The sequence below is a fragment of the Peromyscus maniculatus genome, chromosome 6 (assembly GCF_049852395.1).
Source record: "Peromyscus maniculatus bairdii isolate BWxNUB_F1_BW_parent chromosome 6, HU_Pman_BW_mat_3.1, whole genome shotgun sequence".
Lineage (NCBI taxonomy): Eukaryota > Metazoa > Chordata > Mammalia > Rodentia > Cricetidae > Peromyscus > Peromyscus maniculatus.
In genome coordinates, this window is record NC_134857.1 from 58036385 (window position 1) to 58108473 (window position 72089).

Sequence of the window (72089 nt, forward strand, 5' to 3'; positions counted from 1 at the left end):
AGTCAGTTCATCATTTTTTACCCCAACAATAGTTCGTAGATGAGAAATATCTCCAAATAATCTTTGAAAGTCATTAAGAGTCTGTAGTCTATCTCTCCTAATTTGCACCTTTTGGGGTCTAATTTTTTGTAGCTCTATTTTATATCCTAAATAATTAATAGAATCTCCTCTTTGTATTTTTTCAGGAGCAATTTGTAATCCCCAGCAAGGCAAAATTTTCTTTACTTCTTCAAACATTCTTTCTAAAGTATCTGCATTTGAGTCAGCTAGTAAAATATCATCCATATAATGATAAATTATAGATTTAGGAAATTTTTTACGTATCACTTCCAATGGCTGTTGTACAAAATATTGGCACAGAGTTGGGCTATTTAACATTCCCTGTGGGAGGACCCTCCATTGAAATCTTTTAACCGGTTGAGAATTATTATAAGTAGGCACTGTGAAAGCAAATCTTTCTTTGTCCTTTTCTTGTAAGGGTATTGAAAAGAAACAGTCTTTTAAATCAATAACTATGAGAGGCCATCCTTTTGGTAACAGAGTAGGCAAAGGAATTCCAGATTGTAGAGAGCCCATCGGCTGAATTACTTTGTTAATTGCTCTAAGGTCTGTTACCATTCTCCATTTACCAGATTTCTTTTTAATAACAAATACAGGAGAATTCCAAGGGCTGGTTGACTGTTCAATATGCTGAGCATTTAACTGTTCTTCTACCAGCTCTTCTAAAGCCTGGAGTTTCTCTGTTGTTAAAGGCCATTGCTGAACCCATACAGGCTTGTCTGTTAACCATTTTAAAGGTAGAGCTGTTGGTATTTTTGGAAGATTATCAGTTGTTGTGCCCTGTTCCTGTATAATATGGATGGCTGGTGACCACTCAAAATAATGCCTTCTAATATTTCTCTCAGAAACATGTGCTAGTTTATGATTTGTTTCTGAGATTGGAGGGATTTTAATCTGAGTATTCCATTGTTGCAACAAGTCTCGACCCCACAGGTTCATAGCTATGTTAGCGACATATGGTTTTAATTTTCCTCTCTGTCCTTCTGGACCTATACATTCCAGCCATCTTGCACTCTGTTTCACTCCAGATAATGTCCCAATTCCTAACAGTTGAACATTTACCTCCTGAAGAGGCCAAGCTGGATGCCAAAATTCTGGTGCAATTATGGTAATGTCCGCACCTGTGTCTACCAGACCAGACAACAAAACACCATTTATTTTTATCGTTAATTTTGGTCTCTGTTCATTAATAGAAGTTTGCCAAAAAATTTTCTTTATGTTTTCTCCTGAATTTTCTATTCTCTCTTTTTCATCATCCTGACCAGCCTGATTTATTCCAATAGTCATTTGGTTATTTAATCGCTCAGAGCAGGGATTTCCTCTACAGCTGCAGGAAAGGTTTGAACTGGTTTTGCTATGGGGGCCTGCATGAGGCCCCTCCGGGAGTTTCCCGAAAACTGAGGCAAAGGATTACCCTGTCTGTCCTTTGTTGATCTACATTCGTTGGTCCAGTGTTTTCCCTTACCACACCTTCTGCATACTCCAGAAGGAAGGGGCATTCTGTTGCCATTGTTCCTTGAAGAAACATTGCTTCTAGGATTGACCTGTTTACAGTCCCTTTTCAAATGTCCTTGCTTTCCACACCCAAAACATCTAACACTCCTCAAACCTTTTGAAATTACTTCTCCTACCCACGTATCATGCTCATCAACCTCAACATTAATTGTTTCTCTAATCCAATCTTCCAAAGGTGCAGATCTTGCCCTTAACGGCCTGATTATTCTTTTGCATGCTGCATTCGCATTCTCAAATGCCAAAGCTTCAATTATTGCCTTACTAGCTTCTGATCCTGAGACCATTCTGTTTACTGCTGAAGCCAGTCTTTCTAAAAAATCTGTGAAAGATTCTTTAGGGCCTTGCATAACCTTTGTGAATGACTCATGTTTTTTTCCTGGTTCATCAACTCTGTCCCATGCATTCAAGGCTGCCATTCGACATAAAATTACGGTTTGAACATCATATAAACATTGTGTTTGTATTGAAGCATATTGGCCTTCTCCAATAAGCTGATCCTGACAAACTTGTATTCCTTTATCCCTCCATTGTGTTTCTACGTTTCTAGCTTCCTCCTTAAACCAAGTCAGAAATTGAATTCTCTGGCTGGGTTCCAGAACAGCTTGTGCAAGGTCCCGCCAGTCCTGTGGTATAATCCTATTATATGTTGACCAAGAGTTTAACATTTGCTTTACATATGGGGAATGCATGCCATAAGATACTATTGCCTCCTTAAACCTTTTAAAATCCATCAGTTCAATTGGAGCCCAGATATTTTGTGTAGCCATTTGATCAGGCATCTGCTGTACGGTTACAGGATAAATTAAGGATGACTGTGTGAAAACAGGCTTTCTTTCTGTAACCTTATGATCCAAACTTGAACCAACTTCACTGTTAAAATTAACAGGTTTTTCTAAAGCTGTTATCCTGGCACTTAAATCGACTATCTTTTTAAATAGTAAAATGAGAATAAGCATGGTGATTAACTGCATAATTCCCATAATACTAATCTTTTCATATAGTTGTTCCATTGTCAGACTGCCTAAAATTTCAAACAAAACCCAATTTTCTTCCAATGTACACAGGAAACCCATTTTTTTAAATGTGGAAAAAAATTGTCTTTTAAATAGTTTCCTTTATGACTTACCAAATCTGCGTAGAACAGTAGAAATCCGAGCGAATTTCAAAACAGCCACCTAGAGTCCTAGGTGTAAATCCAGAGAGAGAGAGAGAGAGAGAGAGAGAGAGAGAGAGAGAGAGAGAGAGAAACAGAGAGACAGAGAGAAAGCAAGAGAGAAAGCAAAAGCGAAAGCGAAAGTGAAAGTGAAAGCGAAGGGGTAGCCGGCTAAAGCTTAAAGCCAGCCACTTGTTCCCTCTTGAGCCGAGTCAAGGCTTGGCTTTACAGCCAGGGGCCCTGTTTAGCAGGGCAGGCCTGAGCTGTTTGTAGCACTGGCTTTAAGCAAGCAGCTCACAGTCCGGCCTGAGCCCAAGCAGACCTGGGCTGGGGCTAGGGAGCCGGCTGCTCCGGCTAGGGAGCCGGCCCCAAGCAGTTTTTAATGGATTCTTGTCACGTTGGGCGCCAGATGTAGATGTAACCAATCGTATTATTAAAATAAGAAACACAGAGCCAAGGTAAAAGAGAAAAGCCGAGAGGTCAGAGCTCAGAGATAAAATCTTACCTCCTGCAGTGCTCCTAGCTTCCCCGAGAGAGGGAGGTACTTCCTGTGTCCCTGTTTAAATAATCTTTCTGTTCTGCCTTCTCATTGGTTGTAAACCCAACCACATGACTGCCTCATCACTGCCTGTAAGTACCGCCCTCCAGGTCTTAAAGGCGTATGTCTCCAATACTGGCTGTATCCCTCAACACACAGAAATCTACCTAGCTCTTCTAACCACCACGCTCTCACTATGGCTCTAATAGCTCTGACCCCAGGGCAACTTTATTTATTAACATAAAATTAAAATAACATTTCAGTACAAATAAAATATCACCACAAGATGCAGGGAATTTTTAAATCAAATCATAACAGTTACATTCTCTGCCAAATTGAGATTGAAATCAGAAAACATGCGGATATTCAGAAATGGTACAAATACAGAAAACTAAAGAATGTGCTTGTGATGATTAATCAGAACTGTCAACTTGATGGGATTTAGAATGACCATAGAAACCACTGGCATATCTATGCAGGTATTTCTGTAAATGTTTAATTGAACAAAGAAGACCAATCCTGAATGTGGCTGGTACCATCAATGGGGTGGAGTGTCTAACTGAATAAAAAGGAGATGACTGTATAAATAACAGTATTATTAACTGTTCTCTGCTTTCTGACCATGGGCAATGTTATCTGATACCTCATCCTCCTGCCACATGAATTCCTGGCCATGAAGGACTATTACCTCAAAATGTGAGGCAAACTAAACTCATTCTTTCTTGAATGCTTCTCACTGTCACAGAATTGAGAAAAAAAGCTAATACAAAAAACTGGTTATCAAGAAGTGGAGAAGTTGTTAAAATAAATCTGTCCATGAGATTTTTAAGCCTTTGGAACTTGTCTTCAATAGGAATGTGCAAGAGGTTGGAATTTGGAGTTAGGACAGACTTCAGATGGTGTAAAGAGAGCTTTGTGGGTAGGATGCTGAGAGAATGGCCCTGGAGAACGGACAGAACACAGAGAGAAACACAGGCAGAGAGAGCCCAACTCACAAGGTTTTAGAACTTAATGACTACTGAAACAGGCCCGCATGTCTTTCAGGTTTTATTTTGCAAAAGATTCTGGTTGCACTCTGCATGTGTACTGTGAGAACGTTAATAAAGACGAAGCCAACAGTAATGAACTAATTTGTGCAGCATATGAAATTTCCAGGCAATGGAATTTAGGCTGAGCCATTGTTTCCATTTACTGCTCTTATTCAGTGAGAGTGAAGATCAAATGGCACAGAAAATGTGATAAATCTTCCAGTAGCCGGGGAAGAACTGAATGTAAAAGTTTTTACAAATCAGCAGAGACCACAAATACAATTTTCAAGGAGATTATGATTATAAAGAGAAACCCTGTGCTCTGCACTGGACAATGTGAACAGTGCTTTGAGGACAGGTTTCCAAACATAAAGAGATCTTTCTTGTGAACAAACACAGATTCGATGGTGTAGTTGAAGTTTTCCTGTGTCCTGCCTGGTTGCAAGCTGGGAAGGAGGGAATCTTAACTGAGAAGGAAGCTGAAGGGTTCCTTTTGGAAAACACCTACTTAGAGATCTTTCTTCACAATCAGTATATAGAGTCATATATAACTGTGGTCCATGATAAACACACTGCATTCTAAGGTAGCAGTAGAACATGGCAGTATCATCCACATGTGCTATGGGTTTTATTTTTTAGAAATGAAGGTATAAGATTGAAGGGGTCATAGAGATTTCAGTGAAGGTTCTAGAGAGTCTCCGTGGCTAGGCAAAGTGTGGCAGGGACACAGAGTCATAAAAGTCATTTGAAAAGTCATTAAATGTATGTGAATGCAAAGCCTGAATTGCATTGGAACCCTTCAGATGATGGAGATGGATGAATCATAGGAATGTTGCTGAGGAAATCTCTAGCCATGGAGTAGAATACCAAGAGAGAGGCTTTGTATGATATAGTTGGGCAGCTGGAAAGGCAGAGCTACCCAAGCTTATTAGAGCTGAGATGATTTGAACCTAAGAACCAGACAACAGACATTGAATTCAAGGATTTGGCCCTTTCAATTGCTGTGTGTTTTGTTTGTTTATTTGTTTGTTTGTTTTGTTTTGTTTTATTGTCTTGCATTGGTCTGATCTCACGTGCCCATTCCTTCCTTTTGTAATAAGAATATTTACTTGCAACATCAAGCACTATAATTGGAATTTGGTTGCTTTTCAGTTTTATAGTGGCCCACAGTTTAAAATTTGCCTTTTACCTTGTTTCAACAGACAATTGAACTTTGGAATTTTGAACAGTGTTGATACCAGTAAATACTGTATTAACTTTTATAGGTAGATGAACTACATTGTGCATTATGAAAAGTCAGGAGAATTTAGAGGCCAGAGATGTAATGCTATGGGTTAAATAATAGGTTTGAGTATAAAGTTGATGAAGGTGTGATTGTGATGGATACCATTGATTAATAACTAGATTAGACTTAGGATTGCTGCAGAAATACTGGTTTGAGTGTTTAACTGAAGGTATTTCCAGGAGGCTTAAACCTAGATGAACAGAGAGAAATCAAACCAGATAAAATTAATCCACATCACACAGAAAATGATATACACTGAACCAATCAATATACTCTATTAATATAGCAATGGTTAAATATTAAAATTAACAAAAGTGACATAACATCCCAACAAACTGAAGGCTAGAATTTATATTACATCAATAAATTGACATGAGATTTTTTTTTTGTAAAACTCAAATATCCTTTTATATATATATAAAAAACCTCAAAAGCTTTAAAAGAATCCACATCTGGATATGATTCCTACAATTCCAGTATTTATGAAAAAAGGAAAGAATACAAGGGTTTCAAGACCAACCTTTGGGTACAAAAAAACCAGAAACAACAAAGTATATAAAATTAGAAGGAACTATAAAAAAAGTCACATATACATACACACAGGAAAGATACTTTGTGTTCATAGATGGTAAAATTAATGTTGATATGACTGTAGTAGTCTCATTTCTATGTCATGAGAAAAACACTTACCAAAGCAACCAGGGAAGTAAATGGTTTCTTCTAGCTTACAGTTGCAGGCCAGCATGAAGTGAGGACAGGATCTCAATGCAGGCTTCTTGGAACAGAAAGAGAAGCAATGTCCACAGTGGAACATGGCTTACTAGCTTGCTTTTCATGGTTTTCTCAGCCTACTTTCTTTGACCACCCAGAATCATATGCCCAGAGTGAAACTGCCCCAGCAGTATGGGTTCTCCTCTGTCACTTAGCAATCACAAGAAAAAAACACACAGACTTTCCTACGGGCAATCTGATATTCCTTTTTCCATTGGATTCTAACTTTTTGTCAAGGTAACCAAAATAAAATGATCAGGATCCATACTTCCACACTATTTAAAGCAATCTGGAGCTTCAGTGTAACTCCCATAAAAAGATCAATGCTATTTCCCATGCAATTAGAAGGAAAAAGGGGGAAATTTCATGTGGACCCTCAAAAATACTCAAATTGCCAAAGTAGCCTTAACAAAAAGAACAAGGCGGGGACCATCCTATTAACTTCTACTTAATTCTAAAATTAAAACGAGAAAGTTTTAAAATAAATGTTTAAATCATCAAAAGAGTGTTTATTATAGTTTGAAATATGAATACATTTCAAAGATTTAAGTGCTAAAGGCTTAGTTTTCAGGTTGTACTACTGGGATTTATTGAACCCTTTAAAAGGAAGGGCATATGTAGCTGGAGTTGTCCCCAGTCCTGCCTGGCCCACAGTCAGGACAAATCTCTCTCACCCACCAGTCCCTCAGCCGCTTAGACCCAACCAAGTAAACACACAGAGACTTATGTTGCTTACAAACTATATGGCTGCAGCAGGCTTTTTGTTATCTAGTTCTTATACCTTAATTTAACCCATATGTATTGGTTTATAAGTTGCCATGTAGTTCGTGGCTTACCGGTACCTTACATCTCGCTTTTCATGGCAGAGGCTGGCAGCATCTCTCTGCCTCATCCTTCCACTTTTCAGAATTCTCCTCTCTCCTTGTCCCACCTATACTTCCTGCCTGGCTACTGGCCAATCATTGTTTTATTTATTAACCAATCAGAGCAACACATTTAACATACAGAACATCCCACAGCATAATCACAGGTTCTTAGAGTAGTAGTCTCATTTTAATTTTAGAATTAAGGAGAAATTAATAGGATGGTCCCTGCTTTGTTCTTTTTGTTAAGGGTACTTTGGCAATTTCAGTATTTTTGAGGGTCCATGTGAAATTCCAACTTTTTTCCTTCTAATTGCATGGGAAATAATATTGATCTTTTTATGGGGGTCGCACTGAAGCTCTAGATTGCTTTATATAGTGTGGAAGTAAGGATCCTGGTCATTTCTCAAGGGTATTTTGAGAAAATCATAATTTTCTCTTCCTTAATTTCTATTCCTGGTCATGTAACAGTGGATTTTCACTACTATGGGATTTCCAACATTACTGTCAGGAGCTACCATGGAGAACCCCAAGTTTCTCCAGTATCATGAGCCAAAATAAAACTTTTGAAAGTTGATTATCTAACAGATTTTGGTATATTGATGAAAGGTAAATATGACCAAGACTGCATAGTCCATTAGCATAAAAAGGATGAAGAACAATGAAGATTCTGGATAAAAATCCATATACCACAGCTATCTGACATCTATTAAAGATGTCAAGAGTAGCATTTGAGAAAATTCAGTCCTTTCAATAAATGTTATTTGGCTTGGACTTTATAGGGCATGCCTGTAATTCCAGTATTGTGAAGATATACAAAAATTAGGAGTCCTTGGATACATAGTGAATTTAAGGCTACCCTCGCTACGTGAGCCTGGCTCAAACAAACAAACGAAAACAAATAATAATAAAATAATAAATATATAAGATTTATTGTAAAGAGCCTAGGACCAATTTCCTTACTGTATACTGAAATCAACTTCAAAGGCTTTGCAGATTTAAAATAAATGGAATCGTTACTGTGAAAATAATTAAATGAAGAATTTCATAGTATCCCATAAAGACTCTCTCTCAAATATATATATGAATAATAAGTAAACTATAAAAATTGGACATATAAACCCCAGAAACTTCTATGTGGCAAATAAGAGTAAGGTAAACTAAAAGAATGAGAGAAAACATTTGCCAACAATTTATCTCACAAGGATTTCATAACCAGAATATATGTATAAAATTCAAATTGATTGTCAAAAATAAATAATCCAATTTAACACCACATAAGTGATATGAACAAACATTTGTAAAAGAAATGCAAATGACTTATGAGTACATAAAACTGTCATCATCACTAATAAGAGAACAAATATCAAAAAAACATTGATATCATTTAACTCTACATAGGATGACCTCGATCTAAAGGACAGAAAAAAACGTTAGTGTTTCTGTTGAAAAAACAGAAATTCTTATGTACTGTGAGTAGGCATGTAGTAGAGCCATTATGAAAGACAGTAGTAACTATAAACAGAATTTCTACTTAATCCAGTAATTCTACTGTCAGAACCACATCCAGAGGAAATGAAATAACCATGCCGAGAAGACATGATTACTGCTTTAAAATGGTTAAATGTGTAGTGTAACATGGATTCTAAAATGGTCTTATATTAAAAAACCTGGAGTCAGATATTGAAGTAAATTCTGAAAGATCAGAGAGACAAAGGAACAAGCCACAGCTACTTCTCACCTTGCCAACTCCACAAATCCTTTGACTGAAAGTCTCTGAGTCCTCAGCCGAAAAGCTTCAGCTGAAAAAGGGCTTAGTTCCTGTCTCCTCAAGCCTTATATACCTTTCTCCATACAGCCAAATTATTTCCTTCCTAGTACGGGGATTAAAGGCACTTGTACTTTCCAAATACTGGTAGCAGAGGCATAAGATCTCAAGTGCTGTGATTAAAGGCATATGAGGTTACCAATATTGTGATTAAAGGTGTGTGCCACCGCTGCCTGGCTGTGTTTCTCTCCTAGAGTGAATCAATCTCATGTAGTCCAGGGTGAATTTGAACTCAGAGATCCATACAGATCTCTGTTTTCCCAGTGTTAGGATTAAAGGTGTGTGCTACCACTGCCTGGCCTCTACATTTAGTCTAGTGGCTTTTTGTGTCTTCTGATCTTCAGGCAAATTTTATTAGGGTACAACAAAATATCACCACAGTGTCATCATCCTAAGATTGTGCCTCTCTAGATGGATTGACAATTAAAATACAATACATAGAAAGTGAAAAAATAATCTGATAGAAACTAGAATAGACTTCTCTTTCATGGAACGATGGGTAACAGAGAATATGACAATCAGCAGAGCATGTTCAAAAAACAGTGAAAGTTTGTTACTAACTGAGGCAGCTAACAAGATGATCACATGCAAGAATGAGTTAGAACTGTGAATTTGTGAGTTCCAGAAGTCAGGGAGGGGAGAGAAAGTTGGGACAGAAGGAGAGACTGGGTGACACATGATGAAATAGAGCTGAGCAGGAGTTGTGAGGTCCAGGGTTCTGTTTACAAAGTAGACAAACTACAGTTAAAGTAAGCCCTCATGTATGTGGGAAGAGTCCACAACAAGCCTCCCAACACAGAGGAGTGGGGAGGAAGGAGGTGAAATACAAGAGCATCAGTTATCCAGCATGTGCAAGGCCCTGGATTTAATCCTTAGAAACAAAAAAAACAAAGGAAGAAATGATAAGAATGTGGTTTTTGTCCTTGTGTATTAAACACATGACTATGAGAGTCTTGATATGTATGAATTATGTACTGTAAACCATTAGTCTAAACATCAGTTTAAAAAGTATACTATGTAAGTTATGAAAGTAATATCTATATGTTTTTCTTTTCCTTTTTTGTTCTTTTTTTGCCACACTTATTTTTGTTTTTGTTTTTTTTTTATTATAGAAAGAATATGAAGCTTTATGAGGAGGAGTGATTCTCAAATACAAAATGTGTAAAAGATTTATGTTTTGAGATTTTAATATAATTACATCATTTTGCTTTACCTTTTGTGATGACTGTTCTTGATTATCAACTTGACTACATCTGGAATAAACTAAAATCTTAGCAACTGGGTAAACCTGTGAGGGATTTTTTTTTTTAATTAAATCATTTGAAGTGGGAAGACCAACCACTAGTCCTGATCTTTTGAGGTAGGAGGATCCATCTTTAATATGATTCACACCTTCTGGTGACAGTTTATATAAAGGATATAGAAGAAGGAAGATTTTGCACTTTTTCTGCTTGCCCTGGCTCTCAATGGCAATTATCTTGTTAATCACAGTTGATTCTTCAGCCCCCACTAGCCATAACCACTAGTTCTCAACTCAGAAATACCAAGTGGCCCTAGAATGACTGTCAAATGTCTCTCTGGAACTTCACAAGTCAGTCCTCCATGGTCTGTTTTGCTCATCCCAGCTCCCCCAGAAAAGCTCACCAAGCATTGAACGCCCAATGGCCTTTTTAATCACAAAGTTCTCAAGTCCTCCCACAATCCTCCCCAAAATAACATGATCAGGTCTTTTATAGCAAAACTCCACAACCCATTACCAATTTAGTTCTTAGGGTTTCTATTAGGCCTTGGGATTACTATTGCTGTAAGGAAACACCACAATCAAAGGTGAAGAGGGTGAAGAGGGTGTGTCTTCCACTTCCCACATCACCTTGCATCACTGAAAGTAGTCAGAACAGGAACTAAAACAGGACAAGAAGGTGGAGACAGATGCTAATGCAGAGGCCATGGAGGGGTGTTGCTTACTGGATTGGTCTGCTTTCTTGTAGAACCCAGCACTACAAGTGCAGGGATGGCCTCATTCATTATTAGCTGGGCCCTCCTCCACAAATCACTAATTAAGAAAATTCCTTAAGTCAGATATTTGGGAGGCATTTCTCAATTGAGGTTCACTTATTTCAGATAACTCCAACTTGTGTCAAATTGACATAACACACACACACACACACACACACACACACACACACACACACACACACACACTATTAGTTCTGTTCCTACAAAGAACCCTAATACACCTGTCCTCCCTCCAAACCCTTCCATATATGTAAGCCTCTGTGATCTCTTTCAAATTAAAAGCCCCCCTTTTTATTCATTAATATATGTATATATGTGTAGCTTATTATTTGTTTTGTTTGCTTTTTAGTTGTGTGTGTGTGTGCTTTGTGTGTGCAAGTGTCATCTGTGCCAGAAGTTTGTTATATTAGTGAGAGCTGGAGTTCCAAGTGGTTAGAGCTGCCCAGCATGAGTGGTGGGAGCTGACATTTTGTCCAGTCGATCAGGAAACACCACGGCCTATGGAATCATTTCTCCAGCCACAGTTGTTTAATTTTTAGGATCAGATCTCATATAGCTCAAACTGACCTCAAACTTGCTATTCATTCAAGGATAACCATCAATTTCAGATTCTTTAGCTTTCATCATCTGAAATTATTATCTACAATATAGTAATAAAAGGAAGGCTAGATGGGGGAATATAAGTTATTTAGTTTCAAGCAGTTTTCCTTCTTGTGAAGTTTCTGTCTCTCTTAAATCCTTTGCATGTCTTCCCCTGCTGTGTTCTGTGTTGTGGAAAGGAAGCTGACAGAACTACTACAGAGAGCTATACTTTCTAATTCCCTGCTGAATTTGATTGATAGGAAGTTCTTATGGTTTTAAGATGGCTGAGTATGTTCTTCCCTGCGGTGGCTGATGCATGGAGATAAATCTGCCGAGTTCTACCACTTACACATACAGTTCGCTGTACTTTGTCCCCACCCTGGTACTACACTACTGAAGATTGCAAGTTGCTTCTCAAAGACAAAAGGTAATAATAAAAATCAGTAGTTATACTTGACACTGTTTTCTTGAAATGTTTTAAGAACTTTTAATATTTATATTGCAATTTCCAATATACTATAGGAATAAACTATTAAAAATGAATGAAACATGTTTACTGTCAGTATTTTTCTATAGAATACAAAGTAACATAATGCTTGTTAAACTACTTCATCTCTCTTATGCAGTGTTTACATAGGCAAATGAAGAAAATGAAGGTAGAATTACTTATATTAGGAAGATAAAATTGCATTAACTCATGTGAAGCTTCTGCACAAGTCTAGGAGTTCAGCTCTTTTGCTACCTACTGTAAATCTCAAACATTGTGTGTTTTACTCTAGGCATACACAGTAACATGATGAGTATGTAACTTGTAAATTAAATGAATATTTACATTTTAAGAATTTCTTAATTGGGGTTACTATTGCTGTGGTAAAATGCCACCAAAGCGACTTGGGAAGAAATGGTTTATTTTGTGTAAACTTCCATATCACTTTCCATCACCAAAGGAAGTCAGGACAGGAACTCAAATAGGGCAGGAACCAAGCAGTGAGTGCGGGAACCTGGAGGCAGGAACTGATGCAAGGGCCATGGAGGGGTGGTACTTACTAGCTTGTTCCTCATGGCTTGCTCAGCCTGTTTTCTTATGGAACTTAGGACCACCAGCCCAGGACTTGTCCCATGGGGTGGAATCTTTGGGTGAGTCACTAGTTAAGAAAATTCTCTGTAGTTTACCTTGCAGCCACATCTAATGGAGACATTTTTTCAACTGAAGTTCCCTCCTTTTGGATGACTCTAGTTTATGTCAAGTGAACGTAAAAGTAGCCAGACAAAGGAGAATATATTCTATATATTCCATAGTTGAAAACATTATATTTAAGCCATTGTATAAAAATTTTTTAAATTATATTATATGCATAATGTATGATAAATCCTATAGTATTTTAATTTTATTAAAAATCAGAATACATTTTGATAACTTTATAGAAAAAGAACATTTTAGAATGTAATTATTAAGTATCAAACCACATTCCATTATCCAGGCCCAAAATGGATAATCATAACCCAGAAACGATAAATATGGACATATTAATTTTACTCTTCCTTTGTTCCTTTCAAAGTCATCATGAGCAAAATGCCAGACCCAGAAACTCATGCATCTGTACCAGTAATTTAACAAACACATTCTTTCTAGTGGCTTTATTACCCTACCCATGTTTTGAAAAATCTCTTAAAATTGCTTGCTTTTCCAAAAATGTTACCATATAGATCATTTAATACAGTAGTTTTATGAGTCAAAATACATTTTATTACACAGAAGTATAAATGGGGAATCATGGGTTGGAAACAAGTCTGCCATCCTAGAACTAGGAGATGGGATGCAGAAGGAAGGCAAATTGGAGTTCATACTCTGTTACACATGGAGACCCAGACCCAAGAAATAAACACACACACACACAACAACAACAACAACAAACTAGCAAACCAGAAACTAAAGCACAATATATCTTAATGTGTTAGGGTTATAGCTTGCCCACAGCATGAAAAAAGGAAAATATTTTAACTCTAGATAATCTTGCCATTGAATATATTGTATCTGATCTTTCTATGCTGAACTCAATGTTAAGCATATAACCTCATATTCTTTATGGTTTGTATTACCCACATGTCTTATAACATATATGTACAGCTAAGGTCTGTTCATTTTAATTTAATGTCAATAAACTTATTTTTATTTATATATTTTATTTAATATCAATAAACTTCCATATACGTGTGACATAGCTATTATGTTTTAAAATATGTCTGCTTTACGGAATGATTAACTCAAATTGAATGATCTGTTGCCTCACATGTTTGGTATAATGACAACATTCAGATGGTGGCTATAGACAATATACCTCAGGAGGCTTTGTCCATTTTTAAATGCTTTAATTGTTCTATCTCGTATATTTGAAATAGTTTGAGATGATGTGTCTTATTCCATTATAATGTATTATTATAACTGTTTTTTGCATTTATTTCTTTAGCTTATGAGGTTATGGGTGAGTGAGTTGTGTGCATGTGGAAGTACAACTTACATGAGTAGGAGATCTCTGTACTATCTATGCAAGGAGTGAAACTCACATATACAAATTTTGTGCCAAACTTCCTAACCTATTGTTCCATTTTGTTGACCCTCCTATCCCACTTTGTAATATTTCCAGTCTACATTTGCTCTTGTGAGCAAATTTAAGTAGTTGTACAACACTGAACTGTTGATGTAATGAAGTATGTAAGGAGAGATTCTATTCAACTACATGGATATCTGTAAGAATCTTGCTTTTTTAATACATGCATATGCATTCTCTAATTTTTTTCAGTACATGTCTTTATCCATGTTTAAAATTTTATTCTTTCCCTATTAGAATAATTACATAAATAAATAGACACTATAGTCCTTATCCAATTCATGTGTAAAATGTTAATTTTCTTTTTATTTATGTGTTTGTGTGTGTGTGTGTGTGTGTGTGTGTGACATGTATAGATAGATGTGTGGACACATGGATTTCTGAAGTTACACATGTACATATGTGCTCATATGTACAAAAATTGAATTTGTAAACTTCCTCAGTCACCCTTTCAAGAATTTATTCTTGACACAGGATCTCTGGTTTTATTATAGCTTTTATTATTTGAAACAATGTTTAAATTTAAATATAGTTTGATCATATTCTTTCCATTTCTGAAATTCTTCTAGATCCTCTCTCCCTTTCTAGCCCCCAAATTTAAGTTCTTTCTAAAAATACAAATAAAATAGTACAATCACAAAACCCTACAGAACCAAAAACACAATATAAAATTCCTCTCAAAATGAAATAAACAAACATACAAAAACACCAAACTGTAACCAAATATAATCATCCAAAAATCTGTGGAGTCCATTATATGTTGGTGAACTACTCCTGCACATGATGTCTGCCCTGGAGTGGTTGATGTACTCAGCACTTGCTTGGAGAAAACCGATTTTTCCTCTCCAAGTAGGTATAAATGACACTTATGTTGTTAACCTTTACCCTAGTGGCTAAGTTTTCATTTAGTCAGTCAATAAAAAAATAACAAAATAAAATATAACAATATACAACAAAACTATCACATGGAAGTTGGACAAGAGAATCCAACGGAAGGAAAACAGCTCAAGAGAAGGTACAAGAATCAGAATCCCACTCATTCACACACTCAAGAATCGCATTAAAACAAAGGAAAAACTAAAATGGAAACCATAGTATAAGCACAGAGGACCTGGTACAGAGGCATGCATGCCCTGTGAATGCTTCTTCAGTCTCTGTGTGTTCCTATGAGATTTTCTTATGTTGATTTAGAGTACATTGTATTCTTGGTGCCATCTCTTCCGGCTCTTATGCTCTTTCCCCTTCCTCTTCCACAGGGTTCCCTTAACTCAGAGGAGAAAAATTTGATGGAGAAATCCCATTTAAGGATGAGTGATGTGAGGTCTCTTACTTTCTTCATACTGTCTGGCCATGTATCTCTGTATTTATTCCCATCTGCTGCAAAAGGAGACCTCTCTGATGATAGATGAACAGGCACTTATCTATGAATATAACAGAATACCTTTAGGAGTCATTTTATCACTACATTTTTACTTTTTTTTAGATAAGTAGTATTTGATTTTACTATAGGTCCATGGGATATCTAGGCTTAGGGTCTTGGTCACCCCACAGTGTCTTGTACTGTTTCCATTTCATGGAATGCATCTTAAGACAAATCGTTTATTGGTTGATTACAAGTAAAAGCTTTGTTCCACCCTTGCCTTAGTATATCTTTCAGGCAGTGTGCCATTTTAGACAAAGGGATTTGTGGATGGCTTTGTGTTTATTTTCCTCTTGTGATAGCATTTAGAATACTTTCCTGTACTAAAGACAGTGGAATGTATAGGTGAAGACTTTATGTAGACTCCAGCTCACATCTCCATGTTCAAGAATTTTGTAGATGCTGTATTTAGCAATCCTCATTGCTGAACCGTGGAGTGCAATCTCTAGTCTTGCCCACAACCTGTTTTATTTGGAGATTATCTTTGGCCAACAACTCAAATATGTGCAACCCATTCCCTTAACTGGAAGCTGCTTTTGATGACAAAAAGGTGACCAGTTGGAACTCTGTCTTCCCCATTATTTGGTGATTTCATTATAGGTATATGATTTAGAAAGTTTATAGTGTATTAGGTTTCTATACTAACCCTAATATGCCCCTTAATGTGATCTGTCTCACCCTGTATTCCTAACCACCACCCTTCTACTCTCCCTCTGGACTTGATGCTCCATTACAGCTCCCACAGTGATACACATCTATCTATCCCATTTTATTTTACTAATAAGATCTATCTGCTCCCTCTAAGCCTTTACTCTGTACATACACTCTGTAGTTCTACAGATTGTAGAATTGTTATCATTGCCTTAACAGTCAACAACCATGTATAAATGAATATATATCGTATCTTTCTTTCTGGGCTCAGTATACTTCACTAGGAAAGATTTGTTTTCTGGTTTTGTCCATTTGCCTGAAAATTTCATGGTGTCACTCACTGTTTTAACAGTTGAGTAATACTCTATCTTGTAACTGTATTTTCCTTATCCATTCTTCTGTTGAGGGACATCTAGGTTCTTTCAAATTTCTGGCTATAATGAAGAAAGCAGCAATGAATATGGTGAATCAAGAGTCTCTGTGGAATGATGAATCTTTTTCTGGGTATATACCCTGGAATGGTATGGCTGGATTTTGAGGTAGATCAATTCCCAACTTCCTGAAGAACTGATACGTTGATTTCCATAGTAGATTTGTGAGTTTGTACTCCCACCAACAATATATGAATGTTACTCTTACACCACATATTTCCCAGAATGAGCTGTAAATTGTTTTGTCTTAACCATTCTTACAGGAGGAAAATGAAATCTGAGAGTAAATTTGATTTGCTTTTCTCTGATAACTAAGGATGCTGAATATTTCTTTAAGTGTTTCTCAGCCATTTGAATTTCCTCTAGTGAGACTTCTCTATTTAGATCTCTACTCCATTTTTAATTGGATTATTTGGCTTTTTAATATCTAGTTTCTTGAGTTCTTCATATATTTTGTATATTAGCCCTCTATTGGATGTGTACCTGGTCAAAACATTTTACCATTTTCTAGGCTACCACTTGAAACAGATGATAGTGTCTTTACCCAGAGTAGCTTTTCAGTTTCATGAATTCTCATTTATTAATTGTTGATTTTAGTGCTTGTGTTAAAGGTATTCTGTTCAGAGAGTCTTTTCCCCTGTCAACGAGTTCAAGAGTGTCCATCATTTTCTCTGCTGTCAGATTCAGTGTATCTGGTTTTATGTTGAGGTCTTTGATCCATTTGGATTTGAGCTTTTTTGCAGGGTGATAAGTATGGATCTATTTGAATTCTTCTACATGTAGTCATCCAGTGTGACCAGCACCATTGGTTGAAGATACTGTCATTTTTCCATTCTCATTGATATGGCTGGTCTCACAAGCTAAGTCCTTCCTGGATCCTGTCTCTGCCTTGTGAGGATGAATTTATATGCTAGCATGCTTACTAGCTGTTTAGGTAGGAATACCATACCTTGGATTCTTACTTGTATGGTAAGTATTTTAACTTCAAAGTCATCTCCCAGTCCTCCTTTTTCTATGAAATCACAATATCTATGAAAAATTCATTTTATTGCATATACGTGAACTTCATAATTCTGAAACATAATGATTAAAATTAAAAAGGTGAACATATTTATCATGCACCCAGACTCAGGGGAGGAAAGTTAATATTCTATCTTCTCCTTTCCTCTACTCACTTTTCTTCTCTTCCTTCCCCTCTTCTTCCTTTCACATGTTGTAGAATATTATTTTAAGATGTGTTACATTTGTTTATGCTATGGAATATTATTTTAATTATTCAAGAATATGTTGCATTTTTTATGTTGCATTTATTTAACTCTGTAAACCCATGTTACTTTGCCTATCTAAAACACCTGATTGATTTAATAAAGAACTGAATGACCAATAGCAAAGCAGGAGAGAAGATAGGCAGGGCTGGCAGACAGAGAAAATAAATAGGAGGAGAAACTTGGGAGGAAACAACCAAAGAATGAAAATTGACAGAGAAGAGGAGAGGATTCAAGGGAATAGCCACCCAGCTATGCAGCCAGCCATGGAGTAAGAAGTAAAGAAACGTATATAAAGTATAGAAAGATAAAAACCCAGAGGTGAAAGGTAGATGAGATAATTTAAGTTAAGGAAAGCTTACTAGAAACAAGCCAAGTTAATGCTAGGCATTCAAAAGAAATTGTAAGACTCAGTGTGATTTATTTGGGAGCTGAATGGATAGTCCCCAAAGAGCGAAAAGAGTAAAAAACAAACAACTATACTCATAATATTCCTCCTCTTCATTTTATTTGTACATTTTATTAAACTGGGTAAGTTTTAATGTTTCTTGTTTGCTCTGAGATTTGGTGCCATGTTCATAAATCAATATTGATTTTGTGTCATAATACTCTTATATTTAATGGATAATCATGTAATGTATTCATTTTACTAATATATTAAACTACAATGATTGATTTTAGTGTTTGGTTTTCTACATTCAATCTGTCTGAGTTCCAACAGAGTACTCTTTCAGATTGTGGCCTTTTGGTGCTATCACTTTTTAAGTATTTTAATATTAAATTAATGCAAGGTATTGCTCAATTATTTCCTTTTTAATATTTTATTTATGAATCTGTAGTATTTTCAAAACATGTCAGAGAGCAGTTCATTTTTTCCTCTCCACTAAATGGAACAGTTAAAGTGTACACCCTTTCCTCATTGGAGTCTTGAAAGAATTTATGGCCCTTTATATGTCAACTTTTATTTTTTGAGAAATTTTCAAATAATATATTTATCATCCCAACATCATCTAATTACTTTTGTTATTCAGATATACAGTTCAAGTTTTCTATTATTCTTTCAATTTCATGCACTTCAGGTTTCTAAGATTTTTGCATTATATCTTAAATTCCACATCATATATTAGAAAATGCTGTATTTTCTATTACATGTCTACAAATTATTTTCTATTTTCTTTAATTTATTAATTGATAATTCCTCGTTGTTGTTTTTCAAGGCAGGATTTCTCTGTGTAGCTTTGGAGCCTGCCATGAAACTCACTCTGTAGATCATTCTGTACTCATACTTACAAATATCTGCCTGCCTCTACCTCCTGAGTGCTGAGATTAAAAGCATGAGCCACGAATACCCAGATGATAATTCCTCTTTTATAATTATTTTTTTCTTGTATTATTTTAAAGTTATGTCTATTTTATAAATGTTGACAAAATTTACCTTTGCAATTTTTTTCAAGATTCATTTTATATGTCATTGATTTATGCTTTACCTTATGTTTTTGTTTTCATAAACTTTGTTTAAAATTAACTCTGATTTCCTAGGTTTTTGAGAGTGATCAAAGTTTTGATCAACTACTATCTGTATTTTTTCTTTACATTTTGTTTACAATGTATACTGAGAAGTAAAGCATATGGCAATATTCCAATATTTAAAGATTTGCTATAATTTTATATAATCTAACTTTAAATACTAAATTTTTATATCAAATATTCCTATTCTATTTTGATCAAAATTTTCATATTTGAGAATTATGTGTTTTGATAAAACCACCACCAAATCCTTCCACTCCAATCCCTCCCTAACAGCAGCAAGATTATTCTTCTTCATCATAATTCCTTTCTAACTTTGTGAATTATTTTTTTGTTTTTTTTCATTGAAAATAGATATTTTTTCATCCACTATACTATATTCTGATTATGGTTCCCTTCCATCAACCCCTCTAAGATCCTGCCCACCTCCCCAACCACCCATATCCACATCCTCGCTTGTTTTCTCTCATTAGAAGACAGTAAACAATAGAGAACAAATCAAACAAGCAAACAGAAAAACAAGAACTAAAGAAAAGTAAAAGAATCACATAAAAATGCAGATATATAAATTCATATCCATGGCATTAGAAATCCCATGAAAATATTAAATTGGAAATATATATATGTATATATATAATGCAAGTAAGCTAAAAAAAAAAGACAAAGCATTTCGAGGCAAAACATTATCTAAAAATACCATTGACTGTGTTTTATGCTACCCTTATACTGCTGGACTTGGGGATTACCCTTAGCTTTGGTTTGTATACTAAGTGAAACTTCATTGGAGAAAACTATGTTTTCCTTTTTCAGCATTTATCAACTGGAGATAGCTTCTGACTTAGGGGTGAGTACTTGTGTCTATGCCCCGTTTCAATGCTGGGATCCCATCTGACTTATACCTGTCCAAGCTCTATGTATGCTAACACAGTCTCTGTTAGTTTGTATATATGTTAGTCCTGCCATGTTTAGAACGCCATGTTTTCTTTGGTGTCTTCCACCCACATTGGCTGTTATAATCTTTCTACCTCCTCTTCTGCTCAAATCCCTGAGTCCTCATAATAAGGATTGTGGAGACATACCAAGATCTTTCAATGTCTGCCCATTGTCCAATCATGGGTCTCTGTATTTGTTTCAAGAGGATGCTTCACTGATGATAGCTAAGCATGACACTGATCTATGAGTATAGCAGAATGTCATTAGGAGTTTTTTTTGTTTTGTTTTTGTTTTTTTGCTACATTCCTTTAGCAGAATATTTTGTTTTCCCCTAGTTCCATGACCTTGTAACCTTGAATACTTTGTCATAGAAGTAGGGTTCAGCATGAGTTTCTCCATGTTTTGTGATTTAAGTATTGGTGTTGGCCACAATTATGATGATATTTTATTTGTACTGAAATGTGATTTTAATTTTATGTTAATAAATAAAGTTGCCCTGGGGTCAGAGCTATTAGAGCCATAGCAAGAGCGTGGTGGTTAGCAGAGATAGGTAGATTTCTGTGTGTTCAGGGATACAACCAGTATTGGAGACATATGCCTTTAAGACCTGGAGGGCGGTACTTACAGGCAGTGATGAGGCAGTCATGTGGTTGGGTTTACAACCAATGAGAAGGCAGAACAGAAAGACTATTTAAACACAGACAAACAGGAAGTAGCTCTCTCTCGGGGAAGTTAGGAGCACTGCAGGAGGTAAGATTTTTATCTCTGAGCTCTGACCTCTCAGCTTTCTTTTTTACATTGGCTCTGTGTTTCTTATTTTAATAAGACGATTGGTTACATCTACATCTGGCGCCCAACGTGACAAGAATCCATTAAAAACTGCTTGGGGCCGGCTCCCTAGCCGGAGCAGCCGACTCCCTAGCCCCGGCCCAGGTCTGCTTGGCCGCAGGCCGGACTGTGAGCTGCTTGCTTAAAGCAAGGGCTACAAACAACTCAAGCCTGCCCTGCTAAACAGGGCCCCTGCCTGTAAAGCCAAGCCTTGACTCGGCCCAAGAGGGAACAAGTGGCTGGATTTAAGCTTTAGCCGGCTACGCTTTCACTTTCACTTTAGCTTTTGCTTTCTCTCTTGCTTTCTCTCTGTCTCTCTGTCTCTGTCTCTGTCTCTGTCTCTCTCTCTCTCTCTCTCTCTCTCTCTCTCTGGATTCACACCTAGGACACTAGGTGGCTGTTTTGAAATACGCTCAGATTTCTACTGTTCTATGCAGATTTGGTAAGTCATAAAGGAAACTATTTAAAAGACAATTTTTTTTCACATTTAAAAAAGTGGGTTTCCTGTGTACATTGGAAGAAAATTGGGTTTTGTTTGAAATTTTAGGCAGTCTGACAATGGAACAACTATATGAAAAGATTAGTATTATGGGAATTATGCATTTTATCACCATGCTTATTCTCATTTTACTACATAAAAAGATAGTTGATTTAAGTGCCAGGATAACAGCTTTAGAAAAACTTGTTAAACCTGTAAAAATTCTGACAGAAGAAATTAACAGTGAAGTTGGTTCAAGTTTGGATCATAAGGTTACAGAAAGAAAGCCTGTTTTCACACAGTCACCCTTAATTTATCCTGTAATGGTACAGCAGATGCCTGATCAAATGGCTACACAAAATATTTGGGCTCCAATTGAACTGATGGAATTTAAAAGGTTTAAGGAGGCAATAGTATCTTATGGCATGCATTCCCCATATGTAAAGCAAATGTTAAACTCTTGGTCAACATATAATAGTATAGTACCACAGGACTGGCGGGACCTTGCACAAGCTGTTCTGGAACCCAGCCAGAGACTTCAGTTTCTAACGTGGTTTAAGGAGGAATCTAGAAATGTAGAAAAACAATGGAGGGATAAAGGAATACAAGTTTGTCAGGATCAGCTTATTGGAGAAGGCCAATATGCTTCAGTACAAACACAATGTTTATATGATGTTCAAACCCTAATTTTATGTCGAATGGCAGCCTTGAATGCATGGGACAGAGTTGAGGAACCAGGAAAAAACCCAAGTCATTCACAAAGGTTATGCAAGGCCCAAAAGAATCTTTCACAGATTTTTTAGAAAGACTGGCTTCAGCAATACACAGAATGGTCTCAGAATCAGAAGCTAGTAAGGCAATAATTGAAGCTTAGGCATTTGAGAATGCGAATGCAGCATGCAAAAGAATAATCAGGCCATTAAAGGCAAGATCTGCACCTTTGGAAGATTGGATTAGAGAAACAATTAATGTTGAGGCTGATGAGCATGATGATATATGGGTAGGAGAATTAATTTCAAAAGGTTTGAGGAGTGCTAGATGTTTTGGGTGTGGAAAGCAAGGACATTTTAAAAGGGACTGTAAACAGGTCATTCCTAGAAGCAATGTTTCTTCAAGGAACAATGGCAACAGAATGCCCCTTCCTTCTGGAGTATGCAGAAGGTGTAGTAAGGGAAAATACTGGACCAACGAATGTAGATCAACAAAGGACAGACAGGGTAATCCTTTGCCTCAGTTTTCGGGAAACTCCCGGAGGGGCCTCATGCAGGCCCCCATAGCAAAACCAGTTCAAACCTTTCCTGCAGCTGTAGAGGAAATCCCTGCTCTGAGCAATTAAATAACCAAATGACTATTGGAATAAATCATGCTGGTCAGGATGATGAAACAGAGAGAATAGAAAATTCAGGAGAAAACATAAAGAAAAATTTTTGGCAAACTTCTATTAATAAACAGAGACCAAAATTAACAATAAAAATAAATGGTGTTTTGTTGTCTGGTCTGGTAGACACAGGTGCGGACGTTACCATAATTGCACCAGAATTTTGGCATCCAGCTTGGCCTCTTCAGGAGGTAAACGTTCAACTGTTAGGAATTGGGACATTTTCTGGAGTGAAACAGAGTGCAAGATGGCTGGAATGTATAGGTCCAGAAGGACAGAGAGGAAAATTAAAACCATATGTGGCTAACATAGCTATGAGCCTGTGGGGTCGGGACTGGTTGCAACAATGGAATACTCAGATTCACATCCCTCCAACCTCAGAAACAAATCATAAACTAACACATGTTTCTGAGAGAAATATTAGAAGGCATTATTTTGAGTGGTCACCAGCCATCCATATTATACAAGAACAGGGCACAACAACTGATAATCTTCCAAAGATACCAACAGCTCTACCTTTAAAATGGTTAACAGACAAGCCTCTATGGGTTCAGCAATGGCCTTTAACAACAGAGAAACTCCAGGCTTTAGAAGAGCTGGTAGAAGAACAGTTAAATGCTCAGCATATTGAACAATCAACCAGCCCTTGGAATTCTCCTGTATTTGTTATTAAAAAGAAATCTGGTAAATGGAGAATGGTAACAGACCTTAGAGCAATTAACAAAGTAATTCAGCCAATGGGCTCTCTACAATCTGGAATTCCTTTGCCTACTCTGTTACCAAAAGGATGGCCTCTCATAGTTGTTGATTTAAAAGACTGTTTCTTTTCAATACCCTTACAAGAAAAAGACAAAGAAAGATTTTCTTTCACAGTGCCTACTTATAATAATTCTCAACCGGTTAAAAGATTTCAATGGAGGGTCCTCCCACAGGGAATGTTAAATAGCCCAACTCTGTGCCAATATTTTGTACAACAGCCATTGGAAGTGATACGTAAAAAATTTCCTAAATCTATAATTTATCATTATATGGATGATATTTTACTAGCTGACTCAAATGCAGATACTTTAGAAAGAATGTTTGAAGAAGTAAAGAAAATTTTGCCTTGCTGGGGATTACAAATTGCTCCTGAAAAGATACAAAGAGGAGATTCTATTAATTATTTAGGCTATAAAATAGAACTACAAAAAATTAGACCCCAAAAGGTGCAAATTAGGAGAGATAGACTACAGACTCTTAATGACTTTCAAAGATTATTTGGAGATATTTCTCATCTACGAACTATTGTTGGGGTAAAAAATGATGAACTGACTAATTTGTTCAAAACCTTAGAAGGTGAAAAGGACTTAAATAGTCCAAGAGAATTATCACCTGAAGCTGAGAAAGAATTGGCCTTGGTAGAAAAGAAAGTACATGAAGGGCACGTGGATCGTATTGATCCAAAGCTGGATTGCATTTTGGTTATTTTACCTTCTAGGCACTCTCCTACTGGAATATTAATGCAGAGGGAAGATATTATATTGGAATGGATATTCTTACCAAACAAACCAAATAAAAAATTAAAAACTTATGGGGAAAAAATCTCTGACTTGATTTGGAAAGGAAAATTGAAACTTCGTCAATTAGCAAGAATAGACCCAGCAGAAATTGTCGTACCTTTAACTAAGGAGGACATTGAAAAATTATAGACAGAAAGTGAACCTTGGCAAAGTGCTTGCAGTAATTTTTTGAAAGAAATTAACAGCAAATATCCCAAAAGCAACAGAATTGATTTTATAAAGAGAGTTGATTGGATCTTGCCTCGAATTGTACGGCAAAAACCCATATCTGGAGTTCGTACATTTTATACAGATGCCAACAAACAAGGAAAGGCAGGTTACAAATCAGAAAATTTAAGTAAAGTGGTTCAAAGTCCTTATAATTCAGTGCAAAAATCAGAATTGTATGCTATTCTGTTGGTATTAATGGACTTTTCAGAACCTCTCAACATAGTAACTGACTCTCAGTATGCTGAAAGAGTGATGTTACATATTGAGACTGCAGAATTTATCCCTGATGCTTCAGAATTAACTTCACTATTTATTCAATTACAAGATACAATCAGGAAAAGGAGTCATCCTTTATATATAACTCACATCTGATCTCATACTGGTCTGCCAGGCCCTTTAGCACAAGGCAATGATGAGATTGATAAATTATTGATAGGAAATGTGCTGGAGGCCTCAGAATTTCATAAAAAAACATCATGTCAATAGTAAAGGTTTAAAAAAGGATTTTTCCATAACCTGGCAATAAGCCAAAGAAATAGTAAAGAAATGTCCTACTTGTTCCTTCTATAATCAAGCGCCATTACCAGAAGGATGTAACCCAAAGGGTACTCAGAGAAATGAAATCTGGCAGATGGACGTGTTTCACTATGCAGAATTTGGAAAATTGAAATATGTACACCACACCATTGATACTTATTCAGGATTTCAATGGGCAACTGCTTTGAGTTCTGAAAAAGCTGATTCTGTAATCACTCATTTGCTAGAAGTTATGGCCATCATGGGTATACCTGCACAAATCAAAACTGACAATGCTCCATCATATGTCTCTGTTAAAATGAAACAGTTTTTTGCTTATTACAAAATAAAGCATATTACAGGTATACCACATAATCCTACAGGTCAAGCAGTTATAGAAAGATCAAACAGAACTCTAAAGGATATGCTAAATAAACAGAAAGGAGTAACAAAAACTCCCAGAAATAGACTGCATAATGCTCTATTAACTTTGAATTTTCTGAATGCCAATGAGAAAGGAACAACAGCTGCTCAGAGACATTGGGTAATAGAAAAAACTACAGAATTAAATCAGCATATATACTTTAAGGATGTGCTGACCTAAGAATGGAAAGCAGGGTATGTATTATGTTGGGGACGAGGTTTTGCTTTTGTTTCTACAGGAGAAGATAAGCTGTGGGTACCATCAAAATTGATAAAGGTTCGATTTGAACAAGAGAAACCTCTTAATTAGAGGAGGTGATAGTTCGTCAACCAGCATTTACATCCAATTTAAACTAACTTGTACCAGTAACACATGCCTTTTCATTTAATCAGATAATAACTTGCCAAAAGGGAACATCCCCAAAATTAGTCTTGGGGAAAGGTTTTTGTTTTTGTCTTTTAGGAGAATGATGGTTAAGTAATCTGAAGAACACAAGACAAATGAGACAACTGAAGAAAAGGGACAAATCATCTATCCCAGGAAACAGAGTGAAACGGCATATGGGTATATATTATCTAAAAAATTTTATGTCTTCTTAAATGTTTGTTTCTACTTTTCTCTAAAGATTTAACACTATTGGTCTTCTAATAATCCCAGTTCAATTAAAATTTAAAGCTGACTTTGGAGTTGGAGAATGGCTCTCTCCTTCTTTATACTCAAGCATGTTGTTAAAAGGAAAATACAAATTCCCTGTATCATGCCACAATAAAAGAGCCATTTTCTGCTGTGGGACAGGACAAAAGCCAAATTAATTAAGGGACTATTCTATTACTAATCTCAACTCTTTGATTCTATTCTGATTCTTTAAACTTTTCTTAAAGTATAAATTTTATATCAAAATTTACAAGATCAATATATATATATATACAGTTTAAACTTTGTTAAGATATGAATGATCATATAGAGTACTAACTAATTCTAGAAAAACGGCTTCAATTAGCTGCATATATATGCCTTTGTGTTCGAGTCTCTTATCAGTTTTCTGCAGGAAATAATGGCCAGGCCTAACATCAGCTGAAGTCTCCAGGAAGAAGATGGGGCCCCACAACAACAACAATTCCACGTGGACAATAATAATATCACTGAACTGGCAAACATCATCTACAGATCAGCTTTGAACTACAAGGTGCTCAGAGCAATTTTGAGATGACTAGCTGAGATGATCCAGTCTCAAAGACTACTTGAATAAAGACTTGAGATAAACCCTGAACTTTGGCATTATACACAGACTGGATAATAATGAAGGATATAGTTACCTTTCCTAGAATTTGACAATTAACCTAAATTTTTCTTTCAGGATAAAGATAACTTCGCCCATACCCAGCAGGAAGCAATTTTAAGAATATGACGCCCACATTCCCAAAGAAGTGGTGTGGGGCGGGTGGTTTTTTTTTGGTTCTTTTTAACGGGTTTTGGGTCTGGGATAATTTTCATAGTTTAGGGGGGGTTGGTTACAAGTTGTTGTCAAGGGTTAGGAAAAAGGCTAAGCAAAGGAGATTAGATTTAAGGTTCTTGTTTAAAAAAGAAAAGAAAAGAAAAGAAAAAGACAATTACTAGTTTTAAATACTTTACATTATTACCAAATATTAGAATATAAAGAAATGAAAGTTAGTAGTTAGACATTACAATAGAAATTGCAGTCATATTAGATATGTTTTAAAAATTGAGCAGATATATTTTAGACAGGTCATCTTCAAACCCTTCAGAGATCTACAGAATATGGCATTTAAAATGTTTTAATAACTTAGAAATTTTTCTTTTTTGAGACATATCGGCTCCTGGCAGTACCAATCTACTTCAGAGAAAATATGGGCATTGAAGAAACTGCATATGGAGTTAACTTTCATTGTGGCAAAAGTTAGCCACTGGACAACAAAGTATCCTCGAATCAACAGGACAAAATGGACAGACAGAACACGAAACAAAGGACTACCGATTCCTGCCAAAACAAGTGTGGTTATGGCTTTATCAGAAGGCATCTTCTGAGGCCAGGACAATAGGGCACCATCCCTGAAGTGGCCTTCACAATCCGGAAAAGGTACAGTGCCCTTTACTTTGAAGGCAGCTGAACAGGCAGTGGGCCGATGGCTTCTGTTGTGCAATGGAACAGCAACTGAAAGCTCATGCCTCTCAATAGTAGACTGGCATTTAATAGAGGAATGTGGAGAAGAAGGGGATGCTGAGATGAAGCCATATATACACAGCCAAGAAGAATGGACAGCTGAATTCAAAAACCATCAACAATTTCCAGAATTTAAAATCCTGAATCATGACATGACACTAGTGGAATTCAGGTGTTTCTGGTACATGGACTGCTCTCACCCAATGTGAGGTTGAACTGTTGACCTTGTGTACAACCTACTTCACAAATGAGTCTGTCAGATACGATAAGCCTATAGGCTGAAGATGATGCCCCAACACTGTGAAAAAACCTCAGGTGACTGTCCAGGCAGCTGGCTGTTTTTGTCAACTCACAAAATTTTTGGAAGTTGCTTTTGTGCACTTCCTGTTTTTATTTTTGTTAGCTAATATTATTTCCTTCTTGGGTCTCTGAGGGAGTTGAAGATTAGTTAGTTATAGTTGAAGATTAATTAGGATAGATAGTGAATTAGATACATTTTGGACTTACTAAAATAAGATAGATAAGGGAATTATTTTCTCTGATTTGTCAAATACAAATGGACTAGACATCGTTTAGGTATTTGTTACTTGTATATATTGTATATAGTTATTGTACTCTTGTATATAGTTTTTCTTTTGTTAGTTATAACCTTTTGCCTTTTTTCTTTTTATTAAAATAGAAAAGGGGAAATATGGTGATATTTTATTTGTACTGAAATGTGATTTTAATTTTATGTTAATGAATAAAGTTGCCCTGGGGTCAGAGCTATTAGAGCCATAGCAATAGCGTGGTGGTTAGCAGAGCTAGGTAGATTTCTGTGTGTTCAGGGATACAGCCAGTATTGGAGACATATGCCTTTAAGACCTGGAGGGCGGTACTTACAGGCAGTGATGAGGCAGTCATGTGGTTGGGTTTACAACCAATGAGAAGGCAGAACAGAAAGACTATTTAAACACAGACAAACAGGAAGTAGCTCTCTCTCGGGAAAGTTAGGAGCACTGCAGGAGGTAAGATTTTATCTCTGAGCTCTGACCTCTCGGCTTTCTCTTTTACATTGGCTCTGTGTTTCTTATTTAATAAGACGATTGGTTACATCTACAACAATAAGTTTTTATCATTAAGTTCTGATGGTTATTGAGTGATGCTGGTAACAAAAGTTCAAGGAGAGTATACTATGGTGGTATTTTATTTGTACTAAAATGTGATTTTAATTGTATGTTAATAAATAAAGTTGCCTGGAGGTCAGAGCTATGAGAGCCATAGCAAGAGCATGGTGGTGGTGGCGCACGCCTTTAATCCCAGTGCTTGATAGACAGAGCTAGGTAGATCTCTGTGTGTTCAGGGCTACAGCCAGCATTGGAGACATACGCCTTTAAGACCTGGAGGGCTGTACTTACAGTCAGTGACTAGGCAGTCATGTGTTTGGGTTTACAACCAATGAGAAGGTAGAACAGAAAGACTATGTAAAGACATACACATAGGAAGTAGGTCTCTTTCGGGGAGGTAGGAGCACAGCAGGAAGGGTAAGGTTTTAGCTCTGAGCTCTGACCTCTCGGCTTTCTCTTTTACATTGGTTCTGTGTTTCTTATTTAATAAGACGGTTGTTTACATCTACAGTATACAGCAGGTGACAACTAGTGTTCAAATGGTCAATCCACCAGAGTCAAGGATTCTGATGGAGGATTAAACCAAAACACAAGGCATTTTGGAATTATTGTCTTTTGAATGAATTGGCTATTTCATGTTGTAGATTTCTTGTGAAATTATACTATGATCTCTCTCTCTCTTTCTCTCTCTCTCTCTCTCTCTCTCTCTCTCTCTCTCTCTCTATATATATATATATATATATATATATATATATATATATATATATATTTATATATAATCTCATGATTGCATCTCAATCTTATGGGTACATATATCTGTGGGTGGTCAGGCAAATGACTTTTCATTAGCTATATAACTTTGATATATAGAAAATATACTAGGAGATACTTCATAGCCAGATGTATTGTCCCACAAGACTGTAAACACTTAAAGCCTACTTTGTTCCTTTTGCTCAGAATAAAGAGAAAATAATAATATCTGCTCAGTCTAGCACAGACTTCACACATTTAGCTCATTTTTACTACAGAGCAAGTTCAAACTAGACTACCGGCCTTTATAAATAGATCATGAGTTTAAAACTTTACAGTTATGCACAAGGTCAGAGTCGCAGGTGTCTCACCAAGGTTAGTCATACAAAACACCCTAATAAAAGCCTGCCAATTCTTCGCCTGCAAAGTCTGCTGACAAAAAACTATGTCTCAGAGTTTGTCACATTGGGCACTGTGCCCCCTCCTCTGGTCCTGAGACCTTGGAACCTTGCTTTACTATGGTAATAGCTCTGTTCCTTATTGTCTATTCTAGGAATGTATTATGACCTTGAGGGTCTTGAAACTTGTCTCAGGATTGCAAGGATTCTCCTTTTAGAAGTGGGTGGATAGTCCGACAAGAGGAGCTACGTAGGAGAGGGAAAAGAAGCTGTAGATTTAAAGCTTACTTAGAACAATAAAGGGATGGAATAAAACAACATGGTGTGTATGGATTCATTTTCTTATCCCTCAGATTAGATCCACAACTGATTGTAGAGTTTTCTTTGAATTCTGGGAGAAGGTCTTTGAGGCTGATCCTTAAAGGCCTTTGTTAGGTTGTTACAGAACAATAAAGGGATCAATTGAAAGAACAAGGTGTGTATAGATTCTTTTCCTTATGCCTCAGATTAGCTGGTTGTAGATTCTTCTTTGAATTCTGGGAGAAGGTTCTTGACACTGGATCCTTAAAGGCCTTTTTTAGGTGGTTACCAAGAAAAATGGCCACAGCTCGTAAGGCTTGGATTATCTAAAGAACCCCACTAACCAACAAGTCCCCAATGCCCTATTCCTGTCACTAAACTTTTAACTTGATAGACTGTGGTGTCTGAGAGAGACATAGTACTCCTGTTATTGAATAACTCCATTTAAATGTTTTATATGTGCATATATGCAGTAGTTTGGATAAAAATGTCCCCTGGGTATTTCAGCTGTTGATGATGAGTTGATGGCACTCTTCCAGAAGGTTTAGGTGGCATAGACTCACTTGAAGAAATATGCCACTGGGGGAGAAAGCTGAGATCATACAGCCCCTCTCTGTTTCTGGTTTGTTCTTTGCTTCATTTCTTTATATGTGTTCAGAAACATGATCTCTAAGCTTCCTCCTCCTCCTTCCATGCTTTCTGCTCATTGCCTGCTTCTCTTCCATATTGTTGTACTCTTACAGCTCTGGAAACACAAGTAAAAATAAAGTCTCTAGTCATTAAGTTATCCATTGGTGCAGTGTTTTACCAAAGGAAGAGAAAACAAGCCAGTACAATATTTATGTATTTTAGCATGCTTGTACAATAGTAGGTCTTCACTGGCTTTTCCAAAAACTTTCAGTAGTTAGTTATTCCTTGTAATATATCCTCCTCTGTAGCAGGAATCTTAAAGAGTCTTATTAATAAAATCAAACCTGGAGCCAGGTATTGGGGTGAACTGGAAGATCAGAGAACAAACCACAGCTAACCTTACCTGGTCAGCTTCTCAGCTGGTCTTGTTTCCTCAGACTGGAAGTTTCTGTGTCCTCATCCCAATGGCTCTCAGCTGAACTGCTGCTGCTTCAAAGCCTGAAAGCATGAAGTTTAACCAGCCACATGCTTCTAGTTTCTGGTCCTCACGGCTTATATACCTTTCTGCTTTCTACCATCACTCCCTAGGATTAAAGGCTTGCTTCCTGGGATTAAAGGCGTGAGTCACCATGCCTGGCTGTTTCCAATGTGGCCTTGAATTCACAGAGATCCCAGATGGATTTCTGCCTCTGGAATGTTAGGATTAAAGGTGTGTTCTATCACTGCCTAACTAGTGGCTTTTCTGTTCTCTGACCCCAGATAAGTTTATTAAGGTACACAATATTTTGGGGAACCCAATATCAACATACTCCTCTACCCTGCTTTCCTATCCTCACCCCATTATCATTCTTACTATATTATCCATCATTCTGAATCATACCACCTGCATTTTTTCACTTCTCTTAAAATTCCCCCAGCTCATTGACATTTACTGATTTATGGCCTTTTATAAGTATTTCAATTCAAATATACTTATTTAAAGAGTAAGATCTAATAACCACCTATAAAAGAGAATATGAGGTGTTTGCTTTATGGGTCTATGCTATAACATTCAAAATGATTGTTTCCAGATCCATCTGACAATTTCATTTTTTAACAACAGAATAATATTCCATTTTTGTTACCCATTTATCACATGATAAACACATATAGACTGTTTTCATTCCCTGGCTATTGTGGATAAAACAGCATTGAAAATGAATGAGCAATATTTCTATAGCAAATTACAGGAAAATTAGATATGTTCTAAAAAGGTATGTATCTGTATCCATGGGATTGATTTGTTTCTAGAATTTTGCACAACCTCCATACTTTTTTTACAGCATGCACAATTTCGGTACACATTGCCAAAATCAGCAAATAATTGCTCTGCCTTCCTCATACCCATGTCATAACTTGTTGTCATATTTTATATGTTGGCCATTCATATTGGGATAAAATGAAATTTCAATCTAGCTGTAATTGACATTTATTTGATGTCTATGGATGTTGAACACTAAGGGACATGCAACCAGCAAACTTAAATAAATAAATAAATAAATAAATAAATAAATAAATAAATAAATAAATAAATAAATAAATAAATAAATAAATACTTTATTATCATTGTGGTTATTATTATATATTTCTTTCTTTTTTTTTTCTTTCTTTTTTTCTTAGTTTTCTGAGACAGAATTTCCCTGTGTAACCAACTTGGTTGTCCTGGAACTTTCTCTGTAGACCAAACTGGCCTCAAATTGATGGAGATCCACCTGCCTCTGCCTTTGAAGAGATGGGAACAAAGATGTGTGCCACCACAACCTGGTAATATTTAACCTTTTAAATTTCTTCTTTTTATAACTCTCTATTTAGTTCCCCAATTTTGAGTTGAATTGATACTTAGGGTTTCATTTTATTATTATTGCTGTTATTCTTTGTATAGCCTAGACAGTAAGCATCTGTCAGATGTATAGATAGTAAAGATTTTCCCCATTTTCCCATTGCTGTCTCCTTGCTTGATGGATAGTGATCTTTGCTTTTTAGTTTCATGAAGCCCCATTTGTCAAGTGTTTGTCTTACAACATGATTTACAAGTGACCTATTCAGAAAGTTCTTTCATGTATCTATAAGTTGAAGCTAATCATCTACTTTTTTCTCTATGAGATTTAAGGTATCAGGCCTCCTCCTGAATGTCCTAATCCCTTTAGATTCAAGTAGTAGAAGGGTTAAAGATAAGAATATCCTTTAATTTTTCTACTTTTACCTATCCAGTTTCGGATAACAATATTTGTTGAAGATAATGTCTTTTTTTTCCAAGGTGTATTTTTAGTTGTCTCATAGAACTATTAGTAGGGCCTGTATGTGGGTCCTCAGCTCTATTCCATAAATCAATGTGTCTGTTTTATTCAGGTCATTGCTCTTTTATTGCTATATTTCTGTTTTATAAATTGAAATCACTGATGGTGATCCCTCCACTACTATTTTTTTCTGTCCAAGACTACACCTGAAATACTGAGTCTTTTGTACTATGAAACTTTTTAAGATTCTAATTTTTAATTTAGATAGGGAATTTTCAATAGAATTTTGAAGAGAATTGTTTGGAATCTTGAGATTACTTTGGGTAGGATTACCAATTTTCCAATATTGGCACTACTTTCCATGAGCATGGAATGTCTTCCCTTCTACTTTAAAAAAATGTTTATTCAGTGTCTTAAGGTTTTCTGCGTTATCATGAACTGGTTAATTTTGTTAATTTGAGATGCTCTGGACTTACCCAAGTGACAAAATTCTGAACATGTTAGTGAAGAAGTTTCTTGATTTGATAAACAGAATTATAGAATGTCCATCCCAAATAGATATGAGTGGCACCATTCAGGTTAATCTTAGACTGAGAAAAGCTAACAAAGTTACCTGAAAGAAATGAGAATCTCATACTAAAATATATTTACTTAAAAAGAATTGGGTAGTTAATTAAAGAAGTTACTAAGATCTGTGCATATAATTTTAGTAGAAAAAAAAGAGATTGTTCCAGTACAAATGAGGGGGGAGTATTAAGAAATTTAGATTAATTTAGGCAAGATTTCCAGAAGAATATTGAGTAAAATAGAAAATATAGACAGTTGTGTTTTTCCTGAATTTAGTGGATTTTTTGTTTTCATTATTAATATAATGCTATTTATAAGTTTATCGTATGTTCACACTATTTGTTCTTTTGAGATATGTTCCTTCTATTACAAGTCTGGAGAAAAATGTTAAAACTTTGAGAACTGAGGCAGTAAAATGGCTACGCAGGTGAATACCCATACTATCAAGCTTGATGATCTGAGTTTGATCTCTCAGACACATGTTATAGGAGGAAACTGACTCCCACAAGTTGTCCTAGGATCTTGACATGTGCACCATAATATATTCATATATTTACACAAACAAGCATACAGACATATACACCACATGCTTGCACTTATGCACATGCACACAAAAATATAATGAATGTTAAAAAGAACCTTAAGAATTATAAAATTAATATGGAAATATTAGTGGCTTCCTATAGACCAATAACAAGCACACTGCAGAGGGAATTAGGGAAATATTTCTATTCACAATTGACTTAAGTAAAAATACATAGGAATAAACATAAACAAAGAAGCAAAATATCTCTATAATGAAAACTTTAAGACATCCATGAAAATAGCTGGAGACATGGCTCAACATTTAACAGTGCTTATGTCTTTTGCAGAAAGCTCAGTGTTCAGTTCCAAGCATCCACATGAGACATCACACAACCACCTGTAACTCCAATTCTAGGGAAGCCAATACCTCTAGGGCCCTGAAGATGCTGCAGTGACAAAAGTACGTGTGTGCACCCAAGGAGATGCAAATACCTATGAAACCCATGGGTTGGAATAAATCTTATTGTGAAAAGTGCTATACACCAAAAGCAATCTAAAGATTCCACTCAATATCTACATTAAAACTGACAGTGTCATTCTTCACAGGTATAGAAAATCACAATCTTAAAATTTTTATGAAAGAACAAAGGACACTGGACAGTCAAGGCTATACAGATTTAAAAATAACTAATTCAAAAAATCCAAGTGGAAAGAAATGCTTAAATCCAAATCCAAGCAATGATTTAAAATTATACTATAGAGCCACCATAATAAAAATGGTGTGGTATTGACAGGAGTGCAAGCATAAATTCAATGGAGCACTATTGAAATTCTCAGCAAAAAACAGCTGCACACTTGTCCACATAGATACACAAAGATATACACGGGAATAAAGGCTTGCATCACCACAACCCAGCCTGACTGAATATATTTTAACAAATGAGGAAGCAATATGTGTTTTCATTCACACGTAGCTCTTTACTTCTGCTTTTACATTATGTGTCGCATATTTTTGTGGAAGTGAGTTTGTCACATGTCAGTGAACTAGAAAGAGCTCAATGAGGGCAGTGGGGAGCAATCAATGGAGGGGTGAGGAGAATGACAGAACATATGTTCTATGAAAGTGAACAAAGTTAATATTAGGGGTGAAGGGTCAACGTAAGCATAAGGACCAGGGTGATGGAGGAGAGGATGAGGTGGGGAGAGGACTTGCAACCAAGTATGTGCTAATGAAAGAAAGTAGACAAAACATGGAGATGAACCAATCTTCCGGCATTTTTCACCTCATGAATTAAAGAATATTGACATTATGGGGAGGAGGGACTCATGTGAGGCAATAAGAAAGCACACAGCAACACAGTCCCCAAACTGCCAACTGATTTTCAAAAGGTGCCAGACTTACACAAACACATAGACTCATAAGCCATCTTCACAAAAGGTCATTGCATATTCTTTGCAGATAAGAGAACAGTTAAATCCTAAGTTAGAGAGCCCACAGTGATGTTGTAATACGTGAAGGATTTTACCCACTTCTGCTCATTTGTAAACTAAATAGACTAGCTTTCCAGAGTAATAAAGGGGGTGCACTGGTTTCTGGATGGTTTGTTTTTCTACAAGTTATTGTACAAGGATTTGGTACAAAAAAAGTGTAAATGAGAGAAAACAAGAACACTGAGTTCTATGTGAGCATTCTGTGTCTTTTTTTCTGTCCTTTACCTATTCAGATCATCAGAAATTTTATTTCTCTCAAGTCAACACACTTGGTTGGTTTAAATTTAACCTCCTGTATTTAGTATAACACCATATGACTACAAACAACACCTACCTTTAATTTGAAAAAGACACATTTTATTTCCCGCTGTGTTTTAACAGTAACTTTTCTCATTTCTTTAAATTCTTCTAACATTATATAATGGATTCTAATTCTGAAACAGTTCCTTGGGCTAAATTGCTCCACTTCTATCAAGACATAGCCTCCTCTGGGTCACCAACTAATTATCCTTCCTTTGTGTCCAGTCCCAAATGAAGCTTTCGATCCTCTAAAAACCAATTAATATCATTTTCAAAGACGTATGCATAAATGAAAGGCATTTTAACACTGATAACAGAGTGAGAACTTCTATAATGAGAAAGCCCCTCCGTGTACTGATAGCATCAATTTTACTCCCTGCTGTTTTTTCATTGTCTGTTCAAAGTGTCCTCTCCAAAAGAAAAAAAGAGAGAGAATGACAAATTTAAAAGATAAATAAAAGTGGATTTTCTTTTTTTACAAATGAGAGGGGTGTACAATCATTTAAACTTTACTTTGATTCATTGGTTCACTCTAATAAAACTCTCCTTCAAAATGGCAATGTTCTGTTGCCTAAACATGTATATTAGAGTGAATTTTATTTTGCTTTTGTTTCTCCAGGCTGACATAAACTCTATTATTCAATTGAAAGTTAAAATAAATTCTCGTTAAATTGAAACTATTTCTCATCTATATCTCAGTTGTTACATTTTCTAGCAAAGTAGAATAATACAAAGGAAAGACAACACATAAAACATTGGCTTGTAGTATAAAAATTAAATTTCAATCCCAAAGATGAATACTTGAATTAATTTTGTAAAACAAAACCCATAATTCCAGCATTTATTTTAATGTAAAATATTAAGATTACTATATACCAATAACAAAAATTCTTAGTCTTCATATGGAAAGAAAGGAGAAGCAGCTACATGACTTTCATTTTTATTTTTGGCAGTGTACATATATGTATGTATTTGTGTGTGTGTGTGTGTGTGTGTGTGTGTGTGTGTGTGTGTGTGTGTGTGCGTTCCAGTATTCAATGTCAACTGACTCTCTTTAATACTGTTCATCCTACTCATTTGAGACAAGGTTTCTCACTGAACTTAGAGCACATTGATTAGTCTAGACTGGCTGGCTACTCAGCTCCAGAGCTCTGCTTGTCTCACGCTGTGCCCTCAGCCCTGGGATAACAAGCTAGTACCACCACTCCTGACTTTGATACTGCAGATCTGAACTCTGGTCCTGGGCTTAAATGACATGCGTTGTATCAACTAAGTTATCTACCCGAAACACAGAGACACATACGCACAATGGTGTTTTGAAATGAAATATCTTGATCTCTAAATGTTAATTAGAATTGAATATTTATGGAGATATTTCTGCTGCTAAATTGTAAAAACATTGACATGACACCAAGATATTCTTAACTGTCAAAAATAGAGTTAATAAACAAAAATGCCAGCTGAGCTCAAAGTTCTCAATGTGACACCTCTAAATTTTAAAGATGATGACTAAGATCATGGAAATCAAAATAATAAAATACAGTATATTCTCTGTTTTTTTTTTAGAAAACTGAGATGTCTAGAATTACATTAGAATAAATTGAGCCCAAAATATTAATATGAATAAGGCATTTATGTAAAAGTAACTACATATCACTACCACTGTCTTAGTATATTTCTCTCCCTAGGCCATTTTTTATGCTACAGCATCTATTTCCATGGATTTTGATGCTTCTCTAAGACTTTGCTAGATCTCCTCCACCCTGAGGTCTGGATATAGTCCTAGCTTCTTTCACACACCAATTAATGCTCTGTCTAGAACGCTTTTAGTGTGGGAAAGCACTATGCTCATGTCAACTGTGACATATGCTCATGGTTTTTTTTTTTTTTTTTTTTTTTTGTGGATGGTGTTCTCTGCCTGGGTTCCAGAAGAACTAAGAGAGATGCATTAACAGAATATGAGTACTCTGGGAATTTTCATCATCAGGCATTGACAATGGTTTGATCAATGTTGGTAAGACCTTAAAAGTAAAAGATGCTACCAGAGAAATAGTTAATAGTTTGTGCTAAAGGAGCTCAATAGAAGACATAGAAGAAATTAGTTTTTCCCTCCTTCATGACAACTAAAAACTATTCGATGTTAAATAATGGGTTAGTGAAAGATAAGGGGGTTTTAATCATTCAGTAGAAGTATGTATGATGTAATGCCATGTGTCTGAATATAATAAAGGTAAGACACAATTAAGAGCACATTGGATCCACAATCAACATTTTCAATTTTTACCAGTTGTGTAGGTGGTCAAGCTTGCATTGTAACATGGGTTAATAGAACACAGTCCCCCAAATGTTGATCTCTTGGAAGAAAGTATGATCATACTTACCCTTTGAACTTCTCAAGGATGATGTCAATGAATACTAGTTTATGGGTAATCCTTCAAGAAACACAACAAACGGTATGGCTGGCCAAAATGCCAGGCATAACCGGCTAACCATTTATTACATGCAATAGCATTGTTCTTAAGTACAGACATGCATACTGATTTAAGTACTATTTATGTATGCTTTCATGATTTTTACATGGAATTGAATGGTTAATTGTGCCCCCAAACAATAGGGATCAAAAGCTAAAGTATTCAATATGCAAAATTTTAAAAAATTACACAGTGATTTGACATTTCCCCACATTTTGACTTGAATTCAGAGTTTTCATTAGAGGAGAAAATGACAGAACAATTAATAAAATTGTAATTTTATGACATTTTGTAATATTTTTGTCCTGATATAAACTATCCTGATGAATTAATTTATGGAACATGAAAAGGTGAGCCATAGTCTGTTAATTGCTATAGTTAACAAACATTATTCTTTAAATAATCATAATCCATGTTAATAACTAAACAACATATCTCATAATTAAAACTAATATATATGCACTGAAAGAGGAAAGAGTTTCTGGAAAGATGACTGAGCAGTTAAGAACATTTGTTACTCTGGCATAGAACTAGGTTTTAGTTCCCAGAACCCTCATTGTAGCTTACAACCACCCATAATTACTATTCCTGGGGGGTCTCATGTAATCTTCTGGTCTCAACAGGCATGGAATACACATGGTACACACATGTAACCCACAGGCATAACACTCTAACACATGAGAGTAGATAAATAAATATTTGTAAACTATTAAAAGAATTCTCAAATTAAACACAAATGTTCTAAATACACCATAAAATAATACCTTATAAACCATTACGACTCTGGACTAACATCTGTCAACAAAAGACAATTTTTGATAATACACACTTAAATGCCTTTAAAAAGTTAAGCAAATACAATTTGTTAAAAAATTTAGACACTTCTGTGTAATGATTCACATTCAAAGCACTAAAATGTGAAATGTGCTCTCATGAGCCATAGAAGTGTTCATCTGTGTTCATTGTTAAACAGCTTTCTTCTACAACTAAATAAAAGACACACTCATTTCCTGCCTTGCCAAATATCATAGATAAAATATTTATTTAATGACAATACATTGAGTAGGTCTACCAAAGCATTCTCAAATAAATACCTTAAGAAACATCAATTAAGTATGTCATGTGATTTCTTGTTAATATTTAGCATAGTTCCTGGAAAGCACTCTTGCTTATCAGTAAAATTACTCATTCTGCTGACATCACATCATTAAACGCAGATTATGAGTTTCAGCATAAAATAACTTGATTTTTTATCCTTTACTTTATGCATGCATACTATTTCAGTGAATTGTAGCTTGGATTTCAGACCAATTTTGGTTTGAAAGACTTTCACAAAATTAAGCATCACATTTTATATCCACCCACAAACGTCAGTTCAGTAAGTGGCTTCCAGAGATGTCTTGATATCATTTAGTAAATTACAAATAGACAAAGCATAAGTGTATGTGTGTATATATATATATGTATACTATATATACATATCTATGTATATTTAATGTTTGTGTATGTATCCCTGTGTAGGCAGAAGTTTCTCTCCCTCCTGCCTGATCCCAAATACCCAGCAGTTGCTTCCCAAATAATTGACTCGGCGCCTTAATATTACTTATACGTGGTCAGCTGATTACTAACTAGCTGTTACACTTAAATTAACCCATTATTCTTATCTATGTTTAGCCACATGGCTTGGTACCTTTTTTCAGTCCAATATTCTCATCTTACTTTCCCTGTATCTGTCTGGAGACTCCTAACTCTTCCCTTCCTCTTCCCAGAATTCTCCTAGTCTGTCACTTCACCTATATTTCCTGCCTGGCTATTGGCCAATCAGCATTTTATTAAACCAATTTGAGGGACAAACCTTTACAGTGTACAAGTGCATTATCCCACAGCATCCCTGGGTATACATATGCGGACATATACACATATATATGCAATACCATAATTTTTGAAATTATTTTAAAACAGTATATATAATTTTAAACTGATACAGTTATCTTCCTAATTTCAGAGACCTTTTATTTTAAGAAGTAATCATAGATACATAAATTACTTCAAAGATACCACAGCTATGGTGTAAATAAAGATGGGTGAAAGCTGTATTTTCAAAAGTACTTCCTGAGCCTGGATTTAACGTAAAAATCACACCAAAATATCCCCTACTATGTGCAATTATACACTAAATGCACACTTACACACACACATAATTAAAATTAATAAAAATCCAAATGAAATATAGGTATTGTAAAATATTAAAGTGCTTTAAGTTACTCAGAACTACAAATATAATAATTAATATACAATTAATACATGTTTTAAAGAGGAAAAATATGCTTAAAAATGATACTTAAGAAAAAAAGAAAAGAAAAAAAGGAAAATATCCCTATTACCCAACTACTTACACCATATCAGTAAGTTAAATGAAGGTAAGATGCAGATTAAACAACATTCCAATACATAATTTTATGGGGCTAAGTTTAATAAATTAGTAAATTCATCTGAAAATAACAAAACAGTTTCAGTAAGGACATGGTAAAATGAGAACTAAAGTAGCGATTTCCAACCTGGATGACATCCTCTGATGTCTATTTCACACTTGATGATTCTGTTGCTTTCAAATACCCGAGTTTAACTTTTTCTCTGGAGAATTCTAGACACAGATCCTCCTCAATCCTCATCCTCAAACTTCCCAGACAGAAAATGCAGATTCATTCTCTAAAGGATGAGGGTTCTGACCTCTGCATTGTTGAAAACATTTCATAGTCATTCCCTTGCTGTTAGCCTGAGGGACTCACTCTTTCCTCTCCCTACACAGTCTTCCCCTCCCATCCCGTAGCTCAGTCGCCTTCGATTTTGTTGAGCTATTACTTCTTCATCAATTGTAGTCTGTCCTCAATCACATTAAGAACAGCCTAATTATGTTCTGACTAACACACCTGCAAATGCATCCACTGTGTTTACTCCAAGATTAATGTAGCAGATTTTTTAATTTGGACAAAAATTTCAGTACTATGATTTACAATAGTTTTCTAATCCATTCCACTGAAAAAATAATTTTTAGTGTATTGTGGTTTGTATTTATGTATTAATCATGAGCTCCAGGCTTTTTTATTCTTTTTAGTTTGTAAGTATTGGGTTCTTTGGTGGTGTTCAGGCAGTGGTTCTTTGATGAAATACTAGAAACTTGAATGATAAAGACATCTTTCCTTTGTGACCTACAAATCAGTGAATATTTGAAAAGAACTTATCCTATTTCACGAACAGAATCTAATGACTCCTATTATGTTCTTTATGTTGCTTTTGCAAACCATTTAATTTGATTTCGTAAGAAAATTGAATTACACATGTACCATTTAATGTTTACTAAAAATAACAGACTATTATTACCTATTGTTAAATATAATATTAGGATATATTATTATTTGCTAAGAAGAAGGCTTCCAGACGCTTCATATAACAGGACACTCCCCTGAACGCAATGATAGCAAAGCTGTCAAAGCACCTGTTGCTGTTGCTCTGCCTCCCCTCCCCCCCCCTCACTGTAGTTGTTTCGTCTATTGTCTTACATATTACTGTTGGGAACATCGCTTCCTCAGCTCCTGTTATCCCAACCTCATGGAACTCTCTGGAAAAGTTAAAATAGCTCATTTTTATATAAGATTACAATTTTACCATGTAAAAATACATTTTCCTTTAGGTATCCAAACAAATATACCATCTATTTTCAAATGTAAGTTTACTCGTGGCAAGTAAAATATGATAACCATGATAAACATAGGATAGATGTGGTGGAAGGATGAACTTACCCAAGCTCCTTACTCCTCAAAAGTGAATAAACAGTGCTTTTTTAACCAGGGTTAAAGTGCAGAAAGCCTTTTCAGTGGGTGCTGTGAAGAACCCTATTTGTGCTCCTTGAACTTCTCCTAACATTCTTGCTGTTATGATGGGTCAGTGCCATTGCTGAGCCAAGCCTTTCGGACATGCTGATCAAGGCACCAGGTATGTATTAAAGACCTCAGTGCTAGCTGCCTATTGTCAGTTAGCTGAGCTTCACCAACAAACTCACAGAGTGCAATAAAACTGTGCAATAAAACTTTAACCTACCACACATTTACTTGAGACTATACAGTAGCAGATAACTGGAGCATCTAATTCATTTTCAATGCACTTCTTGGCTTGGTTTGTGTTCCTCTCCTCAGCCAACATCAAGACCCTTTTGTTGAGTGCTTGTATTATTTAATACCTCTTTATGATAACTAAATCTCTCCATCCCTAAAGAGAGAGCTCAGAGTGACTTTAAAACCATGTCACCTCCAACAGGAGCCATTATCCAAGACTGGGGGACTGGGGTATAAGAAAAGCAACCTGTCATAGATCAGGCTGAATCTGTCTATTATATAAAGTGCCCCTCAAAAATCCATGATTTCCAATATGACTTGCATTTGTGACTTATCAAGCTATTTTTTTTTTGTTTTGATTTTGATAGATTTTTCTGGTTGGATAAAATCTATTTTTAGCTCCCTTAAGTAAGCCAACATTAAAACTAATGAAAGCCTGGTAGCACTTTGAAACCCTGGGCACTAACCCACAACTGAGCCTGTCCTGACCTGCTACATACCTAACCAAGGTTGACATCAGGAAGCAGAGATAACACATCTCTTTGGTCCATCAGGACAGGAGGCTTCAGGCTTTAGTGAGATACAGGTCTACACGATTCCAGTCTCTTCAGAAATCAGTGTGAAATGGCAAAGGCATGGTAGACAAAGCTTTGATTCATTGCTGAGTAGGGTGATGGCATTCTAGCCCAATCAAAAGTCATTTTAGAGAGACTTTTTCAGGTTCACTTTAAACAGTTTCTTCCTGGGATGCAAGATGTTTAGTTTCTTAATACTTGGGCATATCTGTGCTTTCCTACATTATTTCTGTGCAGCTATATTTTTCTTTGGGGCACCAACTCACTTTCTAAGACATGGAGACTAATTATTAATTGTCAATGCTCTGTTTTAGGTAAAGCTTGTCCCACTAGCTCTTTTAACTTAATTTAACCCATTTATTTTCATCTACATTTATCTTTGGACTTTTTACCTTTCTTTCATTCTATATACCCTACTGTCTTGCTTCCTATGTGTCTGACAGGCTGGCTCCAGGCATCTTGCTGTCATCTCTTTTTCTTTCTTCCCCAACCTAAATTCCTCCTCCAACCTACTCTCCCTGCCCAGAAGTCCTGCCTATACCTCTTCCCTCACTTCTAGCTGTTCAGTTTTTATTAGACCAATCAGATGCCTTAGGCAGACAAGTTAAAACAGTAACACATCTTTCCATAGTTAAACAAATGAAACATATTTTTGCATAGATAAACAAATATTCTGCAACATTTCTGTGTTTCTTTGCCTGTTCTGTTTTTGTGTGCATTTCAATAAATAAATAAACTAATTACATTGAACTCTCTCTATATCCCTTGATCTAAAATTATTTTCGAAATTAAAAGGCCTTGTGTAGAATTTATTTTCAAATCTATGATAGCTGCCATCTTAGTAAGCCCCAAGCTTCTAAGGAGAGGCAGGAGAAGCTGAAAAATATAACTTTAAGTAGAATGAATAAAATTCTCTCTCTCTCTCTCTCTCTCTCTCTCTCTCTCTCTCTCTCTCTCTCTTACACACACACACACACACATACACTCAAACACACACGAACATAATAAAAACAACAACAAAGGGGAGATGATGATTCTATGTAAGCTTGGTAGATAACCAGACATAAAGATTTTCCTTTTCACTGACTCCAGAATGAAATTTTGGATATATATCCACACAAACAGGAGGGCATTTGAAAATGAAAAACAATAATGGTGCTATGTCTGTGATACAAAGAGCACCAAAGGTGCATAGTAAAGATTTCCATTAGTAAGTAGGAGAGAAATATAAAATAGGTTTAAAATTTGATTTGGAGTTTGATGGAGTTTGGAGGGTAGAGCACATATGTGCCACAATATGCTATGAGGCTCCAAGGACCACATGCACAGCATGTTCTCTTCTTCTACCATGAGGGTCCTAGAGATCACACCCTTTAATGAGAAAATTAGGGATGGAGCAAGTTGAAAGCACATGACTCTAAATTACATGTGAAATAACTAGACATCAGAGATGGACACACAGTAAGATCCCTGAGAAGACTTAGAGAAAAGACAGCAGTCTATGGACAGAAATGGTTAGATGAACCATGACTAGACATTTGTCTGCTACACCCTTGAAACTGCAAATTTCCAGCCTACAAAACTGTGAAGAAAAAGTTCTGAGGCTAGGTTACTCATGATGCAGCATCTCTATATCAATGTATCCTATGGTGGTTTCGAAAAAAATGGCCCAAAGAGTGACATTATTATTAAATATGGACTTGTTGAAGTAGATGTGGACTTGTTGGAGGAAGTATATATCACTGTAGAGGTGACAGCAACAGCAGTGGAGTGGAGCCAGTGGGAGCCTAGAAGACAAGCTGTGTTGAAGAGACCCAAACCAGGGACCTGACCATAACGCTTTGCAGGAGTTCAGATCATGATTGAATCCCAGATAATTGGACATTGAGGTATTTATACTTTTGGAGTTTGATTTCCCTTATTTCAGATTGTAAGGGTGCCTTGATTCTTCCCTTTTGAAGAAGTTACTTAAACGTGATTTTTAAAAGAGCCTACTGCTGAAAGACTTGAACTTTTAAAAGATATTGTTTTTTTTTCTTGGTTTTTTGAGACAGGGTTTCTCTGTGTAGCTTTGTGCCTTTCCTGGAACTCACTTTGGAGACCAGGCTGACCTCAAACTCACAAAGATCTGCCTGACTCTGCCTCCCGAGTGCTGGGATTAAAAGCGTGCACCACCACCACCTGGCAGATACTGGATTTTTTAAAGAGACTGAAATTTTAATATGTTTGAATTTGTAAAGAATGTAAGACTTTTAAAATTACTTATGGATTTTAATATGAGATCTTGGGGAATGATTAAGAAAGGAAAGATTGTGGATTAATAGTCATGCGTTTGTGTGTCAAGTTGACAGGGTGTCAGCTGTACTGTCTGATTTTGGGTATCAACTTGACCAAAGACTGACCAAAGATCCTCATCAGAGAGGTAGGATCCTGAGTTGAGGAAATATCTCCATCAGATCCAACTATAAGGCATTTTCTCAATTATTGATCAATGGGGAAAGGGGCAGCTCATGGTTGATAGTGCCATCTCTGGGCTGGTGGCCCTGGGTTTCCGAAGAAAGCAGACTGAGCAAGCCAGGGCAAGCAAGTCAGTAAGCAGCTCCCCTCAAAGGCCTCTGCATCAGCTCCCACCTCCAGGATCCTACCCTGTTTGAGTTCATGTCCTGACTTTCTCCAGTGATGAACAGTAATGTGGAAGTGTCAGCTTTTTTTCCCCCCTCTGGAACTTGCTTTATTGTCATAGTGTTTCATCACAGTAAAAGAAACCATAACTAAGAAATGTCCCTTCTTTGGAAGACGGCTTGGGATGACTCCACTTTCTGCTTTGCATTCCTCATTCTCTTTCAAGTTTATGTGATGCATTATTTGTCATTGAATCCCTACCCCAGTGTCTGTATCTGGGAAAAATTAATGGTAACTAAGGATTTAGGGTCTTCTTTTGTGGCACAGGAAAAACTCAATGCTGTATTAGTGATAGATTTTACACTGACCTCACTTAACCAAACAATCAAGTGTGCCATCTTGACTCATCTTAAGCATCAATAGCTTGTACCTGGGTGGTGCTATTTTCTGTTTGGTTGTTGTTACTATAATTAATTTGTATTCTAAGCTCATTAATAGTGAAACATTCTTTCATGATATCTTCATTTTGTTTATTTTACTTTACATTTCCATTCCTTTAGATATTTCCAACAGTAATGACTGTAGTATTATCCATTGACAACCTAGATAAATTAGTTGGCTTTGACTGAAAGATTATGTGCCAGACCCAGTGTGAAATATTCCCAGAAGTCATACATGCTAAGTATTTCATATTTACTCATAATTCAATATGGTACACTCATCATAAGGTAGGGGCTTATCACAACTGACCTAATATTGGGAAACATTATACATCTTGCTGTCTGATTTTTTTTTCTGATTTTTGTGAGCAAATCTTTTTATTGCCCAGTTTCTCTTTGTAGTCTTCTAAACTTCATGGGGAGTTATCTGATACTAATTTTTAAGACGTCTACCTTTGGTAAAGTATATATAAGCTTTTATTGTCTTAAATCTATAAAACAAAAGAGTCAAAAAAGTTAGTTCTTTCTAGGTAAAGAATAATTAATTAATATCATGCCATATATGTTCATAGATAATCATCTCCTTGACATCAATATTTTGTATTGTGTTAGCATGTTCATTTGTATCACAAAGCATTAAATAAAGCAATAAAATGTCTATGTCCAGACTTCAAATGTCCAATAGTTATTATTGTCTAAAATGTTATTAAAAACCATATGTTTCTTAGTCTATTTTGAAGTACAAATGGCAGATCTTAATTTAAGAAAATGCTAATTCCCTCCTGGGTTTCACACTCCTGAATGCTTAAAGGAAGTTCCTTGTCTATGTATCCTGCATAATGGGTGCTAACAGCTTAGATGCAAGATTGTAAAACATCTGTAGTGAACTTCTGCCCTCCAGGGTTTTACCAATGTGCTGTAAGCCTGTATTCAAGATCTCCTCCCTCCTTCAATAAACGACATTCAGCATAAAAAAAAAATTGCTTTGGAAAAACACTAAAAAAAAGAATTGCTGTGGTCATGGTGTCTCTTCAAATAGAACAATAGAAACCCAAACTAAGACACCATGTAAGTCCAATGACCTTGACTCAGAATTCATATAAAAATGGAAAGAGAAAACCAACTCCATGGGGTTGTCCTCTGACATCCACACATATTCGCTGTGACATCCATATGCCCACACTCACATCCACACACACCAACAAATAATAAATAAATACTTTTAAATTTTTTGAAAAAAAAAGTGTTATGTTTTAGTGGCAGAGCACATGGCAAAATATACAAGACCCTGGGTTCTTTCCAAACACCAAAATAAACCCAATTTAAATGTGAGCAAATAGTTGAGTATTCAGAAATTGAATAGTGGAATAGTTCTTTTTCCTTGATCTTTATGTTAGTTGAAAATAAAAGGGTTTCTGTGTGATAAAAATGATGACGGAGCATACATGTTCCCTGGGAAGAAAGGGTCATTTGCAGCTGCTATCGTTTTTTCCAGTGCCACCTCTGTCAGTGAAAACAGTTTTGGTCATGGCTGTAACTTCATTCTGGGACAGCTGGTAAGAGTTTCAACTTCTACTTTAACTTAGAAATTGAATCTACTCTTTGATTTTGAAGTGATAGTCTGTGAGCAGCTGATCCAATATGTCCTGTTAATAACACAACCATATTGGTGGCATTCATCCACCCTACAAAAGTTTGTAGGATCTCAGGGTTTCAGAGAAGAAAAATAAGGTAGGACCATACCCCAAGTACATTTAAGTATTCAGTGAATAATAGTATGTATCAAACATCCAAACTCACCCTACAGTCCTTTCTTACTGTCACACTTGTATAATAAATGCTTCTTCACAGATCTGGAAAGAACAATACTCAACTTCATATGGAAAAACAAAAAACCCAGGATAGCTAAAAGAAACCTGTACAATAAAACAACTTCTGGAGGCATCACAATCCCCGACTTCAAGCTCTACTATAGAGCTACAGTAATAAAAACAGCCTGGTATTGGCATAAAAACCGACATGTGGACCAATGGAATCGAATTGAAGACCCTGACATTAACCCACACACCTATGGACATATAATTTTTGACAAAGAAGCCAAAAGTGTACAATGGAAAAAAGAAAGCATCTTCAACAAATGGTGCTGGCATAACTGGATATCAGCGTGTAGAAGGCTGCAAATAGATCCATATCTGTCACCGTGCACAAAACTTAAGTCCAAGTGGATCAAAGACCTCAACATAAATCCAGCTACTCTGAACCTGCTAGAAGAAAAAGTAGGAAATAGTCTTGAACGCCTTGGCATAGGAGATCACTTCCTAAATATAACACCAGTAGCGCAGACACTGAGACAAACAATCAATCAATGGGACCTCTTGAAACTGAGAAGCTTTTGTAGAGCAAAGGATACGGTCAACAAGGCAAAGCGACAGCCTACAGAATGGGAAAAGATCTTCACCAACCCCACATCTGACAGAGGACTGATATCCAGAATATATAAGGAACTCAAGAAATTAGACATCAAAAGGACCAACAGTCCAATTGAGAAATGGGCTTTAGAACTAAACAGAGAATTCTCAACAGAGGAATCCCAAATGGCTGAAAGACATTTAAGGAATTGCTCAACTTCCCTAATCATCAGGGAAATGCAAATCAAGACAACTCTGAGATACCACCTTACGCCTGTCAGAGTGGCTAAGATCAAAAACACTGAAGACACTTTATGCTGGAGAGGATGTGGAACTAGGGGAACTCTCCTCCACTGCTGGTGGGAATGCAAGCTTGTACAACCACTTTGGAAATCAATATGGCGCTTTCTTAGAAAATTGGGAATCAATCTCCCCCAAGATCCAGCTATACCACTCCTGGGCATATACCCAAGAAATGCTCAATCATACCACAAGAGCACTTGCTCAGCTATGTTCATATCAGCATTGTTTGTAATAGCCAAAACCTGGAAACAACCTAGATGCCCTTCAACTGAAGAATGGATAAATAAATTGTGGCACATATACACAATGGAATACTACTCAGCAGAGAAAAACAACGACATCACACGGTTTGCAGGCAAATGGATGGATCTAGAAAAAATCATCCTGAGTGAGGTAACCCAGACTCAGAAAGACAAATATGGTATGTACTCACTCATAGGAAGATGCTAGATGTGGAACAAGGATGACTAGACTGCTACTCACATCACCAGTGAGGCTACCTGGAAAACGGGACCCCAAAAAAGACACGGAGAAATGGACAAGATCTACATGAATAGCCTGGTCATGAGTGGGAACAATGAAGGGCGACAGTCGAGGGAAAGAGTGGGAGATCCTAGCTGGATCAAGAAAAAAAAAAAAAAACAATTGTGAAATAAAATAAATTGAAATACTTAAAAAAAAAAAATAAAAAAATAAATGCTTCTTGAGGATCTATTACATTATAGATTTCACAATACTTGTTCAGTATTAAGTGGCTTCTAGAAAATGTATCCCTTGTTTCATTATGTTCCCTTATATGGCACAATTCCTCAGCCCTGTGGTATAAATACTCTAGGATTGGCACATGGCCTGGTAAACTGAAAAGAACCACTGTGAAGAAAACATGTTGTTAGATAGCTTTAGGCAAATTTTAAATACAATTATAAATAGAAGACAGTACTGTGTCTCTGAGTCATCAAATTCTAGGAAAAGAGAACAGATCTTAAAATATGTTTCAATACTGTTTTAAATGTTAAAATTCTGAGAAATAGATCATACATAATAAATTATAAGATATGTCAGATTATAATTCCATTTTTATGAAATATAGTAAGCTCACAGTAAATATGCAATTATAGACAAAATATACTGGGTGTAAGATGCATAAAAGCAACTATCATACATAATATATTTCATTTTATGCATTTATTATATGAAGTAACCCTTAAATTATAAATGGATAAACTGACCTCCCATTACTCATTACTTTTATCATGTCATATGAAATATATTTATTAAAATGACAGAATTTAATGTAGATAATTTAGTTAACAATTTAATTACATAATTAATAATATAATGTAAGGAAAATGGAAGAATCTGTTTTCAAATTTATTCTGTATTCTTAATAAAAGATTAAACAATCAATGGCTTATTCATCACTTAATAACTTTGCTTTGGATTATGAAACAATGTCATGAAATGGAGGGAATGGAGCGTTAACACACATTACTCTACCATCACACAGGAATAATGAGGACTGTGAAAATTCTTGTACAACTTGTGCTTTCTTATCTCTTTTCCTAAACAACCATCTTTATATTAAAAACTGGACTTCAATAATCTTCATAATTCCTGCCACTTGAATTTTAGATTAAATGAACAAATTATATCAACCTGAAAAAAATTACAATGGTGGCTATTTGAAATATTTTTTTCTCTGAGACAATATTACATTTTAACTCACTATGTACCAATGATGTCTTGGAGATCCTATTGATTCTCCTTCTATAACCTCCCAAGTGTTGGAATTACAGGAATTTTCTACCACAAACCACCGATATCCTGAACAGTCTGTAGCCCATTTATCAGCTTCTAAGTTTACTCTATTTCATACTAGGTGAAATACATTAGAGAGTTCAAAAGTCTCAGTTGTGAATTCTTATTAAATCACCCAGAGGTCAATCTTTGCTTAGGTCTGTAGATAACAACTGGAAAATTCATGTGCTGAAATGAAATAATTAGTGTGGTGATATAAAGCGAAGGTGTCCTTACAATATTGTTAAATCATAAGAGCTCTTTCCTGATGAGTGGAATGAAGGCATTTTTACAGACAAGGTCATGTCAAGGAAGCCTTCTAGCTCTGCTGACTTTGACCACTGAGTATTTGTTAATAGTCATGATTCTGAAAATAAAGACCATGTGATTATTAGACAACAAATAGACCAAATGGATGTTGGAATCTCAGTTCTTAAAATCCAGAGGAATAAATTTCTGTTGTTTACTAACTACTCAGTTTCAAGTATTTATTATTGCAATATGAAATATAATAATAGTAATAATAACAATTATTTAATATTCCTATTTTTTGAATTTTTAAAAGAAAATTATGTTCTTTAATATAAAATTAGGATTACTATTTGATAAAATAATAAATAATAATACAGTGAAACTATAAATCTGAAATGTACAGTACAAATGTTTAATGCTTATATATATTTCATTATTAGAATAAATAAGGACACAATTGTTAAAATTTACAACAGAAAATCTCAAAGAATCATGGGGAGGAAAATAAAATACAGTACTTAACAATTGCATCCCTAAGAAGTTAGGTAAATGTAATCCACACATGCAAGCTACATCTAATGTTTTTAAAGTTTGTGAACTTTCAATAAGCAGTTTTAGAGTATAAGATACTCACCCTCCTTGGTATGACAAATTCTCCTAGGCATTATTCCTGGCTGTTTCTCGAAATTATCACTAGTTTCTTATATATATATACATATATATATATCACAGATCACATTTTAGTTTGGATGGTCCATCTGTATACAAGTGTACATATCTGCACACACAATGTATTTGCATCAATTAACAATGATTTAAAATTTTTCTCAAGCATCTCACTTCACTTTATCATATATCCTGCAAACAGCTCAACACACACACACACACACACACACACACACACACAATCTTTAAACAGAGACAGGTCACTGAGAACAGTGGAAAGAGACAGCAATGAGTGTGTCTAGATCCTATGAATTACAGCATAAAGTGTCAAGACCTTTCTATTTTGCTTTCATTTCCTGTTCCTCTATTTTCATCCATTATCCGATTTAACTCACCAGTGTTTCTTCATATGAGTGTTTTTTTAATCTTTTTTATTATTATTAAGAAATTTCCTATTCATTTTACATACCAACCACATATAAACCTCTCCTTTCTCCTCCCATCCTCCAGGCTTCCTCCTCAACCCACCCCCCATTCCCACCTTCTCAGAGGCAAGGTCTCCCATGAGGAGTCAGCAGAGCCTGGTACATTCAACTGAGGCAGGTCCAAGTCTTTCCCTCTGCACCAAGGCTGTGTAAGGTGTTCCACCATAGTCACCGGGTTCCAAAAAGCCTGCTCATGCATCAGGGACGGATTCTGATCCCACTGCCAGGAGGCACCTTAAGCAGGTCAAGTTATACAACAGTCTCATCTATGCAGAAGGCCTATTCCAGTCCTGTGGAAGCTTCACAGCTATTGTATTGATCTCACAGTTCACAAGTTCCCACTAGTTTGGTATGGTTGTCTCTGTAAGTTTCCCCATCGTGATGTAGATGCCCTTTGCTCATAGAAACTCTCTTCCCTCTCTTTGACTGGACTGCTGGAGCTCAACCTGGTGCTTGGCTCTGGATCTCTGCATTTGCTCTGCATCTGCTTCCATCAGTCACTGGATGAAGACTCTGTGATGACAGTTAGGGTATTTACCAATCTGGTTATGGAGTAGGCCAGTCAGGTATCCTCTCAACTATTGCCAGTAGTCTAAGATGGGATCATCTTTTGGATTCCTGGGAACTTCCCTAGCACCCTATTTCTACCTACCGCCATGATGTCTCCCTCTATCATGGTATCTCCTGTTCCAGCATGACCATTCTGTTCCCTTATGTTCTTATTCACCATCCCCTACCCTCCATCGCACCCCTCACCCCCAGTTTACTCATGGAGATCTTATCTATGGATTGCCCCAGGGCAATCCATACGTCCCTCTTAGGGTTTTCCTTGTCAGCTAGCTTCTTTGGAGCTGTGGGTTGTAGTCTGGTTATCCTTTGCTTTATATCTAGTATCCACTTATGAGTGAGTACATACCATGTTTGTCCTTCTGAGTCTGAGTTACTTCACTCAGGATGATATTTTCTAGTTCCATCTATTTGCTTTCAAATTTCATGATGTCATTGTTTTTTTAGTGCTGACTAGTACTCCATTGTGTATATGTAACACATTTTCTTTATTAATATTCCTATCTTCATTTGTAGTACCATATTATTAAGTGAAAGACAAGGAAGATGAGAAGGCAGCAGTGATCTACTCTTATATTGCACCCAAACTGAGTCATCTGACTCATCTTCAGTTCTTAGTTTTTAATCTCTTCAGATGCAAGAAGCAAGTAAATTTTTCATGCAAAATGAAGTTTATAGTGGTCCCCTTTGCTGTTTTGTTAACTTTCGTCATGCTCAAAGGACTTTGAAAGATTTTAAAATTATGCTCTTACTAAAAATACATATTATTAATAAATAGAAGCATTAAATATTAGTAAGTTTTAGGATACTTAATGTGATATAGCCAATGATCAAATAAATAAATACATAAATAAGAGAGAACATTGTTAGTAATCTTTTAAGGAAAATAATTAGCTAACAGAGCTATTGTGTTAGTTTTATTACAGGATTCACTTCTCAAAAGTTTTAAACTAATGAAGGAAAATGGGGAAATTTATATGCAAAATGATTTCATCAAGAACACCCCTAATAATATTATAAACAAAGGACAAATGTAACAGTTCTGCTAAAATATAAATAGACCTATGGTCTGAGTAAGATAAACCTGACTGGGGTGTAGGAAGATAAAAGACCAACTCAAAAGACTATAAAAAACAATGAACCTTAGAGACAGAATTCTGAGACACAGATCTTCACTGAGAATGAATTCAGATCCTGCCAACAAGCATAAATCAATAAAAATATGCTCACTTCTCAGAGCATTGTTCAAAGATGTCAGCCAATACGTTTGAATGAGTCAAGAAAAATTTCCTACTAAATGATTCACCAGCAAAGAAAAAAATTATTTCCCTACCTCCTACCTGAAATATCCTGAATCTGAAGATGAGGGATTTGCCCATTTAACAAAACAATCCTTTTTATTTTCATTTTTAAGTCATATTATTATGTAGGCCCTCAGCAAAGGATCATGCTGTCACAATGTATTTGGAAGATAATGATATGAATTTTTATTTGTAATGTGTGTTGAAACTAAAAAAATATCAGTGTCTACCAAATACAGTAAAGCAGGAAAGGAGAAAAAATAATATTACCTGAAATAAAACTGAAAACAGAAAACTCTTTGTGGTACGTTTCAAATGGTTGAAAATGAAACACCAAGAAAGATCAATGAACCGCACGGCAGGAGGGCTGTGAAAGCTAGAGGGCAACCAGGAACATCCCTGCAAGGAAGGAAAATGTACACAATGCTTCAGAGATACCACTGCAAAATCCCCAAAGGACCGCAGAACTGAACTTGACTATGGACTTTCAGGATTTAATACATTTCTTCTATCTGTAAAATAGCATTATCAAAAGGGTTTCATTTTCTAATTGACACATCAGGAAAATAGTATCAAAGGCTCCTTTCTACAGCAAAAGATTTTAATTTTCAACTCGATTTTTATATTCAGTTGGCCTTGGAAGTTGTATCCCACAGATCTTAGGTTTAATATTCTGCTGCTGAATTACTAAGTCTCATCATAATGAACATTTTCTTTTAGGGAAGCAGGGAAGACATTATTCTGTGAATTATAAAAGAAAGAAGATCTTCCCTGGTTCCTGCTTATTTAGTAGATGACACTAGTTCTTTCCTCTAACATGGGATAACCCAAAGGATTCTGAGTTTATTAAATGTCTCTGAGTAGAAAACAGTGATATGTACTAGGACTTGTTATGTCTTAGTTATACTGGGATACTGTTAATAAATTTAAATAATAATACTTTAATTAGGCTGGCAGAGAGTTTACAAAAGGTCAAAATTGATTTATTTACTGATCACTTACATGTGGAGGCATGTTTTAGTAGAGACAGGCAGAATAATGATGTGAAATAGAATATTTAAGTCAAATAAAAGTACATAGAATCATAGTTTTTAGTGATAGAATTTTAAGGTCTTAATAAAGATTACTGTAGAATGAATATACTTGAACATGAACCAGTACTAAATTAAAAAAGCTCTTAACTATTTTCTTACTGTGTTCATACTGTAGAATATGTGAGGAGGAGCATTTCCCTTAACAACAGTCAAGCAATTTGGTACATTTTGTCCTAGACTTAAGTTCACAGTTTGTAGAGGAAGAAAGGAGCACAGGTAAATTAAACACTGCAATGAAGGTGCATGCTGGGGAAAATGGTTGGAAGCGTTAAAGAGAAACTTATTGCTTTACACTGGGATAATAGAAACTGTGAGAATGCAAGCATTTTTTTAAAAGGAGAGAGCTTGAAATAAGTAGGTCGATGAAGAGGGTCCCTGCTCCTCAACTACCTGGAGAAGTGTTTTCCTGGGTCACCACAAGAGGTTGGTTCAAGAGGACTAGGCTCTCAGCAAGCTGGAAGTAGAACACAGAACTATACCTTGCCTTGGAGGAGGTGGGAATGGGGAGGACAGGGGAATCTGTGGTTGATATGTAAAATAAATAGAAAACCTCTTAATAAAAAAATACCAAAAAAGGAAGTATTGTCCATGCAATGTGGTTTGGGAGTCATAAAAATGAAGACTTGAAGGTGTCATGGAGTCTTGCAATGTCTTCCACAGTGCAGCTGAGGTTAGGCAATTTTTTGTGACAGGGTTGATGTCTCCACACAGAGGCCCTAAGAAACCATCTGTGAGGTTATAAAGGCTTTAATAGGGACCCCAGAATAATGTACGTTCTTGGACAACAGGATATGTGAAGGAAAGACATATGCTTGGTTTGAAGCTGGCCTAAGACAGAGAATGTATGTACAGAAGTCAGGATTTGTGAAAGACTGGTACATACAAACTCTTTGTAGTCCAGATGAATGCACTTATGAATGATGGGTACTGGGCATGGAGCTGAAGGATTTAATGTTTTCCCACTGGGTTTTAGTCTTGGAAGGATCATTTCTTGCTATGTCCTGCTCTTTTCGTTTTTTGGAACAAGATTGTTAGCTCTGTGATATGGAATATTGAGAATATGTAATTTTTTTCTTATCTACGGGCTCTCACAATAAAGAGACTGCCTTAACTTTAAGAGAAGACTTTGATTGGAGATTATAAATCATGTTGTGATTGTTAAAGACCAGAGAGATTTTTGAAGTTGTACTCAATATATTATTGTTCCCATCAAGATGATGAATAAGAAGGTGGAATATCACAGCTTAAATCTGATCAATTTGAATTGGAGGTTTCAAGCATATTTTTGATAATTTTCAGAGAAATACGTTTTAAACATACCTTAAAAATAAGTAAATGAGCTGGGCAGTGGTGGTACACGTCTTTAATCCCAGCACTCAGGAGGCAGAGCCAGGTGGATCTCTGTGAGTTCGAGGCCAGCCTGGGCTACCAAATGAGTTCCAGGAAAGGTGTGCAAAGCTACCCAGAGAAACCCTGTCTCAAAAAACCAAAAATAAATAAATAAATAAATAAATAAATAAATAAATAAATAAATAAATAATATTCTGTATGAATGTGGAAATGAAGCCTTGTCCTTTCAAAATTATTTTGGTACTTTGAAAATAGCAATTTATTATTTGTAAACCTACAAGACATTTTACATTTACTCATAGCATATGTAACCATGAGTAGTGAAGAAGATAGGCCCAAAGAATGAAGCATAAGTGAGATTTGGGGCTACAGAAACACATGTCGATAAGTGAACACTGACCCGTGAAATACTCAGTATTCACAGAGAGGAGGAGAGGGTTTACATTGAGGGACAAGGCATGTTAAGATCCTAGAATAGGAGAAAAAGAATCTTTGTTTTTTTAATAATATTATGTGTATGAGGGTTTGCCTGCATGTATGTCATGTGTTGCAAATGCATGTAGTGCTCACGAGGAAAGAAAAGGCCTCATTAAATTCTCTGGAATTGGAGTGAAAAACAATTGTGAACTGCTCTTTAGGTTCAGAGAACCAAACATGGGTGGATCCTGCAAGTACAACAAGTTCTCTTAACCACTAAATTATTTATCCAGCTCCCCCTTTTTTTATATTATAGTTACTTCTTTTTAAATAACGAATGTTATCACATCATTTACCCCTTTAACATGGATATTGCATTGTTATTAGTAATCTTTGGATCCTTTGATAACAGAACAATTTGGTTCATGCTTTGTCTAGACCTTCAAACATTTTAAACAGTATATAGAAGGAAACACAAATGCTGACTACCTTGATTTGCTCATTAAACTTTATGTGCATGTATACACAGGAAACACTAGAAATGTAAACAAATAGAGTAATAATGACTTTAACAGTAAAAGACAGAACAAAATAGCTTAAGCACTTCTAACTTTACTTATAATATACAAAGGTCTTAAAAGTGTCATCACTTCCTTCTTCACCAGAAGGAAAACAAAGAAACGGAAAACAAAAAGATTTGTGAATTCTGAGTTGTAGGCAAATACCTTATCAGACGTGGAAACCATGAGAACTGCACACTGGCAGGAACTTGTCAGGGATCAGTGTAATAAATGGTGCTGGCCGAATGAGAATTCATGGGGCACCAGTCCTGAAGAAAGGTGACGCTCAAACTATCCGTTTTTCTTCCACAGATCTTGCCTTTTGAGAAGGGTGGCTGAATGGCTGTGAGGAGAGGAACACATGACGTTGCTGGATGTGCTCTGATCCTATCAAGAATAAAAAGGTCACCTCCTATTTATAGGAGGATACAGTCCAGAACCTTTGCTATAGATAGAGGACAAGAACCCAGAGACACGCTGAGATTTCCAGTTAGGGTTTTGTGCTTGAGAACAAAGAATTGTACCTTTGGTAAATAATGGAAAAAAGTTGATTAAGTCATGAAAATGAGGATGTGGTAGTGAGCTGGGACAAAGGCATGTGCTTAAAACACTAGGCCACAAACTCATAATCCATAATAGGCCATTTACCTACCAGCTGCCTCTCTTTCATTTGAGTATCACAGGCCTTTTTCACACAGGCTTTGTTTATCATCCAGGTAAGAAAGGGTTGGCAATCTTCTGCCAAATGGCTCCTTTCATTTCTTCATCATAATGCAGCTTTCTCTGGTTCCTAATCTCTTGCAGTGTTCTTTATCCAACTATTTCTTAGTTCATTGTAAGGAAAAATTAAAACAAATACAGTCACTGGGGTTACGGATTTAAGAAAATGGACTCTGAATCATTTAAATTGGGGAAATATTTTGAAGCAGAAAAGAAAACTCACCAAATGTAGGCCTAATGAAAGATGCTTAGATGATCACTGACTTTCTCATATCACACAAGAGCTACAGCGTAACAGCAGTCAACCCTGAGAGGTCAACACAGAAGGCACCATGTGTTTGAAATGCTTTATTTGATGACTCCTGACTGCAGGAAGGGGAGCTTTGATGTGATATTACAGAGGTGACTAGGTGTTGTGCTAAGTTGGTCAGAAGAGTCTAGACATTCAGGCCAAGATGATCGTGCACAAAGTCTAACAAAATTCATGTATGAAAAATACAAATTGGAAATTCTAAAAAAGAGGAATTATCAACACTGTCCACTGCTGCCTAGAACAAGCAGTGAACTCAGTAAACATTGAACTTCATAGAAAACTATTTTAATGTTTGCCCTTTTTTCCCTAGGGATAAAGACCTGTGTCACTAGAAAACCATAATATATTTCAGACATCTCCCACAGTGGAAATTTATACAAGTTCATTACATGAATAGGTCTGTGGTCCTCAGAAGGATCTTTGAAAGAGCTTGGAAACACAGGTGATCGATGAGAAAGAGTGCAAGGTCAAGGCAGGAGACAGAAATGAAAATGAAGGACTCTCAATCTTCTTGCTCCATCAAATATTAAATGCAGTTCAAGCCTTTACCTAACTTAACATGGAACCTCATAGTGGGCAGGAAGACACTCTGAAGAGGAACAAGAAGCATCACTTCCACACAAAGGTTGGGCAGGTGTTAGGTTGTCAGCATGAAATTTCAAAATAATGTTTGTATTTTTTGAGACATACTCTTATATAGTTCAATGTGGCCTACTAAGTATGTATCTGAGAATCATTGTGAACTCCTGATCCTCCTGAATATATCTCCTGAAGGATGGGCTGACAAGTGTGCAGCATTCTTGCTGCCTTAATAACCAATGCCTCAAAGATTTTTAGAAAAAAAAAAGTAGGAAACAGGGAAAAGCAGATGAGTGATACAAGAAGAAAAAGAAAAAAGAAAACAAAAACAAAAAACAAAAAACAAAAACTCTAAGACCCCAAGAGAAACTAGCTAGTGAAGTAAAAAGGAAGTTTGTGATAAGCTTAGCAGTAATTTACTGTGGCTGCAGATAAAATCAGTTCTCTTGAATGTAAGTTAAGAAGAAATTCCTCATACGAAGAAAATCACAAAAGTATAAAGCATTCACAAAGAGGACAATGGTAAAAAAAGTTTAATAAATGCATAATTACAACAAAGGAAAAGGAAGAATAGATGCAGAAAAATAATTGAAGCTATAATGTCCTAAACCTTCTGAACATAACAGTAAGTCAAAAAATATAGTCACAGTGGTACTGTGGGACTTCTTAGAACACAAAGGTCTCTGGAAATGAAAAATACGTTCATAGTTGCTGAGTGAAAACCAGATGTGTACATAGGTGCAAACTGCAGGTCACATAGTTTCTACTGAAAGTGCCATCATACTGCAATATTCATATAGTGATGTTTGAATGTATTCTTGAAAGCACTAGATAAATGAGTTTTATATGTTAAATATGTTGATTTTATGCTTTATGACATGTCTCAGTAGAGCCACTGAAAGTCAAACTTACAGCTAGATAATTTCCCAATTGAATTTGGTCCCAAAATACAAACTTGAGAAGCTCAGAGAAGATTCCCTGATTTCTTTCTATGTCTATTTGTCATTTTTCTTGAATTATCAAAGAGCTGTCTAATTTGGAAGAAACAACTTCTGGTGTTTGTTCTCTAACAGTATTAATAGAATATTAATATAAAACAAACAAAAAACAGAAGAAAAATCATAGCAGAGAAAAAAGAAAGAGAAATGGAAGAAATCCTACCCATGAAATTATATTCAAACAATAGAAATCTAGGCACAGTGAGGAAATTTGAGAGATGACAGGGAGTAGCCTAGCATCTTGTTTATACAGAATAAGAAAGGATGAGAGTAAGAGAGTAACCCTGTACAATGAACCTAGATTTCTTTATTCTCTGAAATTATCCTTCAAAAGTAAAGGTAAAATTGACTCATTATGGATAGTAATTGCCTAAAAGAAAAGCCAAAAATCCTTTGTGAAGAAAGGAATGTCTATGTCATAAATTCATATACACTTAGAGAAAAGAGTATTGGAAAAGAAATAAGGACAAAATAATATATTTTATTATTCTCATTGAAACATGAACATGATAGTAACTGATAGAACTCATGTGATACTTGAAGGTACAATAAACTAAACAGAACAAATAATTAACCCCCTATTAGTACTGTTAGAAAGCAAACACCTGAACTTATTTCTTTGAAATTAGAGAGTTGTTTGATAATTCAATTCAAATGACAAACAGGCATAGAAAGAAATCAGGGAAACAACACATTCATATAGCTTCAATATATATAAATACATATACATGAGTAACGCTAACCAATCATGTGAAAGACTTGTATAATAAAAAGTTAAGGCAGTGAACAAAGAAATAACAAAAGGAATCAGAAGATGAAAAGATGTCCCATGTTCATGGATCAGTAGGATTAATATGGTGAAAATGACTGTCCTACCAAAAGCAAGCTAAAGATACAATGCAGTCACCAGTGTTGGCAACTATTATTTTAAGGTGTGTTACTTTTAATCATGTTGCATTTGTTTAACTCTGTGAAGTTTGTGTTACTTTGCCTGTCCAAAACACCTGATAGTCTAATAAAGAGCTGAATGGCCAATGGCAATGCAGGAGAAAGGATAGGCAGGGCTAGCAGTCAGAGAGAAGAAATAGTAAGACAAATGTGGGAGAAAGGGAAAAAAGAACCAGAGAAGGAGGAAGACATCAGGGGCCAGCCAAACAGATACACGGCAAGGCACAGAGAAAGAAATAATGAAAGGTATACAGAAACAGAGAAAGGTAAAAGCCAAGAGGCAAAAGATAGATGGAATAATTTACCTTAAATAAAGCTGACTAGCAACAAGCCAAGCTAAGGCCATTCATTTATAAGTAATAAATGTGTGATTTATTTGGAAGCTGGGTGGCAGCCCCCCCCCCAAAAAAAAAACAAAGAGCAAAGAGCCCAAAAGAGTAAGAAAAAAACCAACAACACACCATCAAAATTCCCAAGAGAAAAAAAAAGTCACAGAAATTTAAATGAAGATTTTTAGCTTCACACAGAAACACATGCACACACAGAAAAAAAAATAAACAGGATTTATGAACAATGCTGGATAATAAAAGAACTGCTGGAGGTATCACTACCCCTAATTTCAAGTTGTATTACAGAGCTATAACAATAAGATCATCGTAGTATTGGCATAAAACCAGACACACTGATCAGTGTAATCAAGTTGAAGAGCCAGTCCACATACCTGTGAATACCTAATTTTTTATTAAAAAGTCAGAAATACACAATGGAAAAAGAGAGCATCTTAAATAAATGGTGCTGGTCAAACTGGATCACTACAGATAGAAGAATGTAAATAGATCCATGCTAATAATACTGAAAATGGAAAACACTTACAAACTCAAATGAAAAAGGAATTTCAACATAAGGCCAACTACCCTGAATTGTATAGAAGTTAAGGAATAAAATAACCTTGAGTTCATTGACACAGGAGAAGTCTTCCTTAACAGAACACTGTTAGTATAGTTAGTTGTGGGAGAACAGCTCCTACATTTATTTACCCCAGGTACCCTTGAGGAATGAGGGATAAGAGATTTAGATAGAAATAAAGAGTGGAGAGAAACAGAGAGAAATGCAGGATAGCCAGAGGTGGGCCTAGATCCTTATCCACCAGCCCAGAATTTTATTCCAAAGAGCTATTTATAAAAATGCCAAAGGGAGGGGCAAAGGACCTCCCCCTTGCTAGTTACAGCCAAGTGTACAAACGTCTGGTACTCAGGCCCATGATCAACTCATCCTCTTATACAGTCCTGGTAAAGCCACTAGGAAGCCTAGATGGGCTCCAACAGTTAGTATAGTCACTAAGATCAACAATTAATAAATGGAACCTCATGAAACTGAGGAGCTTCTGCATAGAAAAGGACACCATTATTTTGACATGCCTACAGCCTCACCAGAATGGGAAGAAATTTGTTTATTTTAACCAATTCCACATCCAATAGAGGACAAATGTCCAAAATATATAGAGAACTCAAGAAACTAAATATTAAGTAAACTAATTATCCAATTTAAATGGGGTACAAATCTAAAGAGATAATTCTCAATAGAGGAAACTCAAATGGCTAAGAAACAAAGTAATGTTTAAAATCATTATCCGCTAGAGAAATGCAAAGCAAACTCCTTTGAGATTTTATCTTATATCTATCAGAATAGCTAAGATCAATAACACACAAATGACAGTTCAGGGTGGCAATGATATGGAGTAAGGGGAATACTCATTCATTGGTGGTGGGATTCAAACTTGTATAATCATTATAAAAATCAGTTTGATGAATTCTCATGATGCTGGGAGTAGATTTACCTTGATTAAGCTATGCCATTTTTGGGCATACACCCAAAGGACTCCATATCTTACAAATAGACAATTGCTCAGCAATATTAATGTCTACCCCATTTGTAATAGCCAGACATTGGGAAAAGCCTGGAAGTACATCAATGTATGAATGGATAAAGAAAAAGTGGTACAATTACACAGTGTAATATTATTCAGGTATCAAAAATTATGAAATTTGTAGGTAAATGCATGGAGCTATAATTAACCATCTTGAGTGAGGCAATCCATGCTCAAAAGACAAATATAGTACATATTCTCTTATACATGGATAGTAGTTTTAAGTTTTGGATAGGCATGTTGCAATCCTTATATACACAGAGGTTGGGTATAGAGTAAGGGTTTAGTGGAGAGAGAATAAACACCCAAGTGGAAATAGAATATTTAGCTGTGGAGAGAAAGGGAAGTGCCTGGAACAGGATTGAGTGGAGAGGGGCCAGGAAGAAGGGTAAGAGAAGGATTATGATGAGTGACAACTAGCATTAAGGACAATTTGAGGGGTCACATGGAAGCCTACTACTGTAGAAGCTTCTTAAAAATATACATAAATGAAATAAATCTAAAAGGAATAACCAAATATTAGATGTGGGAGGACAATGCTACAACTAGAAACCTCTTGCCATCAAGAGATGACTTCATTTCTTGTGTGAGGAATAGGTAACATATCATTGAGTTAATGTCCGAAGGGATCGATCCCCAGACAATCCATGTTATTGCTAAGGCTATTAGTTGCTCTCTCAAAACAGCTAATAATGTCCTATTGCTGAAGGCAAAACTTATAAAACTCAGTGAACATGGAGAAATCATGCTGCTCCCTACCTAGAGCTTTCACTGTTCATGGTACTAGAAGTTAAACACAGATCCAGCTACAAAGTGCATGGTCTACAATGGTGACCCACCTGTAAGATACACTGGCAAAATAGTGGCACATATAGTTGGAATAATAAATCAGTTTCTGATTGGATTTAAGGCTCATTGCATGTGATAGAATCTATGCATGAAACTGCTTGGGTGGCTGAGAACCAGAGACTAGATAGGCAATGGACCTAGCAGAAAAACAAATGTTATTGTTCTTTCAAAGGAATGTAGCAAAAAAAAAAATGACTCCTAATGACATTCTGTTGTACCTGTATGCCAGTATCTTTCTTGGTCATCATAAGAGTAGCTCCTGAAATATATGGGAACAAATGCAGAGACCCACAACTAGATCATTGCAGAGAATGAGAAACTTTGGAGCAGTCAGTCCTAAATGGAAGATTTTTAACAAATCCCTCCTTTTGGGGCTCAGAGAACTATGAATAAGAATAAGGAAGAAAAAGTGTAAGAGACAGATGGAATAGCTAATATCAATGAAACATAGTCTTTCAGACCCAACAGAACTGATACACATATTAACCCACAGAAATTGTGACAGCATGCACAGGTCCTGCACAGGTACAAGATAGATGGGGTCCCAATGCTGAGAGGGAAAGTTGATACCAGTCTCCATCTCTAACCCAGAACCTGGAGCTGGAGTTTTCCCCAGTCCTGCCTGGCCCACAGTCAGGACAAATCTCTCTCGCCCACCAGTCCTGCAGCCGCTTAGACCCAACCCAGTAAACACACAAAGACTTATATTGCTTACAAACTGTATGGCCACGGCAGGACTGGAGAAAATTCCAGCTACAAAAACCAATTTCCAATTGACAACTGCTCACAAAGGAAACTTATTTTCTCCAATGAAGTCATACTGGATATGCAAATCATACTTAAGGGCAGACCCGCAGTCAAGAAGTAGATGGCCAACACAAAACAAACTTGAAGTTATGTTTGTAGACTTCATTTGGATATTGCTTCAAACCTTACTGGTTTTTTGCTTGTGTAGTATGGTCCCAAATTTTGTTTGTTTGTTTGTTTTTGGATTTTCATGTGTGTGTGTTCCTAGTGGTCTTCATGATTTTACTTTTTTTCTGGTCTGCTTCTTTATTTTATATTTGCCTGTTTGTTTTCTAAAGATAGAAAGTTAGAAAGCTTGGAGTCGGATATATAGGGAGCTGGGGAGGATCTGGGGGGATCTGGGAGGAGACAAGTGTGGGGAAAACATGGTCAGAATATATTATATGCAAAAAATTATTTCAGTAATAAATATTTTTTAAAAAAAGTATTTGTAGAATGTGTACTGATGCATAATGGTTTGACTGTAAATTGTACTCCACATGCTTAAGTCTTTGAACACTTCACCTCTAGCTGGTAGAACTGTTCTGTAAGATTATAGAAACTTTAAGAGAGAGTTCAACCTTTCAGAAATAAATCACTAGGGACTGGTTTATGGTTTAGTGCCCCTTCTTGCCAGGTGCCTTGCCTGGCCTGGCCTATCCTTGTCCTGCACCATCCTGCCAGCTCTGCTTCTCCTCCTCTATATGGTAATCTGTTTCACTCTCCTACCTCTTTTCCCCTCTCTGCCCTCATTTCCTATCTAACACTAAAGCTAGAACTCTGGACAGCATGACTAACTCTCCTGCCATAAACTGTGAGTAAAATAATAATAAATAATAATAATAATAATAAATTCTTCCTCTGGATAGCTAATAATAATAATAATAATAATAATAATAATAATAATAATAAATTCTTCCTCTGGATAGCTCCTGCCCAGTATTTGGTCCCAGGTATGAGAAAAGGTGACTAAACTACTGTGTATCAATGCATGATAAATTACAGAAATATGTGTAGGTCTTATACTTAATGAAAATAGACATAAAGAGTGCCCATAGTCCATTTATCTTGACATGTTCAAGATAAATCTTGGTAGAGATGTCCAGAAAATTATTTAAGGGATTTTCATTCCTGTTAATGTGTACAGTATCAAATGCACTCAAATAACGTTTCAATTGTATTTTCCAGGAACTATTCCTGTCCACTAGTATAAAGCATTCTCCAAAGTTGACAATAAGCTTTAGTGCCCTTCCTAAAGGCATCCCTCTGGGCCTAAAGATAGAAGTGTATCTCACATGGGTGTCTCCATGTCTCTTCTCCCCCTGGGCTTGTCTTCTGTTCTTCTTATGATTTCTTTTCCTTTCCTGAAGTACTGTCTCCCATAAATGATGAGCTTTGTCATAATTGTAATTTGGCCAGTCCCCTTGGCAATGTCTCATTAGAACATGACAAATTTTTCCTTTCTGGTTTCCATGCTTAAATTGTTCAACTTTTAGGTTATTTTTCTCTGTCAAGCTCACTTGAGTGCACCAGCATATGTATCAGTTCATAGCTACAACACAGCAAACACTGAACATATCTGTTAGGTCAAATTCTCCACAGAAATTCTGTCAGAGGTTAAGGAAATCTATGCATATAATATGTTCTGTTATGATATTAGTGAAATACAATGATTAATAAAATCACTAGTAAAGATATATTATAAATATTGACCAAAACAATGAAATAAAAAAATTCATTTTTAAATTCTTCTACTATTTTGGAAACTGGAAAGATTATTTATTAGTTGTTGGTCCTTTGTATATTAGAAAAACCTGTATATTTGACTGATCTTTCCAAATGAAAACAAAAAATGTAGATAAATAGATATATATTATGAAAATAAAAATATCTATAGGCATTTGCTTTATTTAGCCATTATCCATTGTACATACATATGGGTAATTAATATTCATTTTGTTGTTAATAATAATTATAAATTATACTTACTTTGGAAAACAAAATAGATATGTAATTTATGATTCATAATTTCTTTTATTTTTCATATTCAAGTGATTATTAATACACAAAATCTCTCTCCCATAAAGCTTTGCTTTTAGTATTCTATGTTTATGCAGCATTAAAGTCCTTTAATTATGAAAACAAATATTCAATTTACAAATTTGGCAGTCAAAGGAATTTTTTATGTGTATAATAAAGATAAAATACCACAGGTAGGTTATCAAGATGGTAAAGATATTAAATGAGGCCATAAAAATAACTTTCTTGTTGATCTGTGGAAAAAAGTTACTCACTGGGAGCAGGATAAAACATTTGTGCTACTAAAAGAAAAAATATATGTATGCATTGGGATTAGAGAGGTTAGGAAGCAAAATGCTTCTAGGAAAAATGCTGAACAGTCAATGCTGTCACTACAAGTTTTTAATTTGGGAAAATTGAGAGTTCATCTGTTTAACTGTGAATTGCTTCTATAATTAAATACCTGTATATTGTATATGCTAAATAAGCAGCACGCTGAGTACATGCCAAAGTTTAAATTGCTGCCTTTCTGTAGACGGTCATCCATCTTACAAACTTTCAAGCTCTTTCTAAATACTTTCAACTGTGTATTAATGAGTGACTAGAAAGCCTATTTCTATGTTTACAGTAGTGGGATTTGAAACTAACACTTCCTTTTTGCAAAGCAAACTCTCTACCACTAAGCTACATCTCCATCTGTGAGGAGTGGGAAATACTACTGATCAGCTGAAAGTCCTCTCTACTCCTGAAATTCTTCAACATCAAATCAAAGATCACATTAAATCCAATGAGAATCCGGTGTTCAAAAGTTCTAGAGTTAAGGAAAATATGTGTTTAAAAAGTACTGGGCACTATTCAAAGTAGTTTTCTAGTGTTGCTTTCTCTTAGAAGACCTTTGGTTTATTATTTGTGGTATCTCAATCTTGCAGAATTTATAGGCATCGTAATAGGCATAACTGAGGCTAGAAGCCTGGCAACAGATACAAAGAGCTAGGTTATGCTTGCTGTGCAGTGTATCTTTCATGAACAATAATTTCATAGAATATTTGAGAAAAATATTAAATTCAAAGTAAAATTATATAGCTATTTTGAGATTATGCTGAATTGCAAAAGTCTTTAAGTCATTTTAAAGTCCAAAAACTTGACTTCCCCAGTTTCATTTTATGATCTAGGTGATGATGTCAGAAGAACACTGTGCAGATATTTAATTTTATAGTTGCTGAATAGGTTTAATGCAGTTCTGTTTATGGTCTTGTAATAATAAAAGGCAAGCTCAACACTCTACACTTTGAATACTTTTAAAAGTTAGGGGGGCAGTTCTATTACCCAGTCATCAAACCCAATAGGAGTCATCTCAGTTGATGGAACTCACACAAAAATGTTTCCATTGCAAAGGAAAGTAGCAGAAATACATTGATATCTGTAAGAAGAAAACATCATCGAAGCTTGTCATTGTGACAGACAATAAGAGGGATCTCCACACAGATCTATTGACCTGTCTAGATATGCCACCTATGAAATTAAACTTTGATAAATTTGTCAACAACATGTACATTTTTAGTAAACCAATTTAAGTAAGTGTCTAGGGAGAATCCATTTGTGTGTATCAGTCACAGCTGCAGTTTTGGCAAAATATAGATTTTTTTTTTATGCTAGGGAAATGTAAAAAATAAAGATCTTCTACTTTATCTCAACTCCATTCAGAATTTCATTATCTTTGCTCTGAATCTTGTGCTTTTTCTTGCAATAGTAAGAGCAGTGTCTAGCTGCATAGTACCAGCCTCCACACTTGAATGAGCACAGTGTTCGCATTTCTATTGCAAATAGAAACTTAACGTTCATAGTTCAAACTGTGAAACTTGCTTTTTACAGAGTGAGTGTCATACTGATCTTTTGAATTAATCTCTACATTCTACCAGCTGGAGAATTTCAGTCAACACACTACAGAACTTGATTTTAGAAGTCTGTAAGATGCAAACCATCCTACACAACATCCCATGTGGCATCCCAAAGCTTTTTTCTCCGCTTTGGATGTTCTGGCACTGCATTCACCTGTCTCATAATTTAAACCACTGCTGTACCCTGAAGGTATCTCTTTATAAACTAGGTATACAAATCAGAAATCATAAAAAGATTTTAAACAATTATCTACTCTACACATAATTTTACCATTTTAAAGAGTAAACACATTTTCATGTAAATACAATGGACAACTTGTTTATTTTTAAATAAATAAGTAAATAAGTATGGATTGATATTTGATAATGTAGGAAACAGACTCCCTTCATAGTCTTTTGTAGTTAGTATTTTGATTGTATAATCAGTGCTGAAAATTCCAAGTCATATAAACATGGAGAAAATGCAGATGCATGTTTAGGCACATTCTTTTAATTATCAGAAGTTCCAAGATAATTTCAATGAATAGTTTTTGTCAAACTCAATAAGCAATTCAAAGAGCAATTTTAAATGAAATGTTGAAGACAGTGAAATCCAATGATAAGTCGTGTACTTGCTGACGAATGGTGGTAGAAAATATGAGAAGTTTGAACTCTTTGTTTCTGTAGTTAAACCATTATATTTATAAAGAACAGAAGGCATTTTATGTATCCTACAAAAATACAATATGTAGCATGTAATAGACTTGGCCCCAGGGAGCGGTGCTTCGGGAAGCATTTATTTGTACTGCATGATCTATGCAGAGTGAAACATAATTGCCTGTGTTCAGAAGCAAGGCTGATATGAAGTTACATGAGGCAAATCCAGTGGGCACTGCCAGAAAACTCTCAAGTTCATTACACATTTACATTTGCATCCAGAAACCTTTTACTATTTCCAATTTTTAGGGCCCCAATAATATCCCCAATATTATTTGTGTACCATCTCACACTCATGATCAAACTGTATTGTATTTAATATGTGAAACCAACATTCATGAAAAGAAATCAGGATTTTGTTGGCTTTTTTATATTTTCCATAGTGTGAATGTGTGTGTGTGTGTGTGTGTGTGATTTCACATGTTTTTCTGAAACTCTATGTTAGGTGTCTGTTCCCCGCTGATGACCCTTACCTTCCTTTCACTGACATTGTAACTGACTTCCAAAGACTTGGAGTGAGAGCCTACCAGCTTCAAAGGAGCTTCATCCATGTGATCAGAAACAGAAACTTGAGTTAGGGCCTCTTCTTCTCCTTGTCCTTTTCTGTTTCTCTTGTTGTTGTTCTATTTTGTTTTGATTGTTTTTCTGATGATGTGTTTACATGGTTAGACATTCTTTCTACTATTTTTCATTTTTAATTTAATTAATTAATTTATTTTATATCCTAAACACAGCCCCTCCTCCCTCCTCTCCTCACTTTCCCTCTTCCCACCTCCCAATTGCCCTCAATCCACCCCTTCTCTGTATTCCATCAGAATAATCTGTCTCATGCGTGGAATGTAGAGATGGTACATAGTCCTTCAGATTTAGTATACTTACATGAATACACATAGGTGTTTAAAAAAGATTTTAATAATGCTTGTTTGCTGGGAGTTATCAGACATGCTTGTGATTCAGTCTTGTAGAATACTTCTGCACACAGAACTTAGGTATTCCATTTGAACCACATCTTTTGTGAATATAATTGTATGTCCTCTTTGGGATATACACTTGAATCTCTCATTGTCTTAAAAAATACCTATTGACATGCAGCATGACAGTTTTTTATGATGTGTAATATTCATCTTCTGTTTTATTCTTATTATTATTTAAATTTTCTGTTGACAAATCCCAAATGACAGATATGGGTCTTGCACAAGAAACATAAAAAAGAGAAATAATTAAAGACAAAAGAGTAGGTGACCTCTTTCCATATGTTTCCTTTCTTACATTTTAGTTAACAATCTGAATGTTCATATAATTAAAAATAAATGTTTACTTCGTCATTTATTTCCTTCAACCACAGATCAAGGTAGAGAGATTTACATGTTTTGTTTTCATCAGTGTGAAAATTACACGTTAAATAGTTGACTTTTCCTTGTTTTTATGCTTCAATAAATAACTCTGCTTCAACATTCTCATCAACAGTGATAGCTACGTGCTTGTGCTTTTAATCTGATAGGCGAAACCTTTCAAGTCATTTCTTTTTTCACTTTTGAAGTTTTATTTATTCTGCCAACAAGTATTCTTTAACATTGGCTGAATATCTTACAGTGTGTCATTTAATAAATGTGCCGTTGTACCCTTTAACTTTTCTACAGAGCAGAAAAAAAAATGATTGACAATTTCTAGTCAATGAGAACCCAATTAGGACAATGGCAGTGATGGTAACGATTAAACGGCCAGTTTACCTAGGTGACCGTGAAAGTTACATTTCAGTAAATACCAAATGAATTAAAACATGAAAGACAAGAAGGAGAGCTACCACATAAATACAGACATGGACATCAGGAGCGAAGGAGATTGATGAAATAAGGGAGAAGAGAAGACACATGCTACTCATGGCCATTAGGGATTTCAAACCCTTTGTCCAGCACCACTTTAGCAAATAAATAATGCCTTGCTGATTTCAAATCTTCTTCTACTACTTTGTTCAAGTCTATTTTCAATAAAATGTATTCTCTCATTTATTATATTTATTGAAACTAGAGACAAGTAGACATTGCACCACAATGTGAGTTAATGTTCAAGTATCTTTAAATAGTCCTAAAAAGTACAGTTGGATATTTGTAGAATTTACAAAGAAGTGTCTACTGCCAATTCAACATCACATTCTGTACTCAATAAGTCTTCAACGGATTTAATAAAGCTTAGAACTCCATTTCTAAACATCTTAGCAAAAAACTAATAAAGGATTGATTCCTATGAAAACATCAATCTTGCCAATATGCCACATGTATTAGAAAAGGGGTTGCTTTCACTCCTAGGAGGCAGTGACAAAGCTATATCACCAAGGAGAAGATGAATCAATAAGCTTAAACAGGGAGCACTGATGTGTTTAGAAATTATTTAAAATTTCTAGAAATTTCATCCTTGGGCTTACCAAAAAAAATGGTACTTAACAGAACTCAAATCAAGACACTTTCTAGCATGTAAGTTTTCAAAAATATTTTAAGAATTAGTTTAAGGCAAAGTCTTAAAAATCAATTAAGAAAATATTTTAA

At 35.7% G+C, this 72089-nt stretch overlaps 1 long non-coding RNA gene across 2 annotated transcripts; it reads right to left on the reverse strand.

The window, feature by feature from the left end:
* Positions 1-30817: 30817 nt before the first annotated feature.
* On the reverse strand, positions 30818-58170 carry LOC143273740 (uncharacterized). Of its 2 annotated transcripts, XR_013051931.1 has the most exons (4): positions 57979-58170; positions 54663-54791; positions 31638-31732; positions 30818-31349 (listed from the first exon to the last, which is right to left on the reverse strand). It is a non-coding gene; the product is annotated as an uncharacterized LOC143273740 (long non-coding RNA). The 2 variants fall into 2 exon arrangements; XR_013051932.1 differs by lacking the exon at positions 31638-31732.
* Positions 58171-72089: the final 13919 nt, after the last annotated feature.